The 72,089-nt window shown below is 39.1% G+C and overlaps 1 protein-coding gene across 2 annotated transcripts; it reads right to left on the minus strand.

Moving 5' to 3' along the window:
• Window positions 1–6,685: 6,685 nt before the first annotated feature.
• Window positions 6,686–51,215, minus strand: Fam91a1 (family with sequence similarity 91 member A1). 2 transcript variants are annotated; one of them, XM_048358432.1, is made up of 24 exons: window positions 50,876–51,215; window positions 43,476–43,560; window positions 42,118–42,269; window positions 40,505–40,562; window positions 39,830–39,897; window positions 38,909–39,022; window positions 36,820–36,910; window positions 36,119–36,181; window positions 33,908–34,014; window positions 33,146–33,184; window positions 32,582–32,694; window positions 32,036–32,151; window positions 30,017–30,129; window positions 29,594–29,680; window positions 27,595–27,727; window positions 24,476–24,624; window positions 22,852–22,986; window positions 22,591–22,704; window positions 17,441–17,513; window positions 15,089–15,238; window positions 12,377–12,481; window positions 11,727–11,850; window positions 10,520–10,589; window positions 6,686–9,160 (listed from the first exon to the last, which is right to left on the minus strand). In XM_048358432.1, the coding sequence occupies exons 1-24, from the start codon at window positions 50,945–50,947 to the stop codon at window positions 8,975–8,977; spliced, it is 2,517 nt and encodes an 838-aa protein (XP_048214389.1). In that variant the 5' UTR covers window positions 50,948–51,215; the 3' UTR covers window positions 6,686–8,974. The 2 variants fall into 2 exon arrangements, with proteins under 2 accessions (XP_048214389.1, XP_048214390.1); XM_048358433.1 differs by lacking the exon at window positions 50,876–51,215 and adding an exon at window positions 49,930–50,686.
• Between the last annotated feature and the right edge of the window lie 20,874 nt (window positions 51,216–72,089).

The following is a 72,089-nucleotide window of genomic DNA, read 5'->3' on the forward strand; positions in this document are numbered from 1 at the left end:
AGAGACCCTAAGGAACTAACATAAGAACTGTGTCACAGTGTGAATCCATCTGGGATGGAATGCTTATTTCTAAGAAAACCTCTGAGTATAACAGTAAACATCACATTCTTCCCCTTCCTCCTCCTCTTCCTCTTTCTCCTCTTCTTCCTTCCCCTTCTCTTCCTCTTCCTCCTTCTCATCACCAACTAACCCTCTGGGAAGAAAAGCTATAGGAAGGCAGAAGTTTCTATCTCCCCATCTAATGCAAATTTGTCCAAAAAATGACTTGCAAACTTGTTTTCTGACACAAGGGTCATTACTATATTGCTCAAATTTTCCAACTCTCACTCACACTGTGGTTCTTTCATAGCCTAATTCCCAAAACCAATCCCTCAGGAATATGTCTCATGAATCTTTATAAAATGTTCCTCAAATTCACCAAAATATATACAGTCCTTTTAGGTCAGTTTTGCTTTGAAGCTCTTCATTAGTTTTGGATTCTTCGCCAGCTTTTTAAAAAAAAAAAATGATGGCTGCTTTGAATACATTGATTTTGCATGATTACATTTTGCTTGGAAAATGCAATCATCTATGTAAATCCATAGAGTGTATTTCTATTTGGGGCAGAAAGAAAAAGGAGGCCATAATTGTAACAACCAAAATAACCAAGTGTAGTTAGAGGTGGATGAAGTAACCAACTTCGGGGGTATGCCACAACTCACATATCTCTGGGCACTTGTAGAAAACTGAAAAATGTTCATTAATTTTCTTTTTCTCCAGATGTCTGCAGATTAATCGTATCTATAACTGAGATTCTCAGAATGCACATACTTCTTATAGGCCAATCCCTACTTGTGTTTCTTAGCTGTTGAGAAGGAAATGGAGTCCACTTTGGGCCCAATTTGTGGTCCTACCTTTTTTTACTGTCAACTTTTTAAGATTATTATTTTATTATTATAACATCTACAAATTATCTTTAAGTAGTTGTACAAAAGAGTTGTCACTCCCTTCAACGTTCTCACTCTTGCAATAATTTCTTTTTTGTTTTGGTGTTGGTCTTGGGGCTTGAACTCGGGGCCTGGGCATTGTACCAGAGCTTCCTTTCTGCTCAAGGCTTGCACTCTACCACTTGAACCACAGCACCACTAGCAGCTTTTTCTGAGTAGCTCAGTGGAGGTAAGAGTCCCATGGATTTTTCTGCTTAGGATGGCTTCAAACTGCAACCCTCCTATCTCAGCCTCCTAAATAGCTAGGATTCTAGGTGTGAGCCACCAGCACTGGGTCTGGTGGGGTTTTCTTAAGGTATTAAGGTAGCGACCCAATCCTCGCCCCCCCCCCGCCCCCAGCGGCCAAACTGCAATGGCTCTATCACCTTCCTCCCCATTTCTCACTCAAGGCCTTATGAATGCTAGTCTCTCTCTCTCTCTCTCTCTCTCTCTCTCTCTCTCTCTCTCTCTAGGGCAAGGGTAGACAAGGCTCTATTGATTCTTCACATTCTCCTCACCTCATCATTTCAGCTAGGACCATTTGACCAAGGTGGTCACTTACTGTGCAACAATTGGAATCTAAGACATTTGGATATTTTTACTAAGTAGATTAAAGGCCGGGAGTCCCCCTCCACACCACCGCATTGACTCACAGACTTGTCCCACAGTGCCATCCTCTGAGCTTGGTGATGCCCGGGCCGAGTCGGGCTTGTACTATTCCAGATGCAGGACAGGAGTGATTCCCAGGACAAAGCAGATATGAAGAAGAGGTTAGCCAGGTAGGCTAACAGTATGGCCACTCACACACAATCAGAGACCATTCCCCTGAGTATCACACCCCGATGGCCTTCAAGCTGTTTCCCAAGTGAACACAACCAAAAAGTTAACCTGACTAAGTGCTAGAAGTGAAGGTTGGGGTGTAAAGGAATTCTGCCTCCTCCTTTGAAAAGAAAAACGTGTGCTAAACTCATGCAAGTAGAGGATTCTTTTTTGTTGGGTTTTTTTTTTAAGATTAATTAAAAGGCGAAACACTGCCACCTACCGGAAGAGGAGAACCCGCAAAGGACATCAAAGCGTGAGGATTAGGCCCTCAGTAACCCGCAGCCCTACCTAGCTTTGAACAGAAGCAGAGCAGAGCTTTGTCTGGCCTGACCCCATCCCGCCAGGAAGCTGTATGGTGACTTAAAAAACCAACAATCAAAACATATGAGAGAGAAAACTAAAAGCGAAGTGTAACTAGGCAACTGGGACCTTTTGGCATTTGTTATTTACTGTACAATTGTGTTCTAAGGATAGATGATCAAGAATGACACCAAGATACTTTTTTTTTTTTTTTTTTTTTTGCCAGTCCTGGGGCTTGGACTCAGGGCCTGAGCACTGTCCCTGGCTTCTTTTTGCTCAAGGCTAGCACTCTGCCACTTGAGCCACAGCGCCACTTCTGGCCATTTTCTATATATGTGGTACTAGGGAACTGAACCCTGGGCTTCGTGTATAGGAGACAAGCACTCTTGCCACTAGGCCATATCCCCAGCCCCTGGTTCTAGTTTTTTTTGAGCTCCCTGTATATTCTGGTTATTAGTCCCTGGTCAGATGTGTAGCTAGTAAAACTTTTGTCTCATTCTGTAGGTTGACTTTTCAGCCTACTAGACTACATCCTTCCCTCTGCAGAAGCTTTCTACCTTGATGCAATCCCACCTGTCAATCATGGCTCCTGTTTGCCGAGCTACTGGAATTCTATTCCGGAAGTTACCACCTATGCCAGTAAGTTCAAGTGTTCTTATTGTTGTCTCTTAAAATTTGACCACCATTTCTATTCTTTTGTCTAATTTCATCCACTTCTAATTCCAGTTACTTGCCAGTAGTAATAGCTTGGTAACCATATTGTGTGAGAGGCCTTGTGAAGACTCCAACTTCCAAAAAATTCAGGGTTAGGAATGAGTCTCAATTACTTACAGAATAAAAGCATGTGGTCACCAGATTTTACCTCAGAATCATCTAGTGGTGGGAAAAGCTGAGAGAAGCTCAGTCAGCACTGATGGCTCATGTTTGTGATCCTAGCTACTCAGGAAGTGGAGATTTGAGGACTGCAGTTCATAACCAGCCCATAAAGGCAAGTCTGTAAAGCCAGAAGTGGAGACGTGGCTCAAGTGGTAGAGCATCAGCCTTGGGTAGAAAACATCAAGTGAGTGCTTGAAGCCCTGAGTTCAAGCCCCAGTGGTGGCACAAAAAAATAAAGTGTGTGTGCGTGTGCGTATGTGTGTGTAAGTAATCTCTATGTTCTGTGCATATGAGACAAGAGGACTTTTTCATGGAGCATAACTATATTTTTCTCCCCAGTTTGTTTTTTGTCAGTCATGGGGCTTGAACTCTCGGACTGAGCTCTTCAGCTCAAGTCTAGTGCTCTATCACTTAAGCCACAGCACCACTTCCGGTCTTCCGGGGGTTAATGGGAGATAAGAGTCTCACGGACTTTCCTGTACAGGCTGGCTTTGAACCGTGACCCTCAGATCTCAGCCTCCTGAGTAGCTAGGATCACAGGCATGAGCCACCAGCACCAGGCTTCTCCCTACTTTTGTGTATGTATGTTCATTGAGAAAACACAAGGCAGTTAAATGTTTTTGTTCTTGACAGCACTCACTAAAACCACAAGATTGAACGAGAAACAGAAACCATCACTGATGAAACTGAGAGGTTCATAACCAGGTCACCCGTGCAAGGAGAAAGACAACAGACATCCAGGAGTGGCCGACAGCTTTGGAGAGAGAGGAAGGGGAATGTGACAGATAATTAAGCTCATCTTAAAGAGCAGAGACTCACCCCTACTCCCCTCCAGGCAGGACCCCAAGGGGAAAACCCAGAGCAGAAGGGGTGACTTGGAAGGAGGCCCAGGAAGCTTCCAGATTAGATGCCGGGACTTCTAATGCCTGGAGCGAAAACGGAAGGCTCCTCTCTGGAAATCCGTAGTAAGCTGGGAACAGAAAAGCACCCTGACCACACCACTGACACCAGCACTGTGTGGGCCCAGAGAAAACTAGATCCAGGCAGCTGCAAGCGCCCCCTCCAGCCACAGCGCAAAGTACCCCAGAGAAAAGAGTGATGACTGTAAGCCACAAATCTCCACTTACAATGAACATCCTCCTGTGAAACAAAACCAAACATTCCAGAGGAATACCAAGAGCTCGCCCATTTCCACTTCTGAGATGCTTCTGAATATGAAGATGTGACTGTAGTAGCATCCTTATTTGTTCATCTTTCCTTCCTATCAACTTTTGGGTTGTTTCTAGTTTTCTGCTATGACAGGCAATGCAGAGTTGTTACTTGCCTCCCAAGTACTACTTGAAGTCCCATATTTCTCTCTTCTGTCTTTGAGCCTTGTTATCTTTCCATTTGTATCCTTGTTTTCTAACCCATCTGGGGCCTGAAGTTAATTCCTTTGTAAAATTGAACTCCTTAGAATGAATGAGGTTGAACATGATCAAATGGATTACTTTGTATGTGAAATTGTCTTAAGGGGAGCAGGATTGTGATAGAAGGGGAGGATTACGTTATATTTATGGATGGAAATGCTATGTTGCAATGAAATCCCCCTTTTAAAACTAATGTATGCTAACATCTTTCAACTTCCCTAATTTGAAGTAACATTTGCCTCCATGTAAGACATTGATTGGTAATAATACTGAAAAACTGCAATACTTACATCAGGTCCCTCATCTGCTTCAAGGGCAAAAAAAAATCTTATTAAGCAGAGCTCCACGTAGACAGGAAAGGCTCTCCGGGGAGTGGATTGCCTTCAGGTTAACGTCTCTACGAAGAGAGCTGTGTAATTCTCCACATCACTGGACCGCCCACAGCCCGTCTCAAGTCCCCACACCGCCTGCAAGACAAGCTCTTGAGCTTCCTCACTGGCCATCCATTCTGGGGACATGGCCTTCTCTGGGGTCATTGTGCAAGGCTTCTCTGCCAGAGGTAATGGGCCAGGAGGTGACGCCTCATGCCAGCACCAGCCACTTTACTACTCGAGGCCACCAGGGATGCAGAACGGGGGGCAGAGGAAGGGGCAGGGGGCGATTGCCTAGCCAGGCCTTTTCTGTTCCCAATAAAATGTGCATTTTCCTAGTCCCATTGCTTTTGTCTTACAGTCTGCTGTGTCTTCACATTAAAATACCATTTCTGGTACCTAGTTCCTCTGCTCGTCACGCCGTACGCTGAACACACTGGACACTGGCGTGCACTGGACGGATATGCACTGCAGCTTGGCCCACAGCAGGCGCGTGCAGTCAGCGCTCTCCTCCAGACACTGCACGGCTGACTGGGGCTGGCACTATCACCTGTCACAAAACGAAACGCCAACACCACTTCCTACACAGGCTGGATTAGTTTCAAGCTATGCTCAGCTGGAAAATCCTAAATGGAACCATTCTCTGACAGAACCAAAGCTCCTTGGAGAAATGGCTGGTTCAAGGCTACCGAAACAAAGGGAGTTGGAAATTTAAAAAGAAAGGAAGACAGAAAGAAGGAAAGGAGGGAGGGAGGGAGTGAGGGAGGGAGGGCAGGCAAGCAGACAGAAAACGGGAGCACGTTTTTGGAGATGTTAGAAAAGCCCCTAATCGCCAAAGCCAAAGTATTCATACAACAAACTAAACGACAACAGCATTGCATTTTACCTGAAAGGACCTCAGGCCTGAGCTCACACTAATACAAATGATGGAGTTTTAAAATGAAAGGGACACATTTTCTTTAAATAACTCTAACCTGAGTACACACTCCCTCCAGGAAATAAAGTTCTTTCTCCTTTCATGTGTGCTTGCCTGCCTCGGCAACTCTTCCAAAGGACAAAGCACCAAGGTGGATAAACTAACTTACAGCAGAACTTCCAGCAGACAGGACCTTAACAGGAGAAATCACCAGCAAATCAACTGACAGCACGCATCCCATATGGTACAGTGGGAAGGACCTATCAGATAAACTCACACTGAGGCACGCCTCACAAGGGAATGGACAGAAGTACAGAGGAGACAAGAGCAGGCCGATGGGGAGGAGGGCCCTATTACATGGGGTGGGTGATGTGTCACCTCGAAACAGAGCATTACTAGAAACAAAATTAGTTTTGTTGCTGTGTTCTATTGTGCAAATGATCACATAAGATATTCAAATTAGGTGAGTTTAGGAAAGGCTATGGGAATGTGTCTGGACTATCTCTGCAACTTTAAAGTATGAAATTAGTACAAAATAAAAAGATGCCTTAAAAAATAAGCACAAAAAGGACACAGTAACTGAAAGCATAGCTGTATTTAAAATTAAGGAATTAATTTCACAGAATTAATTTCACAGGAATTTCATCAATACCACAGTTTATTTGTAAACATGTTATATGTGCCAATAATCAAATTGACAATACTTTATACATCTCACTTCATAATATTAACATCATGACAGAAAAACAACCCACTGTACTCAGTTTTGTACTTTAAAATCTTTTAATACAAACTGTTTGAAATACTGAACATTAAAAAGAAACATGAATGGCAGAAAAGGACAAAGTATCAAGTAAAAGAAATCACTATTATTCACCCCAAGATACACATAAAATCACCTAATTACATATTTTTAAAAGGCTAAATCAGATGATTGTATTTGAAAATGACATTAAATTGCCTTTCTTCAGACCCATTTGAGAGATGAAATCCTATTCCTACTGAATTCTTTGCCATTTTTTTCTTTAGCTCTTTTCTTGTTTCTCGGTTCCTGAAGAATGTCTGCTTACCATGGACTCAGCCTCAGTAAGGGATGGGGGAAAAAACAAACAAGAGAAGGTGGTACAAAGCCAAATGACTTAAACATTTGCAAAACGATTAGATAACATTTTTCCATGAATCTTCTTTGGCAAGTAACAAAGTCTGTATTTTAAAATTATTTTTTTGTTGAACTGTATCAGCACTCCTAAGACTTAAGAGATGCATTTTCACATGAGTAGGACAAAGCCACCTTCACAAAGGACAGCACTAACATCAGCATTTCCTAGTCTGCTCAAATCTCCATCTGTTAACAGTCTGAGGTCTTCGGCTGAGAACCTGGTGAATACACCGGACACACACCGCTCATTCAACACAGAAGCCACAGTGGAACCCATTCATGTCTCGTTAGCACTCTCCCTGAAGTTCATGATCATTATTAACTCTATTTCTTTCTCCATTATCTCTAAAGGAAACATGGCAGCACATCACTCCCATATTTTAAGCTTTAAACTCAGCTCTTGCTCTCAAGAACTACAAACGTTCAGTTCTTTATTAGTGTACATGTCATTACAATTGATTTAGATGGTTAATACAAGAATAAATAACTATAATTCAAATGAAGCAAATTAAAGTGAGATTATAAAAAGCCCTGATCAAAAGAAATACTTACAGCTTTCAGTTGAAAAACTGGAAGTTACATACATACGTAACTAATAGCACTAGGAATGTACATTATCATTATTGAAAAAACAAACGACTGGCTCACAGTCATAAGAAATTATTTTAATATTAGTATCTATTTTTTCTTTTTGTAGACAAACATACACATGGTTTCTACCTTATGTAAGACCAAGTAGAAAACTAAACATTACCACATTTAAGTGAAGCACAGTACCACTGTTCCAAAGGTAACCTGCTCCAAGATATCCAATTCTATAGACAGACCATCTAAATGCATGGGTGTGTTAACAGTTTTAAGAAGGCATATATTTCCAGAAGTATGTTAAATACACAAATAACAAGTTCTATAAATAACAAAATTCATCAGCAAAAATGTTAGGCTATCACATTATCCAATTTTCTAATGATTTAAGTGTTTTAGATATATGCTGTTAGCCAGTTAGTTTGGTTACAATTTAAACTAACAAACCATTTCTCCATAAGAAGAGCTAAAGTAAACTATAACACTGCACTAACTTCCCAAGGAAGGTAACTTGAAAAGTCTAGAAAGTGATTTCAATTGTTTGGACATATAAATTACTAAAAGAATCAATAACTCAAGAAATACACCAAAATTATCCAACTTTTCATTTCCTCCAAAACTACTGACATAAATTTGAGATAAAAATTAAGAATATATCTTCAAAGTAGGCTTATCAGTGAAGTGTTTTAATCCAAAGACATATTCTTAATATTTCTAATAAGTAGTGCTAACCTAAAATCACAACCCTTCAATTTCCATAACAATTCATTGGTAAAGCTACAAAACAAACAAAAACTGGACATGCAGCAGTCTCAGCTATGAGTGGAAAATAAATTCTATTTTTCATAAAGACTCTATGAAAATATAAAGCCCAAAGTGAGTGACAACTGAAGTCCACATATAAACACTGTTTAAAAATAGAATGTTCTCCAAAGCTTCTCATGAGATGTCGATGAAGAATCAGAATTAAGGTCGTATAACCCAAGGTTAAGTTATACACAACTATGCTGATTTACATATCTTCACCAATGTTCAATTAATGTACATAATTTACAGACCTCACAGGAATTCTTAATGCCCCATCATACCATTTCTCAACACTGGATGTTTACTGTTTTTACTACTTTAAGTATCAAGAAGCCTTTTCAGAGGGAAGAGTCCTGTCTCTCCCTTGATCCCCTAAAGTATAGATAACAAAATATAAAATTAAACAAGATTTATGTCCGATAAACTAACATATAAAATTACCATTGCAATATTCATAGTGACTGCTTATAAACAGAACAGTCATCATAAAGCCTATAAAGTATATACTTAGTTTTATAAAAGAAATGCAGATTGTCTTAGGGTAAAAAATACAGTGTGGCTGCTAGAAAGCACTTGGTTGCGATCAGGTGTGCAATACCAAACAACTCTTCAGAAAACATCGGCATGTCCCCAAACACTTAACATCAGCAAGGCAAGAACTGTACCGCAGCAGCAGGATGCTTACCAGTGGCTGTCACTACAAAGCTAACACGAAGAAAGAAAAAAGGCAGGAAGGGTGAGCAACAGACTTAGGTGTAATCAAGTTATTGCAAATGGAGGTTGGCAATAAGAAGTGAGGAAGGTGATCGTCCATTCCATTCTGATAAGATGCCATCTTTAAATACTAAGTTTTTTGCAGGAAGCGGAACTCCCACGTCGGCACCGGATGACTGGGAAAGCAAGCTTGAAAAGCTAGGTTCTGCGTGAATGTCCAGTGTTGAAGCACCTTCCTGAAGGACAAAGAAACAAGAGGAACGTCCACATTCAGTTTTGCCAGTACAACTTAACCAACCCATAACCACTTACTTATTATAACTGAGATATAACTTGACTACCTGAGAAACGTGCATGGGATACAAAATACTACAGGAGATGCAAAATCTGCCCAACCAACCTAAAAGAATGACGCAAGTTACACTGTAGTAAGTGCTTTGAAATAGAAATAATGAAAGCTAGAAGATTAAAGGATTAGAAAAATTAGTCCTCAGAGACTGGACCTACCGCAAAGCTATCATCTACCAGGAAAACACTACTGGAAAAAAATCTGTTACAACACTGAGTTCAGAGCAATCTCTGCACTTGAAAGCTTCTCATGTTCACATATTTAATGCTCACCTCTCCCCTTTCTATCTTTGTACCTCCTAGGCTCTGCCTGGAATACTCTCTGTCTCTCTCTCGCTCTTTTTGTTGGTCATGGAGCTTGAACTCTGGGCCTGGGCGCTGTCCCTGAGCTCTTCAGCTCAAGGCTAGTGCTCTACCACTTGAGCCACAGCACCACTTCCTGTTTCCTGGTGGTTAATTAGAGATAAGAGTCTCACGTCTTTCCTACCCATGCTGGCCTTGAACTGTGATCCTCAGATCTCAGCCTCCTGAGTAGTCAGGATTACAGGCGTGAGCCACTAGAGCCCGGCTTACTTCTCTATTTTTAAATGAGGTATCCCTTTAGATTCCATCATAATATAGCTCCTCCAAAGTACTTTCTAAAACCTAGCTACTTACATATTTTAATGTTTGACTGTTGTCCTACAGAACTGTACATGTTCTATTACACATTACCATTTCCTGGTGCTTGGCAAAGTCTGATACAGGGTAGACTTAAGTATGTATAAATGAATGAATGTGTAAATAAAACTTCAAATACAGTCTCAAAACATTGCATCAAATATTCAAAACAGATATGTTCCATTCTAAAAGCCTGCACATCAAGTCTCACAATATCCTTGTCTCTCTTGGGTCCACAGCATCAGCCTTTGCTGGTACAGCAGGTGCCACACCCAGAAGTGAAGGCATTAGTGGAGGTCAGCACATGTGCACCCCAGCTCCTAGCATGGTACATGGCTGCAGCCCATCCCAACACAACTCTGCTAAATGAAGCACTGAATGGAACCTAGGCTTCTGGCTGAGCTCGAAGAACACCTGCCCAGTGAAATGTGCAAGCCAATTAACTTCCTGAATCTCAAGAGTCATTCACAAAATGAAATTAGTGCTTATTTCATATTTTGATGCTATAGATACTCAACAGACATGGAGGGATTCTGTATACTTAAAGGTCTACACAAATGCCATTTGGATTTTGAGGGGTTTGTTACCTGGAATGAGTGAACAAAGTTAAGGACTTGCAGAGAGAGTTTTCTACTGGAATGTAAGAGATTTTGAAGGCTGAAAAAAAAAAGAGATAAAAGTTTTAAGACAAACAATGTCACAAACTAAAATTTACAAGATGTTAGCAATTTAAGTGCTGGATATGGTATGGATATGCATTCTAATAATTACATAATTTTTGTTGGTGGTGGTGGCGGTCATGCAGCTTGAACTTGGGGTCTGGGTGCTGTCTTTTGCTCAAGGCTAGCACTCTACCACCCTTAGCCACAGCACATCTGCATTTTTTAGTGGCTAACTGGAGATAAGAGTCTTACAGACTTTTCTGCCCCAGCTGGCTTCAAACCACAATGCTCAGATTTCAGCCTCCTGAGTTGCTAGGATTACAGGCATGAGCTACCCTGCCCGGCACATACATTTTTTTTGAAAAAACATTTTCAATGTTTTCATTAATCTTTTGCCTGTTCTAATAATATGAAGTGAAATAGTATAGTTTTAAAAGGGCCATTTTGAAATAAAATATAATGTGCAACTATATCATCTGAGAGCAACCACTCCCAAAGGATCAGTTAGTGGACACCAAACCTGCATACCATCACTAAAAAGTAGTATTTCAGAAAATGGAGGAATAGAGAAAATTTAGGGAAATCATTCAAATTCTAATAGGAGACCATTATTATTAATATAACTGGAGTGTGTAATATGCTGAGAAAGAGAAGTGCACAAGGAATTTTCTATAAGTATTTTTGTATTTAGAATTAGGTTCATACTCTACATGCCCATTTCACCACACCTTTACCAAACCTAGATAAATAAGTTCATGTAAATTACCATAGCACTTGTCAAACCAAAACCTAATTTAACACTTAAACCTCTAATCTTTAGTCGGTGATCAAATGTATACCAGGCAATTACCATGCTCATGTGTGGAATGAAAACACTGATAGCTTGAAGATGTGATGGACACTAGTATGCAAGAGGCTCAGACTGCCAGCCTGGGCAGACAATCCTAAGAGACTTTTATCTCCAATTAGCCAGCAAGAAGCTGGAAGCAGACATATGGCTCAAGTGGCAGAGCACCAGCCATAAGTAAAGGTGAAAAAGCCAAGTAAGAATGCAGGGCCAGAGTTCAAGCCACAGTACTGACAAAAACAATCAAATCAAGAACCTTTCCTGACAATGAATATATACCCTCACCTTTCTTTTCTGCAAAGGCCATGAGTAGCAATTTTCTGACATACTTTCCGGTTTAATTCAGAACTGAATAGAGGAATTCCAAAGCACAGCTCAAGAGGAACCCAATCTGCTTCTGTTGTGGTACCTAAAAAAGGACACAAAACATTGTTACACACACACACACACACACACACACACACACACAGATATACACAGTGTGAGCCACAGGGGCCTCTTAATCTGAAGTTCCCAGGTTCTTCCCATCCCAGTGATAGCCACCAGGGGCTTGCTAAGGGGAAGGGATTCAATCAGGTCAAGTAACCTCAAAACACAAGAATCTATCTTTTGCCTGTGTCCATGCAGCTGGGGAGAAGCACACAGTTTTCACCATGTGTACAAGGTAGGTATGTGCAAAAAAAGACACTGCAAGATAAGAGAATGAATATATAAAAATATTTACCACAAGAATAATGAAGATAAGGTAATTATTCTGAGGTCCTAACTTTATACTAATAGAATTCTTATTCTAAATATATGCAAATGTTTCTTGGAGAATTCATATTGAAAAAGCTCACTGTGGATTGGACATATATCAGACAAATGGCTTAAACAAAAAAGTAAAGCCTCAGAAACTAGTTTAATAAAACTGCAAAGCACTTTTAACATCTTACCAGAGTTTTGTTTTGCTGTCAAATCTACAGTGGCTTCCTCAATGACCATTTCAAATGACTCTGTACTCCCGTGTACATCTGAGCAAGAAGCCAAGTCGGGTTCTCCTTTAAGGACAAACAGTATTAGGATACTAGCGGTCAGCCAGAGCTGTCAATAAATCAATCTTAACATAAAGAGGACTGCAAGCAACAGTAATAATGGCAATAATGATGTTTTCTGTTTAAAGCAGTCATTTTGTACTCTCAAGATGTCTGGCAGTGTCCTGGCTCTGGGACAGAGCACAAGTTTAGGCTTTCCTTTACATCATAACTAGAGCCATCTCCAGTTCAACCACAGAAATAAGCAGCCTGGTTATATTCTTCCTTTTAAAAATTTTATTTCATATCCTTCAGCAATAAGACCCTCCAGGATTCCCTACCTCTTACCTACTTGTCTGCTCATCTACTACTACTCCCCAACAATTCTTGCTTTTGGCTAACCCACAGTTTACTCCCTCCCTCTGTCTACAAGTCTGTAAAACTCCACAAATTCAACAATCCTCTTTTTGCCAATTAAGTCATTTTTTTAGTGCTCAGTCTAAACTGTACCTTGATTACGGGGTCTAGCTGGGAGGCTCAGCTGGGCTGAGGTATGCCTTCTCTGTCCTCCATTAGCACTGTAAGCAGCCTGCTACTCATTACAACTCCTCAATGTCTCCCTTACTAGGCTTTCACAAACCTTGGAATAAAAACAGGTCTTAACAATTTAAGTATCTCTAGCACCAGAAACATGTTTATTGTTTAAATATTTGTGGGATGAATGACAAAAATAACAGCTGTGGTAGACACATTTTTTTTTTAAATGACTGAATCCTCTTTTCTGCTAAACACCATGGCAAATAACTGGCAGTCATCTGTTGAAAGCTATCCAACTCTTTTGGCTAAAGATAAATGGCCTAGAAATAGATAGCCAACTCAAATCTGCCAATCCAATCCATAAGGTAGCTAATAATTAATCACATTTTCTCAAGAGTTCATGTTCATGAAATGCAGTCAAGAGTGAACTGAAAGGTCTCCCAGTGTTAACAGTTAGAGCTGGCACCTGTAGTCAAAGCCACAAGCAAATCAGTCTTATGAGAGATCGGGAAGATTCAGTAGACATGAGAAGGTGATTCAAACATGAATTTAACTAAAAAGAAAAATATGTAGCATAGTAAATTGCTGGTAATATGCTGGACAAATTGGAAACAGAAAGATGAGGACAGGAAGTCTAAGCAGGAAATAGTTGCAACTTGTCCAAGGTATGAAGATCCAGGTAACATCAGTTGTATGAGAGATGTTTCTAAGGTCTAATTCTCAAGAATTTAAACACTAATTAAGTCTACTTTGGAAACAGTTTTATAAAGATGATGAGTTTTGAAACCATCATGTCCTAAGGCTGAATACAAGCCTAGAAACACAACAACCATGATAAACTGCTTGTTTCCATAACCTGGAGTTTGTTTCACTTAGCACCATCTTATGTGATCATGTGGACACAGCTATTGAGCTATTGTGATCTTCTGCTAGGACTATCCTAGACATATACTAATTATTACCAATGAAGGAAACCACAGAGTCTATGTTTCTTTGGGTCTGGCTCATTTCACTTAGTATGGTGGGTTTTTTTTCCCCAACTCTTTCCATTTCCTTATGAATGGGGCAATGTCATTCTTTCTGATAGAAGCATAGAATTCAATTGTGTATATATACCTAATTTCTTGATTCATTCATCTACTGAGGGGTATCTAGGTTGGTTCCATATTTTAAGTAGGGTAAATCATTCTGCAGTGAACGTGGTTGTGCTGGTAGCTTTAGTATGGTGTTGTTTGTGATCCTTTGGGTAAATGCCCAGAAGGGGGAGCTCTATGTTTAGCCTTTTGGGGAACTCCATCTTCCCTATGGTTAAGGCCCTGTGGTCACTGTATTTGATTTTTTACCCTGGGCATTGCATATATATTTGTCTGAATTAGGGAAGGGAAGGGGAAAATCAAAATGGTGAGACAAAGGGTAAAAGCAACAGCAATACTACAAGACAATATGTTGTAAACTACCTGTACAACTTGGAAGGGAGGGGGGACTGGGGAGGAAGGAAGACGGGAGGAGAAAAGAAGGAGGAGGTAACAAGTTTGACAAGAAATGTACTCACTACCTTACTATGTAACTGTAACCCCTTGACAATAAATTTTTTTTAAATGCCTATACACACAATTGTTATTATAAAGAGTTAGACACTAGTAGCCATTCTGTATCTAGCCTGAGATCATCATCTCTTTAGTTAGGCACTTGTATTTCCTCCACTTGAACAACTATCATTTGTCTATACATATATGCATTTTATATAACTAATATATATATTATATCCTAATATACTAGTTACACTAACATATTAGTTATATGTAACTAATATATCACTGAATCAACTATAATCAGATATAATCCATTTGAACAACTATTTGTCTATATTATATATATTAGTTTTATATATATAACTAATAGAATCACTAACTATATATATAAATAAAACTAATATAACAAATACATCTGGACAAATATTTTCTTAGTCTTTAGTGAAAAAAAAAGTATTGAAGAATCACCCTTCCCACAAAAGATCTGCTAAGTTTTTTAATATGTTAAGACTTCATTATACCTAAACCACTTATGTGAACTCAGAGAACCCATCTGTTTGCTAACCTCTTTCATCAGAAGCATCACTGAGTTTTCTACTTGCAAGCTGGCTAGAAGAATTCAACATGGTGACATAGCCACAGAAATGCTGCAAGTCCACTTTGTTCCTTAATACTTGCAATGCTTTGTGAACACCCATATTGACACGGGTAAATTCTAGGAACAAAGAGATGACAACATGCACATGAAGTCGTGTTGCAATATAAAAATCAATAAAAACTGAAATATATGTTATCAAGCAATTCTTGGAACTACTTTTATACTTTAGTCTATCAAGTTGATTCTAATGATGAAATACACAAGTGAAAAAGAAAGCTATTTACCTGTGACATATATACTGTCCTCAGAAGGCATCTGCTATATATAGCAAAACAAACAACCTGCTAAGTAAGCAAACTAAGCCAATCAGTGGCAAATTCCGTTTCTCTTCATGCATTTATTCTGTCTTGAATACAAAATCAGTGGCTTTTACCAGGAAATGTATTAAATACAAGTTGGAGTTTTCTTTTCCTATTTGATTCACTGTAATTACTGAATGGATGCTAACTATTTACTTGCAACTATATACTTAATAAAATTTAGAAATTAGCTAAAGGTTTCATAAGTATGCAAATATATAAAAGAAAGATCTGTCCACTCAAATCTGAAGACATTTTCTTTTATATAATTTACATAAACAATTTCCCCAGGCAACAGTCTTTACCAATAATTCTTGAGATTTTATAAAATTTAAGATCTTGTTGTCCATATCTGCATTATCAGGTAAATAATTATTTTTCCCTAGAACTTATGAAGTATTAGGTAAATAACAAAAAGACCACTACAGAAAAGTATTCTTCTCTTGGTAGGGGCTTTATGGGGAGAGAAGTCTTCCCTTTGGGTTTTTGTGCATATTTATTCGTAAGAGGCAGGAGAAAGCATCTTTTATTTTGAATGGACACTTGCCCCTATGTATCTCTTAAGTTCCATGTCCTCCAGTCAAACAACCACACATCAAAATGTCTGCACCTGCACTGGCATTTCTATAATTCTCCCTAAATAAGAGGGCAGAGCAACTACTTAGGATGAGTTTTACATTGTGTTCATGTTATATAATCTAGAGCTGACTAGAGGATGCACTTAGATTATGCACAAGGCCTGTACCTATACAAAGGACTTGAGCATCTGCAGACTTCAGCAATCTTTACAGGGAAGGGGAGTCTCTTCAACTCAATCTTGCTGAATAGCAAGGAATATCTGAATAGCTTCTTATTCAAGAGAGAAGTTATCTCCTATGATAGAAATCTGCTTTTACAGAAATTCTTTGGGCATAGTACATCTCACATCTGCTTCTAAAGGCTCTAAACAGAGCCTTCTTACTTTGCTGCTAACAAGTCCTCCATCCGGACAAATCCCCTCTATTAGCAAAAAATAAAACGAGACAGCAACAAAATTGTGGAAATGAAAAATAGATGCAAGTGTTCTTTGAACTAGTAAAGTATATAGGATCCATTTTTAAATTACCTAAAATTTCCAAAAACTTAAAATATAAAACAACCAGAGTTCAAGTGCAGTCTATACACATAGGTTATGTGGACATATAGACAAATTAAACTGTAAAACAAGATTGTAATCTGTTCCTTTGTTTTCCTTTGCGGTTTTTTGAGACAGGGTCAAATAATGTAGCCCAGGCATGCCTGAATTCACTAATCTCCTGCCTCCTGAACGCAGGAATTACACATGTACCACCACACCCAGAGAAAACTTTTGATTTGGATACTTTGAACTTTCCCTATAACTTGCCTTCTCTCTCAACCTCCAAATGAACAACAATAAAATTAAAAGGTTAATAACTACACCAAAAAATCTAGTCTTTCATATAGACAAATATCTACTTATTCTCTTCATCTTCAAAACAAACTACTATTCTTTCAAAGGTCCTAAGTGATACTGTCTACTAGTTCTTTAGTGAGAAAAGCATATTAAAAAAAAAAACAACAAAATAAAAAAGCCTACCTTCTAGCACTACTCTTTAATAGTAGAATGGTTAAAAATCTAGTACTTAGGACCTGGGTATAGCGGCATATGCCTGTAATTCCAGCTTCTTAGGAGGTGAAGGTAGGCGAACAGCAGTTGAAGGCCAAGCCCAGGCAAAAAAACATGACACTCTGACAAAACTCCAAAAAACAAAAATTGATGAAAGGTATGGCTAAAATGATACAGTAATGCCTAACAAGCATCAAGCCTAGAATTTAAGTTCCAGAACTGAGGGAAAAAAAATCTAGAATTAAAGATTTTAAGATTGTATTCCAATATGTTTTCTACCAAACTCTTGCCATGATTAATGATAGAGTAAAATGGATACAATTCAAAGAGTACCTCCTTGTAGCTCTGTGTCATCAAATGGAAATGGTATATGGACAGTTTCTCCTATCCCATGTAAACCATGTCCCTTAAACACAAAGAAACAGAAGTTGAAAGGTATACAAGAAACCTGTATTTCTAGTAACTGACATACAAACGATTAAGACTATGCAATGATGAGTAGATTCCATATTAATACTCCAGCAAAATGCTTTTGGCAATTTTTTATTTTTCTATAGCAAGCAACAACCTCGTATATTAGCCTATTGGGTAATGTTTCTCAAACTGAACATATGAAAAAAATAGAGAGGGGACTGGGAATATGGCCTAGTGGTAAAGTGCTTGCCTCATATACATGAAGCCCTGGGTTCAATTCCTCAGCACCACATATATAGAAAAAGCCAGAAGTGGCACTGTGGCTCAAGTAGTAGAGTATGAGCCTTGAGCAAAAAGAAGCCAGGGGCAGTGCTCAGGCCCTGAGTTCAAGCACCAGGACTGGCAAAAAACAAAACAAAACAAACAACTTGTGAGTGGGAACAGGAGGGAAAAACTGGGAGAGAGCAAGAGATGGGTGACATTGTCCAAAAAGAAATGTACTTGTTACCTGATTTATGTAACTGCAACACCTCTGTCCACATCTTTGTAATAACAATAAAAATAAATATATTTTTAAAAAAAGAAAAAATAGAGTTGATTAATTTATAGGTAAATCAATTAGGAATAAGCCAAGTGAAGACTGGATGACATTAAGTGCATGTGCACAAAGGACAGCTGAAGTTGAGAGCGAACAGAGGTCAAAGTATCTTCAGCTGCGTGCAGTGGCTCAGGAGATTGGGAGAAATGCAGTAAGGGGGTCATCATCATCAAAAAAAAGTTCACAAGAGCCCATCTCAAGTGCAAAAAGCTGGGTGTGATGGCATACACCTGGTATCCCAGCCAGGGTAGAAGGGTAAAATTTAGAGGAGGATCATGGTCCAGGCAGCCTGGGCAAAACGCCAGATAAAAAATCTCAAAAATAACCAACTCAGAAAGGGCTGGAGGCCTAACAAGAGCAAAGTCGCAAGTTCAAAACCCAGTATTTCGCTCCCCAAGAATTTCCTATATAGCATATTACGACCCAGAAATGCAAAACTCAAAGCACTTGCACTAAAATGCTATATATCCAAAGATACTTGCTATTACAGTACAACTTAATATAACTACAAACAACCAAAAGGCCCACCAACAGAGGACTGGGTAAATAAATTTGATACACATTTTCAGTGAATCTTTAAAAAAAAAAAGCCTCTGTGAATGAAAATGAAAAGTTCTCCAATGGACACATGGGAAAGCAAGAGGAATATCAGGGTGTAAATGCTTGTGTCTGCATATAGAAGGACACGTCAGACACTAACAAACGAGCCATCTGAAGAACAGTTGAGGACAGGAAAGACAGTATTAGAAGAATGACTTTCTCTATTCACCTTTTACAATGTTTTATTTTTGAATAGTGTGAACATATCATTAATTCAAATAGTAAATTTTACCCACCTCACTTCCACATTACCAATAATTTAGTTTTACCTATCACATTCAATAAAAATGAATTTAAAATCAATTAAAACAAATTTAAAGTTTATTTTAAATTTGTGCTTATTTTTAATTCCTAAGTTTGGTTTCAGGTACAGTTACATAAAAGTACTGAATTTTGATATTTACGTATTTAAGACCTTTATCATGGAAATTTTAAGTAAGCACTGAGGAACTATACATGTTCCCCTTCAAAGAGACCCAAATTCAAGAAATATTGAGGGGCTGGGAATATGGCCTAGTGGCAAGAGCAGAAGCCCTGGGTTTGATTCCCCAGCACCACATATATAGAAAACGGCCAGAAGTGGCGCTGTGGCTCAAGTGGCAGAGTGCTAGCCTTGAGCAAAAGGAAGCCAGGGACAGTGCTCAGGCCCTGAGTCCAAGGCCCAGGACTGGCCAAAAAAAGAAATGTTGACATTTAAATCACATTGTGAACCACACACATAATAATATTCAAATACATTTTGGAGCACTCTCATTCGTTCTGATAGATTTATGACTTACAGTTTTAGTCAAAATCATAACTGTAATATGTTTTAAACTCCAATAACATGCATTTTATATTATATCAAATATAATAAAGGAAGTGTTTGTTTAGCAAAAGCTGAATTCCCTAAGACTTTAAAACCAGATGCCATTTACTGATTTGTGTTTTCCTATTCATATATACAGTCCCCAAAAAACAGCAAAAACCTTACTTGCTAGATGCCTGAACACTTACTTCCTATATAGCAGGTGTTGTGATCACACCCCCATTTTGCAGGCGAGGAAAACTGAGGCTCAAAGAAGTGAATGACTAACCCAAGACACTGACAGAAAACCCAATCATTGATGCTCCCCCCATTCTACTACCACACAGCTACATCTGTGAGATCGCCAGTGTGCCCAAGCACTTTATGTCAATTATCTAGCTCAGTCATTCTTTTCAACAACCTTACAAAGATACAAAGATAGAAGGCTTAAGCATACATGGTATAAAGACATAAGATTCATAACATCTTTCAACACACGATACTGTTATTTTCTCTAGTTGACAATAATGACACTGAAGTCCATAAGATTATTTAACTTGTCCAAGACTACCAAGAAGGACAGTATTAAATGTGAATTTAGGCAGTCTAGCTCATCCAGTCACATTATCTCCCAAGTTTTCCCTGATTAATTTCCTCCTCTCAGGGATTCAACTATCAATGACATATTGAAGCTGATACTAAGTCATCTCTCCTATGAATTTCATAGTATTTTCTTCTTTTTTTTTGGCCAGTCCTGGGGCTTGGACTCAGGGCCTGAGCACTGTCCCTGGCTTCTTTTTTTTTTTTTTTTGCTCAAGGCTAGCACTCTGCCACTTGAGCCACAGCGCCACTTCTGGCTGTTTTCTAGATATGTGGTGCTGGAGAATCGAACCCAGGGCTTCATGTATACGAGGCAAGCTCTCTTGCCACTAGGCCATATTCCCAGCCCTCATAGTATTTTCAATTGGCTCTAGACTACCTGTCTCCCAGGCACATTATACTCAACAAGAGATGTCCAAAACTCATCATTTGCCCAATAAGCTGGCTCTTTATCAACACCCTTCCACTGTCAGAACCCAATGCCCAGGAACCATCCTTCCTTGTCTCACTAACGTCTTAAGACATCTGATCAGTTCAATTAATCATATGCTTCAGTAGCCTCTAAATCCATGTCTTCCTTTAATGTCTTACTAATCTCTGAACTGACCTATCCCAGGTGCCTCATCTAAAACTGTGAAACACCATTTCTATTTAGTCCTCTGGCTTCAGTATCTTCCCCTTGACCTGTCCATTCTCAGTGTAGTTCCTGGGCTGATGTGACCATGTTAATCCCCTGCTTATGATCTGTAAGTGTTACCCCCAATCTATAGGTTAATTTCTAAGCTCTATAGAAAGACTTCACCAGATCCACCTCTGACCAGAATCCCAAAGCACTCTCTAAAAGTCACCAAAAACAAAAAGAAAAACTTCTGCATATGCTGTATCACTTTGTCTTTCTGCTTAGTTTACTTCATGATACTAATTGAGGAACTACTATAAGCCAAGCCCTGTGCTAAAGGAATAGCAGTGAAGACAAGGAAAACAAAACCCCTACCCAGAGATTTATCCATGCTGACACTGTAACTAATTCTATTCATAACAAAGCAAAAATGGAAAGTCCTGATTGTGCAACTTCTCCCTGGCCTGAAATTCCTTGAAGATAGAGATCATGCTTTACTTGCATAATCCTATTAATAACCACAAACATAGAATAATCAATTGATAGTTACCATCTAGTGAAATATTTGCCAAGAACCTGTATCAGAAAACGCCCTACACATTTCGCAGTGTACATTCTGATTTCTTTCTCTCAAGAGGTAGAGTTAGGGGCTGGGGATATAGCCTAGTGGCAAGAGTGCCTGCCTCGGATACACGAGGCCCTAGGTTCAATTCCCCAGCACCACATATACAGAAAACGGCCAGAAGCGGCGCTGTGGCTCAAGTGGCAGAGTGCTCTAGCCTTGAGCGGGAAGAAGCCAGGGACAGTGCTCAGGTCCTGAGTCCAAGGCCCAGGACTGGCCAAAAAAAAAAAGAGGTAGAGTTACTATATAGGAGAAACGAAAGTATATGGACTATCACCCAAATACAATCCAAAAAGCACATGAAAAGATATTCAACATTACTAGGCATCTGGAAAATTCAAATAAAAAGTATAATGAAACACTACTTCACACTTACCAGGGCAGCTAAACCTCAAGCTAGGACCAAGTGCTGACAAGAATGTAAAACAGAGTAGCTACTCTGGAAAAGTCTGGCAATTCCTTAAATGATTAAACATTGAGCTGCTTTCCCAACAATTCTATTCCCAGGTATATACACATACACCCACGAGGAATGAAAACAAATATCCCCACAAAAGTACACACAATTGTGTACAACAGCATTGTTCAAAAAGTGGAAACAAAATGCTTATCATTGACTAAAGAGTACAAAAATGTGTACATCTGTACCATGAAATGTTATCTGACCAAAAACTTGTAGTGCTGATATATGCTATAAGATAAACTTTTTATGTAAATGCTACATGAAACAAGCCAGTAACAAAAACAACCCCATTTATGCTGTGTATATGAAATATGCAGAGTAAATCATTAAAGACAATAGGTGGTTTAGAGTTAGGGAAAAGAAGGGATAGGAGGGGGAAAAAAATCAGGTTAGTAATAACTAAATGTTACAGCACTCACTTCTAAGATGATAAGAATGTCCTAGAGTATATTGACAGGTTAAATCTGCAGAAATACTAAAAAAAAAACAACACACGACTGAATTGTACAATTTAAAATGTCAAAACACTAATTAAAAATAAATAAGTAAATACTAGTCACAGCTAAAGTTGAGGCTGCAATTCAAACCTGGGTCCATGGTCAATGTCCATGTGCTCTCCTACTCACACACAACCATGGGGCAGGACTAAACCCCATCTCCTATTGCTGGCATTTCAACTTCATAAATGATATCTGACTGCAACTCAGTAGAAAGCTCAACAAATTATGATCTTAATAATAAAAATCTAAAACCTGATGGCTTCAAATGAAGTAAACATACCTGAATTAATACCGCAGAATGTGTTAAAGCATCATTCAACATTGTGAGCACATTCGATGTAGGAACTACCCCAGGATCATGACCCCAAGATGTTATGAGTAATCGATCATAACCCTATTAGAAAGAGAGAAAATCACATATTAACAGTGCTGAGAAGGAAAAACAAAAGATTAAGAAAGTTATCTATAACACTCCTTCCAGTGTCTATCGTCCTCAAAAGTGAGACAGAGAAAGAGACAGAGAGAGCACTCACGCACCTACCTGGAATATACCTGGCAGTTTTCGAAGTCTTGTCCCTTTGGACAGTAAGAGAGATGGCGGTCCTTGTCCAGTAATGTGGTAAATATACAGTTTAAACCAGACAGAACTGACTTCTGGAATAGCTGGTCCAATATGCTATAATCAGCAAAAAATAGGTAAAATAAAGTTGTAATACCTAAAGAAGCAAAATCGCACAAGTAACCAGTCTGATAGTCTTCAATGTAACCACAAAGAAATGCTATGTGTTCTACTAACACAGTTTCAACTTCACCCTGGGACTAAGAAGGCACATCATTGCCTAGGTTGAGTATGAACACCTTCTACTCAGCTCTATCATCTTAAGAAGGCAGTTGTTTACATTTTCTGTGCCTCATTCTGCTCAATCTATTAAAAAAAATCCATAAAGTTTCTATTTCATGAAATTGTTCAAAAATGCTTAATATAATACATGGAACAAAACAAACTCTATATTAGGGCATTAGTCATTACCATCATTAAACTCACATAATTTTTTAAAGCACTCATTTTTATCAACTAGCTCATGGATTTCTACTATGCCAACAGGTTGTGTTAAAGAATATATGAGAGGTGGGTTGAATGAAAATTCAGGTCCATTGCTGTTGAATACAGGCCAAAATTAAGTGTGGGAGGAGTGCTCAGAGAGACAACTAGAACAACATGAACAAAACAAAAAAAACTTCATATAAGAATCCCTTCCTAGAGCAACAGAGACAATGATGAGAATACATTATACATGTGTGGAAGGACAACAGTAAAATCCTCCCCCTATTAATTAACGTAAGCTACTTTTTAAAAAAGAAATCCTTTCTTGGCACTAGGAATGTGGCTGAGTGGTAGAGTGCTTGTCTAGCATGCATGAAGCCCTGGATTTGATTCCTCAGTACCACATAAACAGGAAAAGCCAGAAGTAGCTCAAGTGGTAGAGAGCTAGTCTTGAGCAAAAGTAGCGCATGGATAGTATCCAGGCCCTGAGTTCAAGCCCCAGGACTGGCATGAAAAAAAAAATCCTTTCCTTCTTTTCTTCTATATCATTAAAGCCTGTCCATCTAGAAGACCAGACAAAATGGATCACAGTGGAGCAATGATATAATCTCTCTGAGCATACAAGCTATACTTCACTTCCTAAGTCTACAAATAAATGGAACTGACTTATTTCTAAAAAGCAAAATGCCGGAAGTAATTTTCACATATAAATCTTATAGTTATCTAGAGTTCAAGCTTTCAAATACTATCTTTTCTTTTAAGCTAATTTGGCACCTCAGTCCCATTTCTAAAGCATTTTATTTCCCCAATTAAATTTATCTTTTCCTTCAAAACAGTATCAGCTTCCTCCTTGGAGCAGCCCAAAATACTCACTTGAAAATATTTTGTACATAAATCAAATTGTGTGTAATATAAGCCACCAGATGATATTTAAATTAAAGGTAATAATTATACTTCACAGACTAAATATAACATCTTACAACACTGAGACATAGAAATTTGCTTTTGGAATTGGTGCTTTGAACCTTTGGCATGGGTAAATTGAAACTGAAGAAAACAAAGCTGTTGATTTTCTTATTGAGATGACGGCATTGCCAAGTGGCTCATCCTGCTGGGTTACCTGGGGCGTGCAGCTGCTGACAGGCCGGATTTCGTTGGTGAGAGGAGCCATGGACACCAGCAGCATGTAGTTTTTGTTCAAAACTCTGCTGCAAGTTGCGGGGTCCAAACCAAGAAGGCTTTCACAGCGTAAGAGGTCCAAAGGAAAGCCTGAGTGATGATTAAGAACACAGAATAAATAAAACGCTGACTGCATAGAACAAAGTGTTGAAAGATGAACTTCTGACTACTGCTTGGGACTTGAAATATTTTCCTTTTTTTTTTTTTTTAAAGGAGATCACCAAGACACCTAAAGATAAAGTTAAATCTTTCATTCTCTGGTCTAGAAACAAAGCTGCTTCTTCATATTAGCTTCCTTCAAGACATGCATGCTGTACCACACTTTCATTCTCTATCCCCAGCCCCTCGTGCACTGCCACAGCTGAGTGCCGGGGTAGAAGTAGTACCCTCCTCCCCCATCTTCCAACCCACAAAGAGAACCATAGAATGCCTCTGATTCTAGTGCATGGGCAAGCATTCCTCATTTAGAAATTTGTGCCCTACACTGCTAGGCCATAAAACATAAGCTGAGCACTCCATTTATTCATCCCTGTCCTCAATCCTCTGGGAAAACACCAAGTCTGATTGCTCTCTAAAGGACTGAAACAAGTTTAGGTCAACTGGCCAGGGAGGCCATCTTTGCTTTCAAGTAAGAATGTATGTATTTAAAACTATATGGTCCACTGAATGGGCTAAGAAGCACTGAGCATTAAGCAGCACTAGGGTCCTGGTTTCTTGTACCATTTCCCAGAAAAAGCAAGCAGATGCCTACAAGAAATGGATGAATAAGCACAGGGTAAAAATCAGATCTTAGGGCTGGGAATATGGCCTAGTAGTAAAGTGCTCGCCTTGTATACATGAAGCCCTGGGATTCCTCAGCACCACATACATATATAGAAAAAGCCAGAAATGGTACTGTGGCTCAAGTGGTAGAGTGCGAGCCTTCAGCAAAAAGAAGCCAGGGACGAGTGTTCAGGCCCTGAGTCCAAGCCCCAGGACTAGCAAAAAATAAAAATCAGATCTTATTTTGACAGTAAATAACTACTTTAAAAAAAAAAAGTGCTATCACAGGAAACCAGAATAGTAAGCAGTTTGAACACAAATCTGAAAACAATAGGAATACTTAAAATAATTAAGAAATTGAGGGAAGGGGTGACACTGACACTATTCAAAAAGAAATGCACTCATTACCTGACTACCCCTCTGCTTGAAAAAATGAAAATCTTAAGTAACTATAGGTTTGGCCTAAGGGAAAATTAATCAAAATTTAACTCTGGAGCTCTAGCAACTATTCTTAGCAATTAAAGCTCCAACTGGTTCCAGCAACAGCCAACATTAAACATACCTTAAAGGTGAGAGTCACACTATTTTTACACAAAATAAGCTTAGAGTTACCATTTAACTTTGACGGTACACAAAACAGGTACAGGTGTCTAGGCAACAAATTATTTATGAGTAAATCAATAACAAGCTTAGTGTTCAAGATAAAGAAAATCAGAGGAATGGAAAAAACCCAGGGACAAGGTTTCCACTCCACTAATCTTAAGAGTTTTGATGACTATATAAATGGACAGGAGATTTAACCAAGATAAACTTCAATTTCCTCAGCTATAAACAGTTACACATGGCTGGTCATTAATGCTAACAATCTCAGATCCTATGACAGGATAGGAAAGAACACTGTGTTGTAAGATATCTGTAACAAAACTATTTCATATATATATAGGGGGGGGGGGGGAGTCAGTCCTGGGGCTTAAACTCAGGGCCTAGGCATTGTCCCTGAGCTCTTTTGTTCAAGGCTTGCACTCTACCACTTTGAGCCACAACTCCGCTCCCAGTTTTCTAGCAGTTAATTAGAGATAAGAGTCTCAGGAACTTTCCTGCCCAGGCAGGCTTTGAACCATGATTCTCCTATCTCAGCCTCCTGAGTAGCTAGTGTTATAAGTGTGAGCCACCAGTGCCAGGCTATTCCCATGTTCTCCATAAATCACTAAAAACTCTCAGAAATTACAGTAACTTTATATCCAAAGACATCTTATCTTCAAGACTATGTCAAACACAGTTTAATCACATGATCTAGTACTTGGCAGCATAAAAAGGTTACTCATCAACAAATCCTTATCACTAAATACTTTTGACTGCAGGCATTTGGTGATTTACTTAAGTATTCTGCTTTTAACTATTTAATTACTTATGTTCATAAGTAGTTTTACCTATGTTCATTGGGCACCTGGCTAAATTAAATTGCAAGCGGAACCAATACTAAGAGAAATGAAATGAAAATGGGCATGATTAAGAAACTGGCAGTTCTTGACCAAATAACAGAATTTTCAGGCAAATGAATAACTAAAATTAAATGTTATCATGATCCTGAGATGCAGATCCTGTGAACACCCAAGAACTAAAACCAAACACTCTTTCCTTAATGCACTGCCTAGCTGAACACAGGAGTCATCTTTTTATACGTGTGTGTGTGTGTGTGTGTGTGTGTGTGTGTGTGTGTGTGTCCTTCCATATCAGATATCTACTGAACCAGAATCTTTGGGTACAGTTCGGCTTAAGTTTGGGATCTGCATCTATCACAAAACTGGGTCCGCATTAGCATAATGACCACATCAACACATTAAAACTGCTACTTCTTTCTTTTACTCCTTAAAAAGAGATTATCTATTCCTCTCACCTTTTTAAGTAAAATACTTTAGTGAATAGGAAGTCCTTGTTTATTAATTTCATAAAATGGGATCTATTGTACTTAATTTTATGTTTCCAACATTAACTACATTTCAGTACTTTTAACTCCTCACACCTCATGCCTATTCCAGATTCCATCCAGCTTTTAAATACATACTGCAACCCTTTCAGAAGGTACCAGCCATACTGAAATACAATAAATGTCAGTGGCACATGAGAAGAGAGAAGAAAAAGTAAAGAAACCACTGACAAGGAAATTCACAAAATCTCAAGTTATAAATCCAATATTCTGTCTATACAAACTGCATTAAGTGTTATGTAACCATGATCTATTTAATGTCAACAAATTATATAAGTTCATGTCTTCCAATTTCAGTACGTTTATCATACCATAGTTGGGTTGGTCTGGCTGAGTAGTTTGCGCAACTAGATCTTTATTATGACGAAGAAACAGGATTGTGTTTCTCAGAGTAAGGGCATGATCGAAGTATCTCTGTGCCTCTCCTTCACCAGTGCTCTGAACCTAAACCGAGAGAAAATATATTTTGCAACAAATACCACTCTCATGCCATTTACTATAGTAAATAGTAGTTTGACAGTATCAGACATTATGAAAAAACAATAAATCAAAATTTTGCAAGGCAATACTTGAAACAAATAATCTGAGTCTTGCTATTACATCCATGAAATAACTGCAACTAAATAAATGTAGTAACTAAATAAATTACTAAATTATATGATTCAAACAGATTGCTTTAAATTGCTTTTCATTATGAAAAGTGCCCTAATCCATAGATATCAACTAAAACTCCAACTCTCATTATTTTGTTCTCAGTTTAGTGTCATCTTTCACAGGTACATTGAAGTATATGATTGAACAGAGCTGCTCACTAATGTTGACCAAGCAGTTCATTCTTAATTCCTTCAACAAGGGTTTACTGAGTGCCTCCTGTGTACTACGACCTCTCCAGGAGATAGGAAAGAAAGTAACAGGGTAAATGGACAAAACTCCTGACTTCACAGGTCTTAGATTTAATCCATGTTCTCTGAACACAAGTCAGTGAATTTTTTCATATATAAAAACATATACATCCCAGAAACAACATACACACACGTACACAAAATAGAAATACAAGCCTATGGAAGGAAATACTTAAATCAAATTTACATTAAATTAACAAATGTAAACAATTCGTTTAATTAAGATGAAGCTACTTTAAAAAGAGCTAAAATGTCATGTTTAGAACTAGACTAAAAGGCATTCCCAAGAATGTCTATGTACTAAAACAAATAGAAATATATGAAAGAGTCTATATGATCTTAGAATCACTATGATAAAAGACTAATGTAAGAAAAATAAATATCAGGAAATCAGAAATAGCGAATTCAATACATTTAAGAAACAATGCTGACAAGGTGAGAAATAAAGTATGGAAGGAATAACTGAAGTATAGAGAGAAAAGTTTAAGAGACCCATTAATAAAAAGGATTATCTGATATATTTCCTATGGAGAAAAGGCAATGAAAATGTTATAGGTCTCTTTTTATAAAATCTTAAGGAACTACAGAATCATCATATGAATTCTTTCAAGTAGCATATTTAATACACACAGGTCATCACTAAAGCACAATAGGTATCAAAATTTTTAGTCAAGGAACTGATTAGGCACATAAACTTCACATATAAAGAACAAAGGACAGAATAAAAAACATCAATTTAAGGGCATCAAGATTTAGAGTTAAGGACTAGGAATATGGCCTAGTGGCAAGAGTGCTTGCCTCGTATATATGAAGCCCTGGGTTCGATTCCCCAGCACCACATATACAGAAAATGACCAGAAGTGGTGCTGTGGCTCAAGTGGCAGAGTGCTAGCCTTGAGCAATAAGTAGCCAGGGTCCAAGGCCCAGGACTGGCAAAAAAAAAAAAGATTTAGAGTTAAGGAAAACTAGGGCTATACTCACAAAGAAAAAGGTAGTGAGAAAATATGGCTGAAGTCTTTAAGATGCTAAAAGGGATCAGTGAGAGTAGACATAAACAAAATACCCAAGGAAACTATTCTAGATTAAGGTAACTAGAACAAAATCTTCAAATAAAAATGCACAAAAGGTGACCTCAGAGTCATATCAGAAAAAGAAAAATATTATTTTAGAAAAAAAATAAATTTAACAAGTCATACACAGACTATGATTTCTATACCTCACTTTTCATTATATCAAATTATGTGGTAAGTTGGACATCACAAAATTCCTTCCTCCACTGACTGTTTAAGTCTACAAGACCACTCCAATATTAAGATGGAGAATGAGATCACAAAAGCAAGAATTTATCAAAAATCCATGATAATCAACACATCAACAAATGCCTGCCCTAGCATTCAATTTAAGTTACCTTTTCTAATTCTATAAGAAAGCTGTCCAGAGACTCATCTGAAAGTTTGCCTACTTCAAACATGGTGACTGCATGACTTTTCAAATTCTGCAAGAAAGAAACACAGCATTAAAGTTCTTTTCCATTTTATGCTGAGCACAATGCACTCATATATTGTGCATTCCGAAATAAACTTAAAGGTAGATAAGGTGAGGAACTAATTCCTACAATTATAAAGCAAACCACACTAGACGTTATCATAATCAAGAATAAAAACATCAGGAATGAACATATATATGTATATGTGCATGTGTATATACATATATGTGTGTTAAATGTTTTATATATTGTATATATATTCATATATATCCATATATATAATGCTAACTTTATATCCAATCTTTACTTAAAACATCTTTTTATTTAAACAAGCACTTGACTTACTGGTGAAAGGTTTCCCATCATCAAAAATGCAGTGAGAGTTGAGTCAAATAGGAATGCAATACGCTTTGTATATCCTGTAGACAGACTCAAACTGCTTACACTGGCTGTGTCAGCTGAAAAAATAATCAAGCAATAGAAAATAATTAAGGAACTGAAAAGTCAAGTAATGCGAAATGAAATAAATGGGAAAAAATGTTTTTGCTTATCATTTAGAATGAGAAAATACTTCCTTTCAGTTTTGGTACCTCAGTTATAAAGTACCTAAGTATAAGCATTATTTTAGAAATAACAAGTCCCAATCATACCTATCTCAAAGCAGAGGGGGAAAAAACACCTTTTCTTTTCAAACAATGCCTCACTACGTAGCCCAGGCTAGCTTTAAAATCAAAAGCCTCCTGCCTTTGCCTCCCAAGTGTGGAGACTACAGGTATATGCCACTATGCAAAAGTGTGGCTGGTTTTTGTTTTTTTTTTTTTAATTTTAGAAGTTACTTTTTTTTTTTTGTTTAAAAAAAAACACACACAAACTTAAGAATCAGTAATGACAATCATTAACTGTCAAACCCACAAGACTAACTTGCCCTAAGCCCTTCAGATAAGTCACTGCCTCAGGAAGCAACAGGATAAGGGCCATCCTGGCTCCTCATACCCTCAACCTTAAATTTTGCAGAGCCTCCCTCTGGGCTCAGCTCACACTACACTCTTGGGCTGAAATGGCCTCCTCCCTCACTAACCAGCAGGCTTCACACTCATTCTCAGCCCAAATAACATTTTTCTCCCTGAAGACTTCTCAACCTCCCACCCCCCCCCCCCCACTTCAACAAATGATCTCTTTTTCTTTGTATCCTCAAGCATAGTAATTGGTGCTCTCAGTGTAGGTTTTTTTTTTATTACATTCCTTTTTTTCTCCTTCAACTGAATTTCTAGGAGTGACCATATTCTTGTCAGTCAGGTTTACATCCTAAGATTTAGCACAGCATCTAATACATGGATAAGTACTCAAAGGCTGTTTACTAGATGAAGAAAACCTAAAACAAGACTGTAAAATAGCTGTTAAGAGTGTATGGTTAGGGGCTGGGGATATAGCCTAGTGGCAAGAGTGCCTGCCTCAGATACACGAGGCCCAAGGTTCGATTCCCCAGCACCACATATACAGAAAAAACGGCCAGAAGCGGCGCTGTGGCTCACGTGGCAGAGTGCTAGCCTTGAGCAGGAAGAAGCCAGGGACAGTGCTCAGGCCCTGAGTCCAAGGCCCAGGACTGGCCAAAAAAAAAAAAGAGTGTATGGTTGGACAAGTTTACATTCCCACAACAACTTCTCAAACCCAGCAAAACATAGGTTGCATGTTTTCCCTCATTTATGGTAGTAGAATGTACCTATAAATCTACAAGTAAACACACTAGATGGTAAGCAAGTAGTTACAAATGAATTAACTGAAGTAGAATAGACTCTATGGAGAGTGTAGATAGTATAATTCTTTAAAAAAAAAAACACGAACTCAAAGCCCAACAAAGACAAAAAAAAAGTTAAATATATAACCTAAAATTAAGATAACTAAGGGAAGAAGCGGGTCGGGAGGGGTGGGTGAGAATGTTAAAAGGGGTGACAGTAATCAAGATGCACTGTATTAGTAAACTACTTTGGTGAAGAGCAAGTCCTTTGTACTACTACTAAAACATAATAAAAAAATATTGTTTAAAAAGAGTATAAGGTTGGCCAGGCACCATTTGCTCACGCCTGTAATCCTAGCGACCCCAGAAGCTGAGGTCTGAGTATTGCAGCTCAAAGCCAGCCTGAGAGGAAAAGTCTTTAAGGCTCTTATCTCCAATTAACAACCAAAAAGCTTAGAAGTGGAGCTGTGGCTCAAGAGGTAGAATACCAGCCTTAATTTAAAAAGCTCAGGGACAGTGCCCAGGCCCTTATGTCAAGTCTGAGGAAAACCAGCACACAAAAAAAAGAAAAAGTGTACATTTGGACAGATGCCATATCTACATATAGACTTTAAATTAAACTGAGTTACCTGGATCTTCTTGACTATTTGTATCAGTGTCAGTAGCCGAAGAAGCTTCTTGAATAGGACTTCTACTTTCTCCACCATCCCATGACAAGAGCATCTTCTGTGGATCTAAAGTACTCCTGTTAGTGAAAAACATATATATATCTTTTAAAAAAACATAGTTTTAAAAATAAAACAACTATTGAAATCAGCATTTTAAACTGTAAATAAGCCATCTAAAGTCAGTTTTATATTCAAATCTTCAATTGAGATGATGAAACCTAAAGGTTTATCTGACCACATACAGCCAGGGTTCTTAAGTAAGACCCCAAAACAGGCTTCCAGGGATTAAAGAAGTCTTCAAAATTATAAATTCTCAAAATATCTATGTCTTTTTCCTAGAGGGCTCTTAGTCTTCATTAGATCTACAAAAGATCATCACACACAAAATATAAAATACTAATATCCCACATTCACCTCAACTGACAAATTGAATACCAAGTTCTGTATTAAGATTACATTTCTTTTCAAAAGGAAACTCTAATATGTCACACTGAATAAATGAGTTACTTTAATCTGTTTACAGATGGAACATTCTTCCACGATGAATGAAGTTGATCCAAATTTATTACTTGTCCCTTTTTATGGGCAAAGCCCAATCGGCAATACATTGAGACAGCATTCTAGAAGGAATATAAAGGAAATTTGCTTTTAAAATAGATACCAGAATATTTGTAGAGAAAAAACTACTGCTAACAGATTAAGCCTCTAGTGGCTTGCAAACATTTTCACACCACTACCAGAAAGAGGCTGGGCAGGTCTGTTCTTCCCACAAGGAAAGCTCTCATCTTGGGCAGTACAATAGCTGCATCTGCTTCCAGTGAGGCAAGGTTGTGGTTTTAACTAAGATGCCAATCAGGCTGTACATACTACATGAGTGCCTTTAATCCATCAGCTGACTTAGGGCTCCTGACCTTGTCCTTTTCCTCACTGCAAGTATCCCTTTATTGTGCACCACCCCTGATGCAGCTAATAATGAACTCAAAGCCTCTTTCTCCTATGTATACCAAGATAAGAATCACTTAGCCACGTCCATTCAGTACTTCTATTTCAAAGCATGAAAGAACAGCATACCTTAACCAGGGATAAGTCTATCTCCAGGACATTCGCAAGCTAGAAAATTAAATAAATTGCTTTCATTCATGGAATTGCCAGAACATTATATAATTGTAATAGATAAATGTTATCTTATTTAGCAAACTTTTAGTTATAAATGATTAAAAGACTACTGAATAAAGTTCAAATTCAGAAGTTCCATATTTCCATTACCTCTATGGCACTGAGAGTAGTACAAAGTCCAGGTAGTATTTAATTCTGTCTCATTTAAAACACAAAAATTCATAGCCAGTCACTGGTGGTTCATGCCTGTAATCCTAGCTACTAAGTAGGCTGAGATAGTGATTCAAAGCCAGCCTAGAAAGAAAAGTCCATGAGATTCTTATCTCCAATTAGCCAGCCCGCCAAAAGAGCCAGAAATGGAGGCATGGCTCAAGCAGTAAAGCACTGATCTTGAGTGAAAAGCCAAACAAGAGTACAAGGCCCAGTGCTAGCATACAAAAAATTTATTTTAATACAAAAAGTCTTATATAAACCAATTCAGTCTACAATTCTTTACTATAAAGAGGTATATAGTTATCTAACAAACTATAAATTAACTTTATAAAGTTTTAGTATGCACATGCAGGAATTATGAATAGTGGTATTTAAGTAATTAATGGTTTATAATCTCCCTATGCACAATTTTTAAAATATTTTAGCCAGTATCATTAAATAATTTTACCCAGTTAACACAAACTTATAATCTTAGGAACTCTCATAAGATGTTGTAACACTTACCTCTGCGACATTAGTGTGCTCATCTATTGACACAAATATCTTATAGAGTAGAGTTTCAAAATAATCACCTTGTACTCGATTCATTACAAAACCTTCAAGAGGAGGAACTAAAATAAACAAAATAAGCTTCCTCAGTGATATGATTTATAAAACAAGAAAGCATAATTTAAACATCTATTCAAAGAGAAATCTCTCAGTTTAGAACTGAATATTACTTTTATTTCACCAAGCACACTACAAGTTTTCTAAAACTCCCAGAATTAAGGTTATACACAGCAGTATCTACATGGTTTCTCTGGAGATTAAAAGAAAAAAAATGCAAGGAGTAATTTAATTCTCTTGAAACTCCTGAGCATTACTTAGAGGCAGAGGAAATGCTAGCAGACATGGAGTTGGCTCAAAGGCAAGAGCGATACTGCTTCACCATGGGGAACCCTATGGAATTTCTAATGTGTGTTGTTGATGCCTAATCAGCAGAGAAACAAAAAACTGCAGGCAAGAATTGCTATGCTATTTAAAGAGAGATTGGTAGAAAGTTTTGGCACTCTGCCATTCTCCCTAACACCCCCACTCTATTCTAAGAGGAGAAATCCATCTGATCTGCATGATTGCCATGTGTACCAGTGGTTTGCAGAATAATCTGCTTTTTCTCACAGGCCAGAGGGTCAAGACCTTCTCCAGCAAAGAAGACAGTTCAGCCATGACTGTCCACCCGAATGTTCATGTATACTAATTTCTATCTCTGTCGCTGGTCCAAATGAACTCATCTGATTTACCATAGCTCTTCCCAGCCAACAACAAAGAAGCACTATGCTTTCCTTTGTATGTAGATCCCTTGAAAACATCCTGGAGAAAAAGAGTGCCAAAGCCGCAGTATTTCAGCATCGTGTCCACTGGTCCTAATACATCTGATTATACTCAAAACCTATGTTATTTCTAACACTAAAAACCAAGATACAACTCAGGTAGATAAAAATAAGACACTAAAAAATGACAAAAAACATTTATTTTTAAAAGACCACAAGGAAATCCTGGTTTTAACTAATGTTGTAAGTACTCTAAGTCACCATTATCAGAACAGTATGGTACCAGTGAATGAAAAAAGAATATCTGAGTTAAGATTTAATACAGAGGAAAAGTTAGCATATGAAAATAATAATTCTTGCACTCAGTAGTAATAAGTTATTGAAAAAATAGCTAGCATTTGTCCAAATGCTATTATTGATTACCAACAGAAGGAAATCAAGTGGGACTTTTAGTTCACATCAAATGTAAAAGTAAATTCCAAACAGAATACAGATTTGCAGATATGATCTAAGTTTTCCAAAAATATTTTACTCAAGCACAACAGAAACCTACATGCAGTAAGAGAACTGGCATACGATATGCAGTTGTAAGATTTACTGAGTGATGGAATACACTTTTTTAACAAACAGAACTTTTCAAGATAATCCCCTTCAAAGACTGGCATGGCTCAAGTGATAGAGCACTTGCCTAACTCACACAAAGCCCTAAAGTCAATCCCTACAACTGGAAAAGAGATCCTTTCAAAGTATTTTTCTCCTTTATATGCATCTATCTTATTACCTACCACCACTTGAAACTTGTCTAAAATCACTTCAGATCTCTTTTGTACTGAATTGGATTGTTTACATGTTATAAACTAGAAATAACCTAAATAACCACAATTAGAGAATGGTTTAATAAAACAATATATGCATTTTATCTAAGAGGATATACAGGCTCTTAATATTAGCTTAATGTGAAGAAGTGGGTAAAACATGGAGGAGGAAATAAAAACAAAAAAGATTATAGTAACATGAAAATTAAGCTGCAGGTATATAAAGAGAAAATTAGGAGCACACAAATCTGTATTTCTAAATATATGTGATAAATGACATGTGATAATGCTGGCATGAATTTAAAAATTTGTAACTTGATTTAGGACTGTGAAATTTATCTTGAAGTTCTTTGAAGTTTTAGTATTCTAATATAGTGTGGATACCAAAATAACATAAAAATGTAATAAGGAATTTAATAACCTCAATGGGTTACAATGTAAAAAAAAGATGCTTTCCTTCCACAAAAATCCTACCATCTAAGATCAATAGCATATAAGATTCTAAATGATTCCTATATTTTGTTAGGATGATAAAGCAGTACTCAGTACAATCATTCAATGGGTGCTAAAAATTGCTATCGCATACTTACCTGCTATACAACTGTCATCTGATATTGGTACATCCAGATAAATAAATCCTTTGTTATACAAACCTATAGAAGCAGAAATGTCTTGTTTTAAATGTAGAATTACACAATATTGATTTAACTATCGTAAATACTAATTCTTTTAAATGCTAATTCCCAATGATTCTTACAACTAAGCTGGGTGCTGGTGGCTCATACCTCTAATCCTAAGTACTCAGAAAACTGAGATCTAAGAATGGCGATTCAAAGCCAACCAGGGCAGAAAAGTCTCTGAGCCTCTTATCTCCAACTAACCATCAGAAAACCAGAAGTAGATCTATGGCTTGAAGTGGTAGAGAAGTAACCTTAAGCAGAAAAGCTCAAGGACAGCCGCCAAACCCTGATTTCAAGCTCCACAACAGACAAAAAATAAAAATATTCTTACAACTGAATTCTATAGGAAAAAAATAATAGAAAGGGTTTTTTTAATTTAAGTTTTTAAATCTTGGGTTTCCAACATGTTTACAAATACAAATTTTTTTCTATTCATTTTGTATGAATTTCTACTGTATGTGATTGATAGTCACTGAAAAATAATGGACTATGCTAACATTTGAAATGATAATAATAACTTATTTGTGCCTACTTGGAAAGTAATTGATACTAATTATAGATGGCTTATAACGTTTTTATGTGACAAAAGACCATTTCTACTAACCACTTACTATGTACTACATTGTAATCTAGTGATCCAGAGAGTTGAGGGCCTGAATCGATGATCTTATCAATTGCGTATTTCTCAGGCAAACTGCATATCTAAGAAAAGCAAAATATTTTCCATTAAGTTCTGTACAAATTAATTCATCAGTCTCCTAAAATCTCTTCATGTTGAAACCGGTAATTACAATATTAGCAGAACGTTTCATTTGTCATTCTAGAATTCAAACAACAAACAAAAAATCAATGCATATAACCAAACCAGTGAAGTGCCAAAATAGGCTATGAGAAGAGTTTAGAAAACAAATTCACTCTAACTACTAACAACTGTTTGCTATAAGAAGTGCTCACAAAAAAAAAAAAAAAAAAATCAATCTTTAGTCCTCCAGACCTATTTGTTGATGGTACATTTCTCAAACTAGAACTTGATTCTCAGAATTTCCACATGTACAGTGGCTCGTATCTGTAATCCTAGCTACCTGGAAGGCAGAAATCAGGAGAATCAAAGTTCAAGGCCAACCCAAGCACAACCCAACCCAAGCACCCTCATCTCAACCAATAACGAATGGGCATGGCAATACTTATCTGTAATCCTACCTAGAAGGAACCACAAATAGGCCACAAATAGGCCTAGGCCATCTTGGGCATAAGCAAGAGAGAGAATTAGAAAAAAATAACTAAAGAAAAGGGGCGGGGAAGTAGTTTAGGTGGTTTGGGTGCTGCCCAGCAACAAGGTACTGAATTCAAAACACAGTATCACTACCAAAAAATAAAAATTAAAAAAAAAAAACCCATGGGGCTGGGAGTATGGCCTAGTGGCAAGAGTGTTTGTCTCTAATACAGGAAGCCCTGGGTTCGATTCCTCAGCACCACATATATAGAAAATGGCCAGAAGCAGTGCTGTGGCTCAAGTGGCAGAGTGCTAGCCTTGAGCAAAAAGAAGCCAGGGACAATGCTCAGGCCCTGAGTCCAAGGCCCAGGACTAGCAAAAAAACAAAAAACAAAACAAAAAAACCCCACATGAATATTATATGTAACAACAAGGCTAAGGACCTTATAAAAGTTTGACAGCTCTCTCCATTAGGAAGTAATTATATTGAAGGAATATTTCAAAGCCTTCCACTCAATGAATTTAATATGTCCTCAAAGAAAAACATGTAGACAAAAAGAAAAGATCACAGACTCACTGACATTACACAGTTATCACCTAGTCTCTGAAGCCACTCAGTACCCGCCCCTTTCTACTAAACCAACATCCCTTTCAAAGTGGAGAAAGCTCACATTAAATGTAATCTGACCTCTGAGAACATCATTTCCCTTGACCTTGGCACTATCATTTCCATCAGGCACCTACCATTTTAACTCAGTGATTAATAAACAGTTTCTATAGGAAATTGCCAATGTAAAAATCCCGGACCCTTTTCACTCTTATAACTTGAGCCATTAATTGTTCTGTGTTCATTTACCTCATCTGTGAATTAGAGATACAAATTATACTTTCCCCTCGGATTATGATGAGAATAAAATGGGACAAAACAAAAACACAATAATGCACGGCACATCAAACACACAATAAGTACTCAAGAGAGTTATTCACAGTATTGCTGTGAGTTGCTGTGATTTCATGTCACGTTATATAAAAACTCTAATACTCCAAACTACTGTATCTAAGCCAAGTCAAGACTCCCTTCACCATAAACAATATCTTTAAAACTCCATCAATATTAAGATCATTTCAATTTTGAGATCACTTGATTTTCTGCAGGAAAGCCAAATGTTACTTGTTTTTAAATATATAACTGTAATTTAAAGTTGCAAAGCAAGCCAGGTGCTAGTGGCTCACATCTGTAATCCTAGTAACTTAGGAGGCTCAGGAGGATCTCGGTTCAAAACTAGCCCAGGCAGGAAAGTTTAAGAGACTATTATCTCCAATTAACCACCAGAAAACCAGAAGTGGAGCTGTGGCTCCAAGTGGTACAGTACTAACCTTGAGGAAAAGAGCTCAGAGCCCAGGCCCTGAGTTGAAGCCCCACAATTGACCAAAAAAAAAAGCAAAACAATATTAAAAATAAAAATTCTATGTTTAATTTTCTTTACCTTGATGTCATCTTCTGTGATATACCCAGATTGCACCACCCACCATGCCTCTATGGCAATCTCCACTGGCTTTACTGGTAGAAGATCACGGGCAGTTTTCCTTCTGAAAAATTTCTGCAATGATTTGAGAATTTGCATTAGAGGAGAACTTGCAATCAGCCTAAAAGTACCACTTTCTACTTTTAACAATCATATAACAAGAGATTGCTTGTAACAGGCTTACTCAAGTACCTTTTTTTACTTTTATTACATTTAAAATCTTATTTATAGTACATCAAATACTAGAGGATCATTATTAAGTTGTTTCAAAATAAGTTATTTCACAACACTAATCATTAGTCTTAAGACCTAAATATAGAAACTTAAATAAGACTCAAGAGATAAAAATTAATCCATCAATTAATGAACTCTAGAGCTAGCATGGGAAAGTAAAAAGACAAACAGAATAAGATTACTTTTTAAAAATAAATGTCATATGTTGGGTACCAGTGGCTCACATTTATAATCCTACTTACTTAGGAGACCGAGATTTGAGGATTGCTATTCAAAGCTAGCTCAGGCAGAAAAGTCTATGAGACTCTTATCTCCAATTAAATACAAAAAAAAGCCAAAAGTGGAGCTGTGGCTCAAGTGGTAGAGTGTTAGCTTTGAGCAAAAAAAGCTCAGGGACAGCACTCAGGTCCAAAGTTCAAACCCCAGGGCTGACAAAAGTAATAATAATAAATGTTACATGCTGTAAATATTTTCTCTAATCACTTAGGCTATGATCTAGTGAATACTGAAGATCTGCTCATCGTTTCGAAATTAAGTACATTTTCAAGAAGTTACAACTGATTATTTCTATCACTTAAAAAAAAAAAAACAACTAACCAAACTATGTGACAAAGAGACCAAACATGAAAAGGAAAAAGAAATCCTTACTTTTGATGATCTACACTGATTCATAAGATCAATGTACTGGTTTCTTCCTATGCCAAGAAGCCTCAGACCTGAAAGAAAAGTCCTCTATTTTAAAAACACTGACTACATCTTGAAATGTCACGATACTGAAGACATTTTATGGTAAGTCCTTAGCTTGTATTTACATGATCTATCAGCATAAATTCAAAGAACTATCAAAATATAAAAGAAAACTAAACTTTAGGAAAGGCAAACTTCAAGCTGTCATTTGAATGCTAACTAGAACACATTTTAAAAGGAGAAGTCTTTCCAATTTTAACAAGTACATTTTAAATACATGTGTTATTAAAATAGACATAAGACATCAGCAAATATGTTTGCAATGTTATGCTGCTAAATATTGTAAACAGGTTTTCTCCTCATTTAGTATACATGTTGAAAAAAACTTAATTCTGTAGAAACATGTAATTAGTCTCTTTTTCTTGGATTCTACTACTCCGAAATGTTTTTCTTTTAGAAATCCAGGCTAAATCTTACATTTGATTTGTATTATGTGGTAAATTTTTCATTAATAATGCTTAGTCATCTCATTTTTCATGTATTCCAGGTGAAAAACACACCACAATACTGACACCAACATGCATGAAGAAAGAAACAATCTGAACATTACCTACTTCAGCACAATTGGATACTTACAGTCAGCAGCAGTAAAATTGGGCAATGAATCATAACTTTTCTCACTGTTCATAATGTCCTTTCAAAAAGAAAAAAAAGCAAAATTTGAAGTGACAAGTGTCCTTAGGTAAGGATAAAAACATGTATGAATAGATACTGCTATGAACAAACAGATTAATAGTAATCGTTACAGAAAGCAGTCTGGCACCCTCAAGCATGCATGTTATACTGTGGTACTTACCCTGGGGACCTATCTAGTAACTAAATGGGAGACTTTGGGATATGAGTTTCTCATATTATTCTATATGATTATGACACAGTTGCCTTGTAACCTCTGCCCCATGGAAGCTTTGTAAGGAATGCCTCTATTCCAGCCTCTCACACTTCATACCTAACTCTTGGTTCCTCCCCCGAGAAAAGAGAAAAGTCTAATAATGTGTTATAGCTCCACCAACATATGAATCCAAAATATGGACTACCAACAAAGATCCTAATCACTTGGTAGGCTTTGCTCCTGTGAGTCCAGAGTTAAATTCTGGGCCTAGCTTCTTTGAATTCTAATCTGTTTCTCTAATAATAAACCAAACCAAATGTTTACTCCAGGATAAACCCCATTTTCAATGCAAGAGCTACACTAAATGGCTTAAAAACAGAAACCAGAAACAAACAGATATAATTGAATGAAGATTGTAAAATGGACAAAAATTCCAGCTGTTTTATCTTTTAAATCTTATGGACAACAAAAGGAAAAGAATTAGACATTGCCCTAAGTTACTGATTGGCTGCCAGCTTCATTATGCTAACCTGCTACTCACACTACTGAGCTCAAAGGGGAGGAACACCACAAACATTCAGGACTGTAAAAGTGCCAGTTCCAGGGAGTAGTTTAGGGAGCTAAACAAAAGTTCATATAAAAGCCCCCAGCCACATCACAATGGTAGCTAACCATCACACTACTGCAGGTTCCCAGCGCCTTCTGGTCTAGGCTTTTCTCTTGACTCTTTAAGTGGCTGGTGAACCCCAAACAGCAGCATTCAAATATAATTAAATAGGCATATGAATACTAGATAAATAATCCTTACATAAAGCCCATTTAAAAACTGTATGTAATTAGTATTAAAGTCATTCAAACACAGCCATACAAACTGCCTTTGGCAAAAAACTAAAAAATGGAAACAGCAAGTACTAATACAGTTCTTTTCTGACACCTCTATTATATAATGTTGGGTGATGTCATCATTTATTGTTTATATATTTAGTTAAGAGTTAGGTAGGTAAAAGTTAATAGATAAGTTTCTCTGAGCTTAATGTTCAATTCTGTAACCCACATCTCAACCTTAATGACACCCTAAAAGCAACAAACTTTGTACAGACTGCTAATGCAAATGTTTGATCTAATGCCAAAACATCACAAAAGCCCAAGAACACAGAATAGAAATGGCTACCCTTCCCATGTGGAAATGTCAATGACAACTACTTATACAAGTGTGGCTCAGTTAGCTTGTAACAGCCACCCTCTTCACACTAGAGCTTCAGAATCCATGTCTGCTGTGGCCTAGAGCTACTCATCAGCTGCAGGGCCACTGCCAGGCAGTCCCACCCCAATCTTAATGGTTTACTCGCTGTAAACTCACCTCCATGATCCCAGTATAGTATGAAAATGGTGTTATCCTCAAGCCCTTCACCATAATATCGGATAAATGGTAAGGGTACAACATGAGATGGTCTCGGCTGTATTTCAGGAGTTCCTCATAGTACTTGCGTTCATCTTTCTTGACATGTTTAACTACAAGAGAGCAATTGTCCAGCTTTCTTTCAAGCGTACTCAGCACGATTTTAATAAAGTATCTTATAAACCAGTATTAATTTTAAAATTAACATTTAAGTTAGGTGAGAACAAATAAAATAACAAACAAATAAATAAGCTGAAACAAAACAATACTTAGATCACAAGGAACAGATTTCACAACAGATAAGGAAAATGTGTAACAGAACAGGCAGAAGAAGTAATTCTTGTCAAATCAGAAAACAAGCTTGAAACTATCAGCAAGGCCCACCAAGAAGTACCAAATAAGCTGTAAGAAAAAAAAAAATAAGCTATAAGTCTCAGATCCTCACCACACAACTTTACGAGCCAACTGCATGCCAGCTTTTAATAAAACCAAGTATACATTTTTTAATTTGCCATTGTTTGTTTTGTTGTTTTTAGATGTAAAAGACTGTAAAAGTAAAATGTAAAAGATATGTGCCAATTATTATAGTTTTGCCTTAAAGTTATATTATTCAGAAAATTAATGGCCACAACTCAAAAGTTGAAAATGATCAAGAACTAGCAGGACAGTGTCTCAAGCCTGAAATCCTGCCTATTTGGGAGGCAAGTATTAGGGGATTGCAGTTGGAGGCCAATCCAGGCAAGTAAAGTTTGTGAGACTCCATCTCAACCAATGGCTAGGTGCAGTGGTATGCGCCTGTCCTCCCCATTAATGTGGGATGCACAAACAGGACTGAAATCCAGGCTGGCCCAGGCACACATGAAGTGAAACCCCTATCTTGAAAGTACCAATGCAATACAGCTGATAGATGGACTCAAGTAGTGAGTGTCTCCCTAGCAAACACCATAAGGCCCAGAGTTCACTCACTACTATCTCAAAAAAGGGAGGGGGAAGGAGCGGGGAGGAAATGACTAAGAACTAATATACCTTTTATTTTCCGGCATATGTTCCTACCCTCAGGTAAAAAGAGGAGACTGGATTACAATTAATATTCTATAGAGAAAACAAATCTATTAACAATTCTCCATCAGAATTAAAAAGAAATACCAACTTCCTAATGCAAATTACTGTTAGATGGAATAGGCCAGTACAGAGTTTCCTGAAGTTTGTACATGGAATAATTTCAGTGCCATGAAATATGTAATGAAAAGATCCAAGAGATCTATGAAGATTACAACTAGTCAACAATTTCCATATCAATGTGAAATGCCTCCACTTACCTAGGTTACTTCTGTAGCGTAACTGATTGCGGATACTGTACAAGACAACCTGCTTTTCATATTCCCTCTGTGAATTTCCAAGGCTCTGGAAGAAATTATAGACATGAAATAGCTTCCAAAATGAACAGCAGTACTATTCCCATAAAGTTCAAAACCATGACCCCTAATTTTGCATGGCAGCTCTAATTTCCAGAACTGAATAAGGAATATTTTCTTAAGCCTGATTAGAAACTGAAACTTTATTATAAGCTTTCCTGCTATAATATGAAAAAAATTCAACATGCTTCTTTGCACTGTGACTTTCAAAAGTAAATCACTAAATTTACTCAAAAGGCTTTTTGAGTTTTCATTGGTTGTTTTGCTGTTTTGTCTTTGTTATTGTTGGGGGAGGAGGGGGTGAGTTTTGTTTTGTAGTACTGGAGATCAAACCAGGGCCTTAGGAATGCTAAGAGGTCTACAACTGAGCTACATTCCCATTAATCAGGGGTGAGGAATCTTTTTCCATACAAGGGCCATAAGAAATTTATATCATCACTTGCAGGCCATATCAAGTTATCAGCCAGGAGCATCTAACCAGAAGCATACCTGTCTGTCCTGTCAAGTATCTTAATGATTTCAAGGCCTTATGAATATCCCCCACCCCTACTTTAACCTAAAATATTTAATATGAAATAAATGAGTAGTACAAGAACTTTACTTCATTTTAAGTTAACAAAATTCTACTTAGACTGCTGGGAATATGGCTTAGTGGTAAGAGTGCTTGCCTTGTATACATGAAGCCTTAGGTTCGATTTCCCAGCACTACATATACAGAAAATGGCCAGAAGTGGCGCTGTGGCTCAAGTGGCAGAGTGCTAGCCTTGAGCGGGAAGAAGCCAGGGACAGTGCTCAGGCCCTGACTCCAAGGCCCAGGACTGGCCAAAAAAAAAAAAAAAATTCGACTTAGAGATTTCCTTCTGAAATATCCCCAACCTGAAGGTGTTAAATGGATAGGTAGATGATTTCTACATTTAGGAATGGTGACAAAAGATGTCGATCCTTGACTTACAGTCATGGTGACTGAAGAGTGTGACCATCAGAGATTAAGATTTTTAGAGTATGTAGATCTCACTGTATCTAAGACTGCTTCTTGAAAATATCCTCTCTTAGGTGGGCACTGGAACATGCCTATAATCATAGATACTCAGGAAGCTGAGATCTGAAGATCAAGGATCAAAGTCAGCTCAAGCAGAAAAGTCCTAAGACTCTTATCTCTAATTAACCAGCAAAAAGCATAAAATGGAGGTGTGCCTCAAGTGGGAGAGTGCAGACCTTGAGTGAAAAAGCCAAAGTAGAGGACAAGGTCCTGAGTTTAAGCCCCAATACCAGCAGAAAAAATAATAAAATAAAAATGTTGCCCCAAAAGAAATGTACTCTATATCTGATTTATATATCTGTAACCCCTCTGCACCTCTAGAATAACAATAAAAATAAATAATGTTGTTTCCTTGTAGCTTCATTAGAAGACATTGGAATTTTGGAATTCTGATATATAGCCATCCTTCTGGTTTCCAGCTAGCGTTAGTTCTACCATTCTAAGGATGTCAAACTTAGGCATGCTCAAGTCCCTTACATGAAATGGTATACTATTTGCACATAGCCCAAACATCCTCCTGAATGCTCTAATTCATGTCTAGATTACTTATAATACCTATAATACAAGGTAAGTAACAGGTAAATAGCTTTATCTTTGTATTGATCATCTAGGGAATCAGTAAGCAAAATGTCTATTTTTATTCAGAACAGACCTACTTTTGTTATATTCTTGATCAGTAGCCGGTTCAATCTACAAGAAGGACCAAACCTACTTTTAAATAAGCAAAAAGTTTCTAGCTCTGCACTCAAGAGTTCTAAGTTCAAACTTGGAGTGCTCAAGAAAGCAAAGAATAACCCAACATCATATACATAAGTAACTGTAAAGCTAATTTAATATATGACTGTTCTCACCTTTCTATATGTGAGCTTTCCAGCACACAGTAGGGTAAAACTTGACATCTTTAATGACAGAAAGATCAGAGGATTTCATTCACTCTATTTCTTATAAAGTCAATGTCCAGACACATATAGCTCACTTCAAGCAATTTTCATAGCAAGGCAAATGAAACTACAAGTACACATGACCCATAAGTGGACATAAATAGTGAAACATGATGTGCAAGAACTAAGTATCCTTTTTCTAGTTAAAGAGAACTCACTAATGTCAGAATGAATATGTTTATACTATTTTTATCTGTTTTAACATCCTAATTAGCCAAGATTAGTTAATTGTGAAAAACTACTCTGCCTTTCTCCATATCAGCTCCAAACCTAGAGTCAGAACTGAAGGTATTTTAGGGGGTTAAAATTATTTATTAATAATTTATCCATCTGTCCAATTTTTTAAGGTTTTCTTGCTGTCAAATAAGTCACTTTATCAGGAAACACAACACAACACACACACACACACACACACACACACACACACACACACACACACAGAGCAAGCAACTTTCCTAAAACCTTTAACAAGTTCCAAACTGGAGATTTTGCTATTCTGCTTGAAAATTCTTACTTAATAAATACTTTCGACCTCTCAACTTCTATTCCTAGTAAGTCTAGAATAAAGTATAAATCAAGCCACTCACACTGTGAAGTCCATGAACAAAGGAACGAGTCTGATAAAATGCAAAAGTTAAGTAAAGCTTTATTTTGCGCCAAGCATCAAGAAAGAACTGACCTGCCAAGGCCATTCCTGAACAGGAGCGCACCAACTCGATCTTACAGGCTAATTTTATAGGGAAAAACCACAAGCCACAGGGCTATGCCTGACCTTTGATCACAATCATCTCATAATAGAAGAATTTCACCATGGCTCTGTTGCAGTTACTTAGCTGATTGTTAATTATTTTAGAAACGACCTATTGTGACTCTGCTGCCAGGAGGGAAATGGTTGTCACTCCCTTTTCAGGCAGTTCCCCACGCTTGGTTTTCTGGTTTGTGCTAAATTCCAGCAAAACTACATCAGCCAAGGTCACTCCAAGTTCATTCTAAGTTGGGGTCAAAATGGAGTCACTTGGGCTTTTAGACTGGCCCCTTCAATACAAAACATGAGTCTATATTTTTGTAAGCCTCATTAGAGGACATAAACTCTAAACATACAACCTTTAGTACTAAGCACTAATAAGTACTCACTGGCCCTAACCAACCAATGTATATGTCCAGCACACAAATGCCTAACATCCACACTAAAAGTTAATTTTATTCTTCCTTAAACAAATATGTAAACTGTCTTTGCCCAGGGTGATAATTGCCCATAATCCCACATATTTGGAGGCAGAGATGAGAATATAATAGTTTAAGGCCGCTTAAGCAAAAGCTGGTGAGAATCTATTTCAAAAACAGAAAACTAGAAGAGGTGACATGTTCAAAAGAAAATGTACTTATTATCTGACTCATATAACTGTAACCACCTCTGTACATCACTTTTACAATAAAAATAATTAACAATTTAAAAGTGGTTTTTTAAAAAAGCCAGGGGTGGTAATGCACTCTTGGTAGTCCCAAAGCAAAGGTAAGAGGACTGAGGTCCAAGCTCAGGCCAGGCAAAAGCACCAGGAAATATCTGAAAAACAAGCTAAAAGCAAGAAAACTGGGAACCTGGCTCAAGTGGTCTGTCCTCAAAAAAAAAAGAAAAGTGGGGCTGGGGATATAGCCTAGTGGCAAGAGTGCCTGCCTCGGATACACGAGGCCCTAGGTTCGATTCCCCAGCACCACATACACAGAAAACCGCCAGAAGTGGCGCTGTGGCTCAAGTGGCAGAGTGCTAGCCTTGAGCGGGAAGAAGCCAGGGACAGTGCTCAGGCCCTGAGTCCAAAGGCCCAGGACTGGCCAAAAAAAAAAAAAAAAGTGGCAGGGGATATGGCCTAGTGGCAAGAGTGCTTGCCTCTTATACATGAAGCCATGGGTTCAATTCCCCAGCACCACATATACAGAAAACAGCCAGAAGCGGCGCTGTGGCTCAAGTGGCAGAGTGTCAGCCTTGAGCTAAAAGAAGTCAGGGACAGTGCTCAGGCCCTGAATCCAAGCCCCAGGACTAGCAAAAAAACAAACAAAAAAAAATCTTTGCTCAGAGTCTTTGCTTCTTTGTTACTTCCCCAAATGTTTCCAGTTTAAAACATTGTTGCCACTACAGATTTAACTTTAAACCAAAAGGAAAAGGAGAAAATGGCATTTTCCTCTAAGTCCTTGATAGGTCTGCAAAAATATTGACAAGGTCTGACACACTAAGTTGGGCTGCATATAAAAGAACCATAACGGGCTGGGAATATGCCCTAGTGGCAAGAGTGCTTGCCTCTTATACATGAAGCCCTGGGTTCGATTCCCCAGCACCACAGTGCTGGGACAGTGCTCAGGCCCTGAGTTCAAGGCCCAGGACTGGCAAAAAAAAGAGAACCATAACAACTGAAAGGATGACAAGGGAACAAGGAACCAGCCACAGAGCATCCACTGTGTAGATGATCCTAAAGTACAATGACTCTATTATAAAGCCACTGCACCTAACAACCCCAATCCCAATGTGTATCTCCTACTGTGTATTCCTCCCCTACAAAACCCACACATTTTTTTAAAAAATCGATCCTTCCTAGATTACAAAATCTCATCATAAGATACCTCTTTAGATTAAAAAATAAAGTACAAACTGATTTGAACAATGAATACAAGGTATGGGTAAACTAGAAAAATCCTGAAAATACTCCTACCTACAACATTTTAATGTGTATTTTAAAGTCTAGTATGACCCAGATCACAGTTTTTAAAAATTCCATCTCATCTATATAAAAAGAATTAAATACATTTTTTGGAAACATGATTCTCCCTCCCCCAGCTTTCCGAACTGGAAATGAGTTATTTCCAAATTAAGCCCATCAAAATTTACTGGAAATCCTATCAAAGTGCTTGGTATTGATACACTTTGCCTTCTGAATATTCCCCACTTTTAAAATAAGCTTTAGCTGCCCGGGAATGTCCATTAGACAAATATTTACTATAAGTCAACTACTTATAGGCTCCTGGAGTACAAAAGTGTGACAAGTAATAAAGCCTAAAACCATACCATCCTCAGCTGAGAGCTGAGACAAGTGAACTATGCTGTGCAGGACATTGCCAACAGACCTGAAGGATGACTCTAGGTTCAGGAAGTCAGCAACACCTCCCAAGACTGAACAACTGAGACTCATAGAAAAGCTAAAATACAAAGGAGAAAGCTGGTGCTCGGCCTGGGTTTGCATTTTAGAAGGCTCATCTGAGTGTTCTGTGAAGAATAGATGGGAAGGTCCTATTCTGAGGACAAGGGACCAGACAAAAAGTTGCTATAGTGATCTACGATGGAGCTTGATCTCAGAAAGAAATGAGAAAGCTGAAGAAAGGTTATCCAAGTAAACTTATACAGATGGGTTATGTGACAATTATAAATGACATACTATTCTAAGCAAAAAGTGACACCACACACACACACAATCAGTTCAATTTCATTTGGACCTAAGTTTAACACTGTCTTGTGAATATTCTTAATAATTATGTTTCAGAAAGCCTTTTTCCAGCACAAATTAAAATGAATTATTCATGGTGGGCATACTCTCATCATTCATCTTTGTTTCACTGTGCTCCACTGATTCTGATGAAGAGGAAAAGTGGAAGAGGAGGATGCTTCCAGTTATCTTGAGATATACTACAGAACTCTAAAAAACAAAACTGTCCACCACAGAACTCTAAAGAACAAAATTGTCCGCCAAAGCCTCATTCAAACTTCACAAGAAAAACTGGTTCCTTAGATTAGAACTTTGTTTTTCCAGTTTCAGACCAATGCCATACAGGTAACCATTAACACGCAAGAACCCTAGACCTTGAAACATATCCTTTCCCTTTCTTTGATTCTGCTGTCTTACAATAAGAGCATTTTCCTTACCAAGTGATGTTACCAGAGGGGAAAATCAAAATAAGCTACAAGAATTCTTTTTTATTTTATTTTTATTATCTTCCAACAGTTGTACAAAGGGGTTTAGATTTAACGTGCCCATTTATGTCTACAATGCATCTTGATCAGTGTCATCAATTCCATCATTCTCTCCTCCATCAATCTCATTCCCATTCATCTCCTAAAGTTTCTTAGTTCAAATGTCACACATGTACAGTAAGTATGGTAACTGTATTCATGCACCATTCTTCTCTCCATTCCTCCACCCCACTCTCCTTAGCTCCCACTCCTCTGACATGTTTCAGCTCCTAGGTATACAATGATCCTGATATTATCACCACCATCAACCCAAGCTTTCCAAAACCACTTGCTAGGCACCAATGGAAAACAGAATTTCACTCTCAACCAAGAATGGAAGGATATGGAGGAGAAACAATGCTTCATGTACCATATTATCACTACCTTTTTAAGGTTCAACACCACCTGCCATGTTACAAATTCATTTATTTATTTTAGGGTCTATCTTTGTTAAAATATAAGCTCCATGAAGGAAGGTCTCTGTTTTGTTGACTGCTGGAAATTGCCAACTAGGTGTTCAATACCTGTTAAAAACAACAAAGTAAAACTGCCACTCACAACTTTGGAGCATTAACCTGCAAAAACCTTAGGTAGCTCTCTTGTGGATGCACCCTAAGCAAACCCAGCTTGCCCAGAGGACAAAGTCTAGCAAAACAAAATACACAAGTCCCTTCAAAGGCTGACTACTTTCCCTGTCTCATCTGATACCTCTCCTTGGGCACTCAGCAAACCTACCTCCAAATCCATCAACACAAATACAACTCCACGCTTTTGATGCGATTCAGTCGCTGGTTACTCTGGAGACTTGGTTCTTCACCCGCCCAAGATGGGAAAACGGCATTCCCTCTCCCAGGAAACGTCTTTATTCCTTTTTATCTTAGCTACATGCTTACTGGTCTTCCAAGACCCCACTGACATGCCTCCCTGAACCATCCTAACTCCCGCACAGACTACAATCGGAGGCACGTTCGTGAGGTGTCACCCTGCATGGTGTTCCCCCTTCCCGTCCCGTTTCCCCACCATCCTGAAGTTCTGGGGGGGGGGGGGGGTCAAGCACTTCATCTGAAAATCTCGGTCTCGTCGGCGCCCGGGTCGGTGCAGGCTGCGGGCAAAGGCACCCAGCGTGTCCAGCGGACACCATTCCATCTCACTGAACGCCGGCCCACGGGCCGGGGGACCCCGAGCGTGCCCTCCACGCCCCTGAGCCACGAAGTCGGTTTTCCTGAGATCCTAACCCGGAAGGGAGGAGCGGGGAACAGGTGACTGGCGGGGCGGGACCCAAGCCTGGGGGTTGGGGGGGAGGAGGCCGGGTCACGGGTTCGGGTCGTACCTGCCTCACGTTGGCCGGCAACTTGCTCCAAGGATAGTTGTGCCGGATATGGAACTCCACGTCTATGTTCATGGTGCCCGCGCCGGAGGGGTGGGTAGGGGTGGGGGCCGCGGCCGCAACGACGCCGCCCGCCCGGGGCCTGTCAGGGGAGCCCGCGGGCGGCCCCGCGCCTCACGCGGAGGAAGCCCGGCGCTGCCTCATGGCCAGGCCTCCCAACATCTCAGCGTGGCCCGGGCCACGGGGCACGGCGGTGGCGGCGATGGCGGCGGCGGCGCGCAGGCGACGGCAGCAATCCGTACCTGAGGCGCGAAGGCAGCGCCAAGTTTCTTCCTAGTTTCGGCTCGCCGGAAATGGCTCTGGGCTTGCGTCACTTCCGCCCGCGGGCAGGAGGGCGGGGCTCTCGGCTGGCTGGTCCCGCCCCCTGCGCCCTGGTGGGCGGGGCCTCCGTGTGGCGCCCTCTTCCCTCATATCCTGGGTGAGTTGAGTCCAGGTTTCTCAATACCTGAACCCAGGTGGCCCAAGATCGACCGTTACCGGCGCTGCGATCGGCTACCTGAGAAAGAGACCTAGGAAGGGGGTCTTTCTTTCCGCTGCTGGCCACAGCGGTGGAAGAACACAGAGCCCACTGCGGGGCTCACCGCAGGCCCACCCCGACCCAGGCTCCGCAGGAAAGCAGGCCAGAACGCTACCCCAAGGAGCCACAAGTAGACCAAAGCTCCAGTGAGTCTACAGCCCCGCCAAGTCGTTGTTGCATCTTGTGGAAGGGGCACATTGAGCTCCTTCCAAGAGCCAAATTTGGAAAAAACGTAGGTATTTGGAGGAGCAGAAATGTTTTAATAACTGGTGCCCACAATCCAGAGGACAATGGCCTTGTCTACCTTCGGCGTGTAGCAGCTCACTTTCTGCTTTCTTATGCTCTCCACAGATGTTTCCTGGTTCACCTTTTAAAGACAGAAATCCAGCGTGTGCCTTCATTTTTGCTCTTAGGAGGTGGTCTTTGGAAACTGTCCCTTTCAGAATTTGTCATACCGCCTTAGCAATCACCTAAGCATTATAATTGACAACAACTGGGAACACCTTCAGCAGTTTTGGCACTATTTTTCAGTTTTAAATAATGTTTCATCATAGCATGACAGATATCTCCTTAGAAGACGCTTAGCACAAAACTCAACAACCCATGAGTCGGAGGCATAGAGAACCAGCAACATGGAAGCCCGAAGCACAGAGGAAACCCTGCCATTTGTAATTCACTGAAACAAATGTGCTAAACACTGCCCCTTGCTCAAGTGTATTATCTCCATTATCCAAGTATGGTAGCTTTAAGTCTTATGTTTCCAGACCCTCATCAGTAGAACTAAACTGAACTCTAACCATGAGACATTATTCAAATATTGATCAGCTGCTACCATGTATTTAGCCTTTCTCATTCCTTTAAACTATGGGAAAGAGTCCCATTGTTGCTAGATCTACTAACAGAAAAGTAAAATGATGCTTGTCAAGACTACTTGACTTGTTCACAAGACACCCCCCCCAATAATAATCCCATAGTCTTTTTACTCTAGAGACAATCCTTTTAATTCCCCAAGTATGGTTTTCATCAATCAGTGTTTACAAAATAACTTAAAGTTAATTATATGAAGCCCCCTAAAAGTGATAGTTCTTTTTTTTGTTTTGTTTTGTTTTGCCAGTCCTGGGGCTCAAAATCAGGGGCCCGGGCGCTGTCCCTGAGCTTTTTCCACTCAAGGCTAACCCGCTACCACTTTGAGCCACAGCACCACTTCCAGTTTTCTGGTGGTTAACTGAAGACAAGAGTCTCACAGACTTTCCTGCTGGGGGTAGCTTTGAACGGCAATCCTCAGGTCTCAGCCTATAATTTTTATAATTCTAAGTATGGAAGGACCCAGATGTAACTATTATCTAATGTAACAGTGAAAAGTATAACTGAAAAAATTCTTGTAAGCATATTTTAGCTAGTGATAGCAGTTGAGCTTCACTGTACCTGTTAAAATCATCATTTTGTTCATCAACAAATGTTGAAAGTAGCTAGGTACCAATGGCTCATGCCTGTAATTCTAGCTAATCAGGAAGCTGAGATCTGAGCATGACAGTTTGAAGCCAGCCTGAGCAACTAAGTCAGTGAGACTCTAATATCCAATTAACTACCCTAAAACCTGAAAGAATGCTTGGATCAAGTGGTAGAACACCAGCCTTGACTGAAAAACTAAGGAACAGTGCCCAAACCCTGAGTCCAAGTCCCAGTATCAGCACACAAAAGAGAAAAATATATTAAATCTAACATGGATTTATTAAAACAAACAAGTAAATAGGAGATAGTAGGGGTGAACTAATACCAATAAAATCAACCAGACACATGCCTTTGTGAGTTTGACCCTGGTGAATAGAAAAAAGAAAATCTAACCCCCAAAACAGCTGTATAAGGAGAAATCTGAAGGAGGAAATGGCAATGAGTCAAAGCTATGTGGACAGGAAGAACAGAAATAACAAAGGGTACTAATTAAAGTGTTGAGTTGCTTCCGTTGCCCTCCCCACAAGGAAATTTGTAATTTTATAAATAAGTCATTATAATTCAAAATATAGGGGCTGGGGATATAGCCTAGTGGCAAGAGTGCCTGCCTCGGATACACGAGGCCCTAGGTTCGATTCCCCAGCACCACATATACAGAAAACGGCCAGAAGTGGCGCTGTGGCTCAAGTGGCAGAGTGCTAGCCTTGAGCGGGAAGAAGCCAGGGACAGTGCTCAGGCCCTGAGTCCAAGGCCCAGGACTGGCCAAAAAAAAAAAACAAAACACAAAATATAAGTATACTTTGGGAAAATAACTCCTAAAGCCTTAGGACTGTTGTGTATATGTGAATTTTCACATCTTTTGCCAAGAGCAAGTTTAAAGGTGAAAGAGCTGGGGGACTAAATGAGGTCAGGAAAATGGTTTCTAAGAAAAGAAAAGGGAATTCACTGTAAACATTTATTCTTTCCTTTCTTGCACTCCTGGAATTTGAACTCAGGCCCTTATGCCTGAGTAGGCATTTTGCCACTGAACCAAGTCACCAGCTCTTTTGTACTGGTTGCTTTTGGAAAGTCTTGCTTCCCACCTTGACATGTGCCTGTCATAACTCAGATGGTGATCACCCATCACCGCACCCAATTTCTTTTTGTTGAAATGGAGTCTCCTGGACTTCCCTGTGCTGTGCTGGCCTAGAACTGCGATCCTCTCCATTTCAGACTCCCATACAGCCGGTTGAGAAGACTCCTGTGCAGTAGTTGCAACTTCTCAAATACTGGTTGAGAAGTCTCCTGTGTATGCTCAGGCTGGTCTCAGACAGTCTCCCCAATCTCAGCCACTCAAGTAACTAGGATCACAGATGTGAGCCACCATTTTCCTGCACTATATACATTTCAATTTTGCTGGGCCTGAGTTTGGTCATGGGTTTTCATACCAGATATGTTTTGCTCTATTCCACGAACTAGTTCATCTCCCCAGGCACTCAATTCTTGGAGTAGCTTGGTCCCATTTTACAGCTTTTGCCCTTTGTAGACCCTGCTGTCTTGAATGCCTTTCTCTAGACTCTTGCACAAAAGCTCCCATGTCTCTTACAGCGGCCTTCTCCAATCACCATGTCCAGCTTAGCCACTTCTTTCCTCCTTGTAATACATTTCATTGCAAGGAACCCCTGCCATCCTCTTTAATTTCTTGTTAATCTCTCCGTGGAAGAAAGGACTCTGCCTCATTCATCCATCTTTCCCCAGTACTTTGAATCATGAGCTGCACATGATAAGAGCTCAATATTGAATGTATTCAATGGACTATTTATGTGATGTCTGATTTCACAAAACACCACTTCTCACTCAAGCCTTCCCTGCTGGCTTGTTCACCACTGTAGCACATCTCCTCTCTGCTACCCACCCCACGGCATTGTTATTCTTCATACATAGAGATGGTACATAGTACCATTTAATAAGTGACTTCATTCTTAAAATTGTCTGGAAGCTTCCTGAAAGCAGAGGCTTTCGTCTGCTTTGTTCTGCTTTCATCTGCTTTGTATTGAAAGGATGAACCAATAGGACTTCAGCAGCATTCTCACTCAAATCTAGATTTGGAAAATTTTGGAAATCCCTGTCTCATCGCCCCCTTCCCCCCACACTTCCCATGCCAGTCAATGGGGCGGAGGGGAGGTCGTGTCACAAAGAACATGGACTTTCCCACCAGCGACAGTCTCCACCAATCCCCACTGCCTCCCTCCCATGGAGGCTTTTCAATGTAAAAATCATCACCCTGTGCTTTATTTCAGGATAGAGAAATACTTCTTTCTCTTTCTGTATTGAGGTACAGAAAAGGTGATCTGGATAAGAAAGCTCCATTGTCCATTCTCCCCTTCCTTACCCACTTCAGAATACTAACACATTTGCAACTCCTTCAACATGCCTTGCTGTTGAATCCCTTTGGGTCTTTGCACATGTAATATCCAGTTCCATGATGTTTATCCCTATTACTTCTCATCCTGTCACTGTGAATGGAATTCCAGAGATATGAAATGGAAGGATGGAGTACTCAATGGAGTAAGATAATAGCGGACTATTTTTCTTTACATGAAGGGCTTTCTGAGATTTTCTTCTGCAAATATGGGCAAACAATTAGAGAAAGACAAGCCTGTTTTAGAGTGAAGCAGATAGGTGTTCTGCCATGGAACCTTTGAAGATTAATGTCCTATATCTACGTGTAAATTGTGAATGTTGTATGCCTGCCATCTGCAGGCAATGTTTGTGTTCCAAACATTTGTGTTGTAAAATGGAAATGGACCTGTCGTTATCAAGACTAGTCACACCACCACTCAAACACTGGACAATTGTAGTAGTTAAGGTGACCACCAGGGGCTGATCTCACACAACATTTCTGCATCTCAGACCTGTCCATTCACTTCCCCCTTTTTGAACAATTGACTCCATCCAAACCATTCTCTCTGACCTTACAGTCCTTGAAACTCTTTCTCTAGTTTGTCTCCAATAGCTAGTAACACCTAATGCTGTTGATTCTGCCTTTGAAATTTGGCACTTGGCAGCCTTCCGGCTAAAGCTTGTTTGTTATCCAATCTCAGGTTCACCGTTTGGGCCTCTTGATAATTCAAGTCAGCAGGATAAGTTGGCTAACTCCAAAGCTGGGTTTATCATTAACTGGAAATATTTCTGCAGTAACTAGGATGAGGAATAATAGAGTGAGTACTCTGTGTTAGTACTCAGTTTTATTCTTTAAATAATGAAGTTGAATTAGTTCTACCAGAAAAATAGAGACAAAAAGATGAATTAATAAGAAGAGGCCCCAAAATAGGTCCTCTAGCCTTTCCCATTCTTTCCTCAACTTAGTTAACTTAAGGATGCGGGCAATCTTGAAGGGATAAAACATAAAATTAAAAACACAAGTGCCACTTTTTCATGGTTGGGGGAGGTGGTCCTAGCAGCACTAAAATCTCCTGAGATGCTTGTTTGTTTAAATCAACAAAGTCCAGGCTTCACACCAATCAACTGCATCTGAGTTCCTGGGGTTGGAGCCCAACTACCTCCAGGTAATTGCAATAAACAGTAAGGGTTGACAGCTACTTACCAACAATCTTAGTTAAAATGAATTTCTAAAAGAATGAAATTGAACAAAGATAGATTCTAATATCCAATTCTAACCTTCTGAGTCAATAATTACAGGACTAAACGCAATAATTATTTTGTATATGCAAAATAATATCCCCATACCTAGACCTTATTGCTCTTTACTACATACTAGTTACTATTCAACAAATTCACTATTCAACACTCAGGAAAACTAAAGAAATAATTTCTGCACCCCTTGGTAGTAATTGGTAGAGCCATGAGACAAAGAATTATACATTCTTAGGCCAATATAAAAATCATTTGAGTTCATGTTATAGATCTGGCATTAATCTATCTCAGTTATTAAAGATTTATTTAGCTGTATTATCACAGTGGCTTGGAACTTGGCTGAACTGAAATATTTTGTTTCCTCCTACATATGTCATTCAAACTTTATACTTTTAGTAACACATATTCTCTCATTGGTCTAACAAGAAACACAAGTTTGTCTACTAATGTCACCTGTGATCAGAGATCAGGTTCAAGTACAGTCGGATGGTTTTGTGATGTCTGTGTATGAGAGATGACAGAGATAGGGCACTTCCTTGGCTACAATTACAACTGATTCTGGGAAAATGTTAATGGGATGATTCTTGGCAGGTGTCAATGAAAGCTTTTGTTCCACACTTTCCAGAATGTAGAATTCGCTTTCTTTTAGGTTTAGTTGATGACCACATCTTTTAGTAAATTACATAGTCAGTAGACAGTAATTTGTCCCCATTTTCCTTTCCTTTTTTGTGGTAGATGCATGGACAATATAGAAAGCCATCTGAATCTCGTACCTAGGGAAAGTAGGCCTGATGAAGTAAAAACCATGTAAAACTCGATCAAGGAGCCAGAGATAGCTATTGGCCTTTGAGAAGATATGGATTATACACAGAAAGGTAAAAAAGAAGGTCAAAATACAAAATAGGGTCAGGCACTGGTGGCTCACACCTATAATCCTAGCTACTCAAAAGTCTGAGATTTGAGGATCATGGTTCAAAGCCAGCAGGGGCAGGAAAGTCTGTGAGTCTCTCATCTTTAAAAACCACTCAAAAAAGTCAAAAGTAGGACTGTGGCTCAAATGCTAGAGCACTAAGCCTTGAGCAAAAGAAGCTCAGCAACCATGCACACACACACACACACACACACACACACACACACACGCACACAATATAGGAATACAAAATAGGATTTTTGAACGCAGTCAAATGTGGGCTTTGTTAAGAAAGGGCTTGGAGATCACTTTTAGCACCCACTGGCAGATCTTGAGGAGAAACAAGGAATGAAGATGGGACCTTTTAAAAGAACCTTGCCTAGCCCAAAACACTGCCCCATTGAGAGGACTGTGTTTGATTGAGAAGGGATCAAATTCCATCTTTAAGTTGGTCCATTTTGGCCACTTTTGCTATCCTACATCCTACCCAGTGGGGTGAGAGTTTGAGATAAAAATGTCTACCATCGTAAAGGCAGCAGTGGGATTTTCTTGTGTATGTGAATAGTCAAATGTGAACATGTTTAACTCCCCAAGCAGCTGCTTGCTTTAATCTAACCTAAGATCTATAAGGTGAGGGGAAAGACTGAAATGATCGTCCCTTACCTCTGCCTACTGAGGCAGCATTAGTATTCACACATGAGGAGCAAACTGGAGGGGAAAGCAGGAAGATAATGTTTTCAGGGCCCTGGGAGAAATGAATACCTCAGAGGGCCCACAATGTGACTTCCCTAAGAGCTTGCATCTGATAGAAATTATAAATCTTTTAAGGGCTAAAAGGGTTTTTTTAGCCTGGGATTCTTTAAGTAGGATAACTGGCAAAACGTACGAAAAGGTTAGAGATCAAGCGTGCTTCATTGATTTCATTGGTGATATTAGTACGAAAGATCATAATTAATTTCCAAATATAAGAGAACCACATTCCTGGGCTAGGGATATAGCCTAGTGGCAAGAGTGCCTGCCTCGGATACACGAGGCCCTAGGTTCGATTCCCCAGCACCACATATACAGAAAACGGCCAGAAGCGGCGCTGTGGCTCAAGTGGCAGAGTGCTAGCCTTGAGCGGGAATAAGCCAGGGACAGTGCTCAGGCCCTGAGTCCAAGCCCCAGGACTGGCCAAAAAAAAAAAAAAAAAAGAGAGAACCACATTCCTTATATTTTCAACTAAAGGAAAATGCAGAGGGGGAAAAAATCTCTCACCCTATAAATAGAGGAAGAAAATAGATATAAATAGAAGAAGAAAATAGAAAAATGTCACACCAAGATCCTGCCCCAGCCTGCATCCCTAGAACCCAACAACAGAGTGTTAGCAACAATGGTTTTGGATTATTTTTTTGGTTGCCAAATACTGACTGCTGATTTAATATGAGAAGGATTAATTTAACAAAAGGTTTCTTTCTTTCAACAAACATGAAAAAACCAAAGTGGCTTCTGTGTATAAAGAAGTAAATATTTAAAGACACAAACTTGAATTAAAGTATGGTCCTTGCCATAAATGATTTACACTCAAGTAGGGATGAAAATCCCCATAAATAATCAAATAGGATACAAAATAAAATTCAGAGATGGGTATAAGATGCAGGGGGATCTTCTCATTAAGTATTCTGGAAGCGTTCGTGGAGGATGTGGCTTTACTGCTGAGTGTTAATGCTGGGACAGATGAAGCACCTGCGAGAGGCATTTTGGCTGCCAGGGAAATTATGCAGGAAGTATCTTGGAAGACAAGACTACACTAAAATGAAAACAATAGCTGGGTGTGTGATATATAGTTCTAACCCAGTCAGACAGGAAACTAAGTTGGGAGGATAACAAGTTTAAGAACAGCCTGGCATACTTAGCAAGACCTGGTCCGAAAGAAAAAGAAGGAAGATGGGGCTGGAATCTGGCCTAGTGGTAGAGTGCTCACCTTGTATACATGAAGCCCTGGGTTCGATTCCCCAGCACCACATATATAGATAAAAGCCAGAAGTGGCGCTGTGGCTCAGTGGTAGAATGCTAGCCTTGAGCAAAAAGAAGACAGGGACAGTGCTCAGGCCCTGAGTCCAAGCCCCAGGACTGGCAACAAAAACAAAACAAATAAACAAAGAAAAAGAAGGAAGAGAAGAAGGGAGGGAGGGAGAGAGGGCGGGAAAGAGGGAGGAAAAAAAGAGAGAAAGAAAGAGAGATGGAGGGAAGGGAAGAAGGGAGGGAGAGAAAAGGCAAAAAATAAAAGAGTAACATTCCTGCGAGAGTCTCAGGTTGGTGATTTAAGGGCCAGAAGTTATCTGAGAGATAACATGTGCCTTAGTAAAACTCGTCAGCTGGGCGCTGGTGTCTCATGCCTGTAGTCCTAACTACTCAGGAGACTGATATCTGAATATCACATTCAAAGCCAGCCTAGGGGGCTGGGAATGTGGCCTAGTGATAGAGTGCTTGCCTCATATACATGAAGCCCTGGGTTTGATTCCCCAGCACCACATATATAGAAAAAGCCAGAAATGGTCCTGTAGCTCAAGTGGCAGAGTGGTAGCCTTGAGCAAAAAGAAGCCAGGGACAGTGCTCAGGCCCTGAGTTCAAGGTCCAGGACTGGCCAAAACAACAACAACAAAGCCAGCCTAGGCAGGAAAGTCTGTGAAACTCTTATCTCCAATAAACTGCTCACAAGAGCCAGAAGTAACATTATGGCTCAAGTGGTAGAGTGCCAGCCTTGAGGAAAAGAAGCTCAGGGACAGCACCCAGGCCCCAGAGTTCAAGCCCCAGGACTAGCAAAGAAAAAAAACACCTCTTCAATGTCTTATATGTTATGATCATAATATTGATTTTACCTTTAAAGAACTAGTCAACATACTCAAACATACAGAATGGATTAATAATCTGTTCTACTTCTACATAGAACCAAATACCTAGTCAAGAAAGAAATATAATCTGCCTTAAATACCAAAAGTGATCAAAGACATTTGTAGTTTTTTGCCTGGCTATAAATACCAAGTAGTCTAACTTCTTATATGACCACTGAATTATGGAAGAGTAACAAGTTGGTTGATCAGGTGATGAGCCAGAAAGATAAAGATTTACCACATATTAAACTAAGAACCAGTAGCTGGTACACAGTGGTACCATCTACTTATAGCTGATATGAGAAGCCAGACACACCTGCTATGAGCACATAATGACATGATACTGTGAGAAAAATACCAGGAACACATACTAGAGCTTATTAGTCATATCAATTTATCATGATGGCAATTGTCATTATAACAATTTATTATTAATAGTATCCTCAGTAAGACACTACACATATTCATGAATACAGAATTCTCTAAGCCAATATTTCTCCACGAGAGGCAATTTTGTTCCCAGAATTTATTTGGCAATGTCTGAAGATATTTTCTGTTGTCCAAACCAAAGAAAGTGATACTGGTAGCTAGTGGACAGAAGCCCCAGGGATGATGTGCTACAGCACAGGACAGCTCTGTGCAACCAAGGATCATTGAACCTCATTGTCAGTACTGCCCAGCTGCTCCTGATCTGCACTACCAAGCCTATGTAGTTAGCATGAAAATGAGTCCTCTAAAAGCATTCCCCCCATACAATGACACTAAGCCCAAATCAGTCCTGAAGATCCCAAATGCCATTATTACACAGGAACCTATCTTCACCCTTGAGTGGTTGTCAGATGGAAAGAGACTAGCCTAAGTCAAAGTCCATGTCTGACTGTTTACCAAGAAACCTCTGGTTATGTGATCCCCTTGGCGGTAAAATGAAGATAATGACAGTAACTACCTCACAAGCTTAAGGTGATATTTAAACGAACAAACTCATCTAAAGTGCTGAGGCGAGATTCTGGCCCACAACACCTCAAAGTGTAAACTTTATTTACTATTATTAACATCATTTTACTATTAGCGCAAAAACTAAAGACATGTATTTAGCTTAATAACATTTTAGGTCTTAGAAATCACCCTCTTACGATGCTTTTATTTTTAAATGTACTGCTATTTCTTGTGAAAATAAATTATTCATTTTTTAAATTTTGTTTTAGAAAATATTCTTTTTAAATGCTTATGTTTGAAAATGTACTGCTATTTCTTGTGAAAATAAATGATCAATCTTCCAAAAGATAAAAAAAAGACTTGCATTTATTCAGATCCATTTCCAAAACTGCAGTCATTTGAATAATAGTAAAATTTCTGAAGATCTCTGTATATGTGGTGCTGGGGAATTGAACCCAGGGCCTCATGTATACAAGGCAAGCACTCTTGCCACTAGGCCATATCCCCAGCCCAATTTCTGAAGATCTCTAAAACGATTGCTTTCTCAAGATTCTTCATATTGTGGCATTCTGTATAAATCTTTAGTGTAGAATCAACTGATCTGAAGCTTCAAAACAAAAGCATCATGGATGGAATATATTGCTTGTATTTTCCTTAGACACATAATAAGAAGCAATGTCATTGAAGTTTTATGGGTGTCTCTAAAATCACCATGCATCTCTTTCATGTCCGTGAGATGGACAGGAATCAATTATTGAGCACCAATGGCATTTAGAGCTTCAGATTTGGAAAGGAACCTGGATATCCAACCCCTTCCTAATTGACTTTAGCCATTCACTTTGCTGAGCCTACTTCCCATCAAAGAAGCTCTCCATTGTTTTCCTCTCAAGGTGGCCTTTCCAGCTTCCCTCGTCAGTGTTCATGCCTGAGTCTGAATCAGGAGCTGGTGCCACAAAGCAGCAAGAACTGTGTGAATCTCAGTTGCAACAAGAGAAGCTCCCAGGTCTGCAGGGACATCCCTGGCCCAGGCAGCTGAACTGGCAGCGATTTCTTATTCAGTTTTGTTGCATGCTTTTGAGGATTCTCAATTCTAAAATTCCTCACAGCCTTCTCAGAATTTCTTTGCCTTTCTGTAAAAAGCCCAGTTCTGCTTAGTAAGTCCTCTAAAAGAAAAATCCTAATCCAACCAGTGTCAGCTCTTGTTGTGGAGACACAAAACCCAACAGACATGTTTTCATTTTCAGATGAGGAAACTGAGGCCCACAGCAGTTGTGCTCTGCACAACACAACTGTGAGACAAAGTCAGGATTCAAACTCAGACCCCTGCCTTTTCAACCGTGCTTATTGAATTTCTAGCTGGGTTTTGCTAAGTCAAACTCTCGCCAAGGTTAGTGTAGATAAAAAGAACTAAAGTAGTTTGAGGTGGCTTTATTAGCAAAGTCAACTGAATCTGGTGACAACCAATACTCCCGTCTTTATATTATGTATCTTATAGATGGAGAGACATCGTTCCTACAGCCTTCAAGATAGCCTCATACTGGGTGAATTCCCAGAATTGAAAACTCAAATGCTAGAGGAGCAATGGGAGCGAATGAGGAGCAGGTGCCTATCAAGGAGTGGTGGGGACTCCCATATTTGAGCACTCGGGCTCAGGGAAATACCCAGGTCCAGTTTTGCAACACAAACAAGATTTCTGATTTGTTTTTATAACATGGACAGCAACCAATGAAAACAAGCAAGAAATCCACAGTGTGGGCCAATGCTAGCCAGATTCGGTCTTCAAAATCCAGGCTCTTCTGAAACCTGCTCTCATTTCACCTTCTTCTCACTAGGAGGCGCCTTTGAAAGAGAGAAGGAGGGCTGGGGCACTATAGCCTAGTGGCAAGAGTGCCTGCCTCGGATACACGAGGCCCTAGGTTCGATTCCCCAGCACCACATATACAGAAAACGGCCAGAAGCGGTGCTGTGGCTCAAGTGGCAGAGTGCTAGCCTTGAGCGGGAAGAAGCCAGGGACAGTGTCTCAGGCCCTGAGTCCAAGGCCCAGGACTGGCCAAAAAAAAAAAAAGAGAGAGAAGGAGACAGCCTGTCCCCACAGGAATACTAGTTAGACTCAAGAGTCCTGCCTCTTCCACCAGCTTCCTCAGGATGAGCTTTATACAGCACACTACTTCCAGTCTCTAGAGTTTTGCTTGTGTTGTCATTTGCCTGACTACATTTTACGTGTCCTTTTAAACTCTCTTCTTGAGTCACCTCACCTGGAAGTCTTTTCCTGATTTGATCTCCTTCTCTCCTTGGGCTAGGTACCCCATAACATCCAGAAGTGATATTCCAAACATTAAAAAAAAAATATATATATATATATCTTAGCCCACATTCCCTAGAAAAGAGCTCAATGAATTTATATACCATCAGTGATACGATCTCAATGCATCAAGAATGGAAGGCAAATGTGAGGCAGGAAAGGACCAAAGCAAATATAAGATATTCTGTGACCGAGAGAACAGCTTTTGGGAGGTCAGCTGCTTAGTCCTGTGCAACACCTCACAAGAGCCATTTTGAAACCACTGCACCTCCCAGCAATTACCTGGGAGAAGAAGAGGTGTTGGCTCTTTCCTGTCTTTAACCTCCCATTGGCCAAAACTCAAGTCGTAGAATAGTGAGTCCCTCTCTTGGTGAGGACCTGGCCTCACAGTAGAGCATCCTTCATCACCGTCCCTGCCATATTGTATAAAATGATGTTTTTTCAACCATTATTCAGTCCATGACTCCAACGTGTTTGTTACGCGTATCTGTAGCACTTACCTAGCACCCAGCTCCCACTTGGGAGATAGGGAATTTGCTTTGTGGTTCCACAACCATTTATAGGATAACCTACAGATTGTCAGTGGGATGAATTGCACAAGCAGGTTATAAAAACATTGAAATACAAAACCTGTCTTTTGAATCCGTGCCACAGCTTTAGTGAGCTAACCCCAAGAACACTGGCTTCTGGCGTTTCGCTGTGTTCCAACCGCACTCTGGCTTCTCAGGCACTTGGTTATCATTAGATATCGCAAGACAATCTTACCTTGGGTGGTTGCTTTAGACTAAATTTCACCAAATTAATAATTCAACAAGTATACGTAGTATTGATAATTAGGCATCTATAGTTTACTATGAGTGATGTCAAGGAATATTTACATGCAACTTTCTACAAGAAGGTTTGTATGCATCTTTTCAACCAAATGAAGGCATTCCTTTTAACAATCTTTGTTCTGCATGTCGTTGCAAACAGACTTGCCACAACGAATATATCTAAAAGAAAACCAAAGCTCCCCCCTCCAAAAAAAAAAACAGGACTAGGACATGACTCAAGTGGCAGAGTGCTTGCTTACAAATATGAGTCCTTGAGGTCAAACCTCAGTGCTACTTAAAAAAATAAAATTGGTGAATCTCAAAGAATTAATCTAATGATGCACCTCAAGCTCTTAGGGGGGAAAAATCCAAAAAAAACAAGCCAAGTAGTCAGAAAAAGATGTAATGTATGATCAGAAACTTTGAAACTTAGAGGAAGACATATGGATAGCCCTTAAAGATGTAAGCGTCTACCAGCCATGTGGCTCAAGTGGCAGAGTGCTTACCTAGCAAGCTTACCTAGCAAGTGCAAAGTGTTGAACTCAATCCCCAATATTGACAATTCAAAAAGCTTTTGTGTGTCAAAGCAATTTGTGGTTACCAGAAGTCAGAGAAAGGGAAGCTATAGATTGAGGATTACAAAGTTGCAGTTATGGAGAATGAGTAAGTCCAGAGATTCAATATACAGTGCAAATATCATAATGAATGATGTAGCCTATGTTGGGAATTTCTCTACGAGCTTACTTTTGAAGCAATCATCTCAATATACATATATGCATGAGTATCTATGTATATTAAAACATAATGTTCACTTTAAATATATACAGTTGCAAAAAAATAAACCCCCAAACATAAAACGAGTCCTGAGGCTTGAAGGAATTGACCAGATGGATTGTGAATCTCCTATTACTTAGATTTTATGATCCTTAATAGAAGCATCTGTTCAACAACCCTTTCTCATTACAATGTATTCACATCAATAAAGGAAAAAAATGACTTAAGTTTTGGTTCCAAAAATTTACTTAAGCATCACCTGCAGAAATATGCCAGAGTATTTTTATTACTGACATTTTTATTTCTTGACTCCAGGCAAAGGAGTATCCACAACATATTTGTATACACAGTATATATGTTAGTGTGTATGTACGTATATCAAAACATAATGTTCACTTTAAATATAGACAATGGCAAATGAAAAGCAAAAAAATAAAATAAAATAAAATGCCGGTCCTAGGGCTTGAACTCAAGGTCTAGACACTGTCCTTTAGTTTTTTCACTCAAAGCTAGTACTCACTAGTGCACTTGAGCCACAGCTCCACTTCTGGTTTTCTACTTGTTAGTTGGAAATAAATATCTCACAGTTTTCTGCCCAGGCTGGCTTTGAACTGCTAATCCTCACAGCTCAGTCTCCTGAGTAGCTAGGGTCACGGTGTAACCCACAACCCCTGCCAAGAAATGTTGTATCTTTAAAGAAAGTGAACTACAGGCACCTGACAAGAGCAAAAAAAATAAAACAGGAGTCCCCAGCTCCATAGTGATGTTTCTACTTGCAGGAGAAGAAGAGTGTGTTTTCAGTTTCTTAGCCCTATTTGTTTTGTGTACCTCTTGAGCACAAAATCCTCTTTGTGTCTGCATGTGTTTTCTACACTATCCACTAAACTTCTACTTGGCTACTAGGAGCCTGCTACACATCTTCATTCACTGATGACTGAAGATATCTAACTGATGAACAGATAAAAAAAGAGCTATTTTCAAAGGCAAGTTTTGGAAACTAAGATGATTCATCATGGCTAAATTAATTAAATTCCTAGTGAGGCACCATGCCATGTGTTGCTTTAAGAATTCTGTCTCTAAAAGCACTCTTGACTATCAGGAAAGAGCAGGAAGCCTTAGTCATCTGTGGAAAAATGACATGCAATCTTGGTAGCAATGACATTTTCCACCCATGTATTAGTCAGCAGGTAATTTATTAGCTTCCTGTTCTATTAATCATTTATCCATTATCACTCCACATGAGTGATAATACTTTTTTTCTTACAGTCTTTATTGAAGATTGTTTGGAAATTCTCATAGGCTCCAAGAAAGGATGAGGAAAAGGCTTTTAACATTTTTTTAATGGAGCTATATTGCTTGGTCTTTGCTTTTGCCTTGTAGAGATAATCAACCTTTAGTCAGATTCCAGAGTGGAGCCCACACAGGCTGTAGTCCTGGGGAGAGAGAAAGGCCGCCCAGCAAGGGAGTCTCAACGTGTGCCTTCTTTATAAATTTCAGAGCTCAAGTCAGCCAACAACAGAGAGTCAAAATATGGAGAAGTTCAAAAGACGAGGGACTCTTATCTCAGACATCTTAGTCACAGAGTCCCCTCATAAAGTGAAATTAATTTCTAACATAACACAGGCTTTAAAATGCCATAAAATCCATGTGAGCTTGAAAATGAGAATCTTGCCTTTGGTTGTGGGTACTCTTTTGCCTAGAATCACAAAATTAAAATGTCAGTAATAGTAATACTCTTTCGCATATTTCTGTAGGTGATGCTTACCTGAAGAAAACTTATGGAACCAAAGCTGAAGTCTTTGGTCTTTGCAATCAGTGTGAATACGCTTTAACAAGAAAGGGGTAAGATAGCTGCTTCTACTAAGGATCGTAGAATTGAAGTAGTCTTGAGATAGAAGATTCTCAAGCCATCTGGTCTGTTCCTTCACTTCAGAGTTACGAGCATGGGCACCAGGATCACCATGCCAGTAATTACAGCACAGGGTCAGGTTATTAAGTACCTAGCAAGGTCACAGTGTTCCATACTGGCCTCATGCATTGCTACCTGTGTGCGTGCCTTCCCATCAGGCCAAGGCAAATTCTAACCAATTACATTTAGTTGATTAGTTTTAAAATATAAAAGCAATGAAGAACATATTCCTATTACTTTAAAAATAATAAGACCTTGAGAAAAGGTTACTCTATTCAGATGACACATATAGTCCAGAAACTCTGAAGTATGAGTTATAACAAATAAAATGTATTTTGGACATTTTGGTCCACCCAGTTGACTGCTTTCCCTCTCTACAAGTGTTCATAGCTTATTTTCTACACCCTGCCTTCTTCTTATCTTACTCAATCCTCCTTACCCCTCTTTTCCAGCTCTTCTACTTCCTCTTCCAACAGATAAATGTTGGCTCACCCAAGTCTCACTGCAGGGCGTCTCTTCCTTCTTCCCCTCCCCTCCCTGCTGTCCTCTCTTTGTTTCTCCCACTTTCCAGAATGACTTTCCATCTGCTTTTTGGTATCTAGATGCATATGCCAGTGATATCCCCCCTCTCCAAACCAGGCATAATTCACAACCAACTGCCAATTTGATACCCTCACCTGAGTGTCTCATAAAAATCTCTAACTCAACAAAGCTAAAATCTCTATCCTTCCCACTCTGAATTTTCTTCCCTCCACTGCATCTTCCTTATCTCAGTTAATGGTACCAACTTCCCTCCAGGTGCCTGAGAATCAAGGGCCATTCTTGATTCTCCTTGGGTTCTCATGGATGTCCCTTGGGCCATCATCCAAATAGAAGTAGTCTCATCTAGAAGAACTTCTCAAGCCCGTTGTCAAGCTTCCTTGCCTCTTTTCCTCCTCTAGACCCTGTGCCCACCTGACCAGCTGCCAATCATTTCAGTGGCATCCCCCACTTCCAATGCTCCCAGTCCTGCCACTCTATTAACCCTGGGGTAAGGGTTGCACCCCTACTCATCCTAACCTGGAAGCCATTTTTCCTCGGCCAACTTTCAGTAACCTCCTGGTCTGTAACAGTCATTCGTGGCTTCATTGTATCCTGGCTTCAGGATTAATTGTGCATTGTATTATCTCATACTCTTACAAGGGATCTTAGTTCTTAGTGGGCAAGCTCTCTCTTTGTTACCTGTTTTTCTCCTACCATATGATGTCTTGCACAGTTTAATAGCAAAAAGAGGAAATAAAAAAGAGAAAAAGGTAACAGAGCAAAATCACAGAAAGACAACCTTTCTGAATTTTATGAGTGAAAAAAATCCCTTGCTTGTTTATATTACTGAGAGATTTGCAATCACTGGCAAAGCAACCAAATGAGTCCTATCTGATATATACTCCTTTTTTTTTTTTTAATCAGTCATGGGACTTGACTTTAGGGCTTGGGTGCTAACCCTGAGATCTTTTGATCAAAGCTGGCACTCTACCACTTTAAGCCACAGTGCCACTTTTGGTTTTCTGGGTTAATTGGAGTTAACTCTCATGGACTTTCCTGCCCAGGCTGGCTTTGAACTGTGATCCTCAGCTCTCAGCTTGCTGAGTAGCTAAGATTACAATGTGAGCCACTAGTGCCTGGCTTGAAATATCTTCTTAAACATAAATTGCTCATAGTAATCTAAGTCTGGAAGAAATGGGGAGATGAAGTCCAACTCATATTTACATAGCAGAGACCTGAGAAGGGAAGCGCCAGTGTCTTTTATGTAATTACAACCCTAAATAGCAGAACTAAAAGCCAGGATTTTGCTGACAGTATATTTTTCTGCCACAAAATGCATATTAAATTAAGATATGTTTCTTGATGTTGATGTTTTATTTCTCCTATAAGATCATAAAGATTGGCAAGGGCTAGGGAGGGAGGTGTGTCCTCAATATGCTATAGATCCCATAGTTCAACTGTGTCTTGCACATGGCAAATATATAATAAAGATTTGACAAAGGCCTGTCAGACGAATGTGAATGTATAACTTTTAGGATATTCATTACTGGAAAAGTGGGGACTTGAGAAATTCAGTTATTTTCTACAATCCTTTTAGCCTTTTTGTGTTTGTGAAGGAACAAGTTTCACGAAGCAAACACTGCATGCTGACACTGGGAATATGTCAATCAGTAGGCCAGACTCCACTCTTAGGAAGCTAAGAACTCCTGTGGTGAGGAAACTATAAGTTACCACAAAGAATATGTTGTTATGTTTTTGCTCAGGAAGAGGAAAATGTCAGTCCAAAAATCATCTCAAATTTTAAGGTTCTATCTAAACCACTGGGCATAAAAGAAATGCTACATTGTCTCTGGGCAGAAAAAAAGATCAAGCAAGTGCTCAGCTTCGGAAAATTGCATTTTTGTGCTTTTGTTGCATATTAATTCTAGATGACTATAAAAGAATCTGAAATATGGTCTTAATAATCCTACATCAGGAGCTATCTGTATTTATGGAAAGCCAGGCAGGGACCTGAGCCAAAAGTGAGCAAAATATAACCCACCCCCCCACCCGCCACCCCCGCCCCATCCCCCAGGAAAAGAATGCACCCAGAACAGTACACTGGGGAGCTGGGGTTATAGTGCAATGGTACAGTACTTGCCTCTGGGTTCAACCAGCACTGTAAAAACAAAATACATTGAAACAATATATGCTAATCAGAGGGACTAGAGGTTCTGAGAGGAGGGTCAGAATGAGACCCAGAGACCAATTTTTAACATGTGGTCAGTAAAGACAAGTCAAAGGTGATATTTCAGTGAAAGCCAGGAAGAGGAGTGGGAGGAAAGAGGAAGAGGGGTGAGGGGGAACCCCTCACCCTGATGTCAGAGCATGGCACTTGTGGTTAGTAACAGCAAGGCCTGGAGCAAAGGCCTAAGGGGAAAAGAAGGAAGGAAGCATACCAGAGAGGGAGCAGCAATCTTATAAGTGAACTTTCCATGGTAAACACTGTTTTATGTTTGTGTTTGTAGTTTTTGTTTTTTTGCTGACAGCAATGGGAGCTATCGGAGGATAAATATCAGACAATAGCATAACACATTGTTTGTTACCAGAATCATTTACATTGCTCTGCCCAACTATGCCCAGAGTAAAGATGGAAGCAGGGAGATCCGCTAGTGCCATGATCCAGGTAGCGTTTGGACTTTGGAGGTAGAGAGAAGTGGGCAGAGTCTCTATATCTTCCTTAAATAGAGCTTCCAGATTGGCTGCCAAATTGAATATGGAGAAGAGTCAAGGATAACTCCATGTCTTTTTATCTGAGCAATCGAGCAAATAAAGTTGTGATTTACAAAGATACAGTGTCCCTACACTGTCTTATGTGTTGCATCTTTGCTGCTGCTGTTGTCTGGGACTGGAATGCCATGTGTCATGCTTTTCTGCCAGGCTGACTCCTTTTCACCTTAGCCTGTGCATCTCACTTTGAGAACCATCACAATCCAAGAGATGGTTCAAAAACAACAACAACAAAAAACTATGCCCTAGCTAGCAAAGGAAGCTATCCTCCCCCACCTGTTAAAATTTATAATAGTTAAATTTTCATGATATCAGAAAACCACTCTCCCATTTCTTTTCTATTTTTTAAAATTATTTTCAGTAGTTGTACAAAGGAGGTGACAAGTAACAAAGCAGTTTATGTCTAGGATATATCTTGATCAATGTCAACCCTTACAATGTTCTCACCCATCCCTCCCCTTCCGCCCCTGCCTCCACACTTCTTAATTTTGTAGGATGTACATTAGATTCTTGACTGCATTTCCCCCTTTCTTCTTCCTCATTTGTCTACCTCGTTCCCCTTGACCCCATCCCTTCCTTCCTTCCTTCCTTCCTTCCTTCCTTCCTTCCTTCCTTCCTTCCTTCCTTCCTTCCTTTTCTTTCTTTCTTTCTTTCTTTCTTGGCCAGTCCTGGGGCTTGAACTCAGGGCCTGAGCACTGTCCCTGGCTTCTTCCCGCTCAAGGCTAGCACTCTGCCACTTGAGCCACAGCGCCACTTCTGGCCATTTTGTATATATGTGGTACTGAGGAATTGAACCCAGGGCTTCATGTATAAGAGGCAAGCACTATTGCCACTAGGCCATATTCCCAGCCCAACACCATCCCTTTTGAGCACCTACTTCACAGTGTTTTATTTTCCTGAACTTCTATTTTGGCTTACTAAGGAATGAGACTATTTGAGTTCTCCCTTGAATCTACCAGTATTTCAGTCAATGCATTTGTATATACTTGCATATCCTCCAGTGTATTTACTTATGTAGCTTCCGCATGCAAGGGAAAACATACATCCTTGCTCTCTCTGGGACTAACTTGCTTAACAATATTTTCCAAGACTTTTCATTTCTTAACAAATGGTGCAATATCATTCTTTTGAATGGATGAGTAAAATTCCATTGTGTATATAACACCACATTTTCTTGATTAATTCATCCATTCAGAGGCATCTGGGCTGATTCCATACCATGGCTGTAGTGACTAGTGCTGCAATGAATATGGTTGTACTGGTGGCTTTACTGTATCCTGGTTTCCCATTTCTGTTCTTGTTCACCCTCACCCCTCAGAGCATGTCCTCTCCATCTTCTTTCTCACGATCTTTCCTGTCTGTCCTCTGGTCTCCAACTACCACATTCTCCATGTAATACCCTAAGGTCATAAAAATGCCTCTTTGGTCCCCAAGGGGAAAGAGACAGAAAGAATGATACAAGAGTTCTATCTCAGCCCAACAGAAATCTAAATAATCAAGACTTATACATAATGATGATGATCTACAAAATTAAAAGGCCACATCCACTTCCTACTTGGCCTCTTAGCTCTCTATCTTTGACCTCCCTGAAGCTATAAACACGTAGCAAGGCATTTCCTGTGCTCAGAAACTCAACCTTCTTCAAAAGAACTTATCTCTAAGGTGAGTAGCAATGCCAGCTACCCTCCTCTTCCTCTTGACCTTTGAGCTTCCACAGCCAACGAGAGAAGAAGGAGGGGAGAAGA

Source organism: Perognathus longimembris, chromosome 12 (genome assembly GCF_023159225.1).
Source record: "Perognathus longimembris pacificus isolate PPM17 chromosome 12, ASM2315922v1, whole genome shotgun sequence".
Lineage (NCBI taxonomy): Eukaryota > Metazoa > Chordata > Mammalia > Rodentia > Heteromyidae > Perognathus > Perognathus longimembris.

What these genes read in the sequence shown, in the direction of transcription:
- Fam91a1 (XM_048358432.1), bottom strand. Translation starts at nt 50,947, where the DNA reads ATGAACATAGACGTGGAGTTCCATATCCGGCACAACTATCCTTGGAGC. An exon ending in TTCTTATAGAATTAGAAAAG is followed by an intron (nt 27,728 to 29,593) that starts GTAACTTAAATT and finishes CTCTCGGTTTAG; the next exon opens with GTTCAGAGCACTGGTGAAGG. An exon ending in TCAGCAGCTGCACGCCCCAG is followed by an intron (nt 22,987 to 24,475) that starts GTAACCCAGCAG and finishes TGCTGATTATAG; the next exon opens with CATATTGGACCAGCTATTCC.